General features: G+C 49.5%; 1 protein-coding gene across 1 annotated transcript; it reads left to right on the top strand.

The window, feature by feature from the left end:
* The first annotated feature begins 14,445 nt into the window (after nucleotides 1-14,445).
* Nucleotides 14,446-52,064, top strand: LOC150020541 (biotin--protein ligase-like). Its single transcript, XM_090271704.1, has 6 exons — nucleotides 14,446-14,686; nucleotides 17,673-17,810; nucleotides 24,691-24,853; nucleotides 25,991-26,937; nucleotides 31,558-31,740; nucleotides 51,789-52,064. The coding sequence occupies exons 1-6, from the start codon at nucleotides 14,492-14,494 to the stop codon at nucleotides 52,062-52,064; spliced, it is 1,902 nt and encodes a 633-aa protein (XP_090127830.1). The 5' UTR covers nucleotides 14,446-14,491.
* Nucleotides 52,065-52,433: the final 369 nt, after the last annotated feature.

Here is a 52,433-nt window from a genome sequence, read left to right as displayed (position 1 = left end):
GCAGGGTTCTGGGCAGCGAAGGGGGTGCTCTGCGGAGCCACTTGTCGCTGCGCTGTGGCCAGTGGCAGAGCAGGCTGGGGCGGTGTCAGAATTGGGGGTGGTTCTCCGGCAGGGGCTCTACCGAGGGGTACCCGGATCTGACCTTTCCCGTGGTCTGTTTCCCACGCCCCCGCTGCCACCTGATCAGTCCTCAGAGAGGAACCCCCGCCCCCTTCTGGTGCATTTCGGTGGCGGCCGCCCCACTCGTTGCGGGCGCAGCTGCGGTGCTGGAGGCCGGGAGCGCGGGGTCTCGCGGCTTGGTCCTCGGCCCACAGGTAAGTGCAGCCGATTGTCCGTCTCGCCAGGTGAGAGGGGGGAGGTGCCTGGGCTGAGGCTCCACGGGAGCGCAGGCGCACGCTGGTCGGTAGGTCTCCCAAGAAAAGGCCAGATTCTCCGGTGCGCGTGGCCTGCCTTTGATCCCGCCGTTCATCCACCCCCCATAGGGGAGTTATTTATAGAAAGGAACAGTTTAATCACGGCTCTGGTGGCTTGGCTTCTTTGTTTGTTTTCTTATTTACGATGTCTGACTCGGGGCTGGACGCAGGCATCTCCCCAGGGCTGAGATCTTGCAGAAAGCGGCCGCCTCGAGCAGGTCCAATTCGGCTGCATCATCCTCCCGCCCTTGGCTTCCCCGGGAGGGCGCTCCTTCCCTGCTCCCGGCTGGGCCGGCGTAAACACGGCACGGACTTGGCCCTGTGGTTACTGAGCTGCTGCTTCTTAATTTCTCTTCCCATGCCACCGGGTTTACTGTTCATTATAAACTGCCTGCAGCGCTGTTAGGGCTAAGCAGGGGGGTTCGCATACACATTTAAAAAATCACGGTTTGACCTGCAAAGCAAAGGACATCAACAGGGGGCACTGCCGCTTCGCTGGAGCCGGTCCTGGAGACCCCAGACTGATGCCTCCCGGGAAGGACACGCGGGGACAGCGAGGGAGCAAGGCCGTGCGCGGGGCTGCCCTGCCGCCTCGGTTCTCCCGCCGGTGCTTGGCACCAGACTTCTTTCCAGACCCATGGGATTTCTAGTAGCAAAGGTTTATAATAGGTACGACGTTGTGTTTTCCTTAAGCTGTAGGTGGCTTTTCCTAAGCATGGCAAGGGTCAGTTCCTAAAAGGTTCAAGTTGGTGGAGGGGGAAGAGAAAATTCAGTTGTCACGTGACTAGTCTGCCCACGGGGACAGAAGGTCACTGTGCTGGGCATTAATTACCCCAGCGCTTGAAACTTGGGGCTGAGTCTGCTTTTCCCCAGTTATCTTCCTGTGTGCTTTGGGCAACACGCACTGGTTTTGATCCGTTCAGTCCCTTTACTTTTCCAGTTGTCCCTGGGTAGCCCTCTGCTTGTCCCTGTGGTCTTTCGTGCCCCAGATACGCTCTGTCCAGGATTCTACCCAGCAACTCACGGGGCTGCCACTTCATAGACAGCTGAAGGTTTCTGTCCTCTGTGCTAAACTCGGGGGTCCTACTCTGAATTTTCTAATTAATGTGATAGATGCCATTAAAAGCAGCAGCCCCGGACTTGCCACTGACTTCAGCTTAAATCTCATTCCACTGGGAGATGATTTAACCGGAAGGAGTATTTCAAGTGGTAGAGACTTCAGGCACCAGGACTGACCAGAGGAGGAAAATTTCGGTGCCTGCAAAGGGATTGCGCTCTGCTGGAGAGGAGCGCTGCTCTGTGTGGGCTCAGAGCCTGAGCTTCTGTGCTGTTCAAAGGAGGGGACACCAGCCGCCCCGAGAGTCCGCGTGAGGGTGACATTGCGTTGCCCCTCTATTCCTGTTCACTTCATGCAGGTGGGCTGTTGCTCGACCATAGCCGTCACCTGTTATGTGTACATAACGATGGTTTGTCCACAGCGGAGCACCTGAGTGAGGATGGTCCCATAAAATGACAATGGAGCTGAAAAATTCCAATAGCCTCGTGACGCTGCAGCTGCCATAGCCTCACCCAGGTGTTTGCGGTGACACTGGCGTAAACCTGTGCTGCCAGTCGTATAAAAGTATAGCACACACACTTCAGTGCACAGTACTTGATAATGATCATAATGGCTGTTACTGGCTTATGTATTTACTATACTTCCCATCGTTATTTTAGTGTTCTTTTTCTACTTCCAAAAGTTGGCTGTCAATAGTCTGCCGTGTTGCGCCAGCAGCTGCCTCCTGCATCGCGTGTTTATGGCATCTCCTGGTTGCATGGCTTTCTCCTGCCTGATTTAATCTCGTGTTGTTTTGTACAGGAACATGCGGTACAGGCCTGGGAGCAAGGGGCTGTACCCTAGAGCCACGCGGTAGGCTCTGCATCTAGTGTGTGTAAATGTGTGCCATGCTGTTTGCACTACCATGAAATCACCTGGATGCATTTCTCAGAACATACCCCGTCATTAATCGGGTGTACACAGTGCTGTAGGCTCACCCTCCACTGGCACCTTGTGGGTGCTCTAATTCCCAAGCTGTGGAAACAGGGGCACCTGCCCATAGTCACTGAATGCGTTCGTGTGTGTGTGTGTGTGTGTGTGTGTGTGTGTGGAGTTGGTGGTCTGGCAGGATTCGAACCCAGAATTCCCAACTCCAGACTGTGGCCTCTACTGCTTCACTATGCAGACTGCAGCTCACACAGGCGCCATCCTGGGCTGCTGTGGGGTGGGGGTAGGGGTGGTGGGAGTTGGGGTGTGTGCAGCTGCTACTGTTTTCATCTCGTTTTGGTTGTAAAGGTGGATGTCAATTTCCACATTCATTCATTTGACCTCCATGACTGGCCCTGTAACAGTGACGCCTGAGTTCAGGAATGGGACAGGAGTGTGAGGAAGACAACAATGTACTTGGAGCAAGCAGGGCACCTGCTTATGGTCCACTTCACTTTCCTGGAGAGGACTGGGGTTGCTGAGTGCTGTGTGTGTGTGTGTGTGTGTGTGGTTGTCTAATAGGTACTAAGAGCCCCAACTGGAGATCCTGTCTAATGGGCAGGGAACTGCTCACAGGCGGTGATTCCCCTCCCCCAGCGAGGACCAGATTCCGCCTGGGATGGAAGGGATCGCTCCCCACGGCTCAATGAAGGTAAATCTGCTCTCCATGAAGAACATTGTGTGCACCCCTCTCTCTAGCAGTCAACTGAGTAAAGGAGATAAGTGTTACTTCACTTTACAAACAGATGGATGGGCCAGTTTCCTAAACTTCTATTAATATGAAGGACATATAATATTGCAAAGTGTGCATGGAGCGTGGATCAGGTAGCAATACATTTTTTATAGACTGATGGTAGGACGTGGGAAGGGTAGCTATTTGGGTACCTACCCGTGTACGTTGGTTATGCCGCCCCCTTATACATGGTGCTGGGCAGGTACAAACATCCCCACAACAAGGGTCGGTAAGGGACGGCAAGGTCAGAAATAATAAAGGTAAATGGGCTCATAACAAAACATCCTGCCTTCGAGGTTATGAGTTTTGACTCTTGGTTTATTTTTAGTGAATTCGGGTAGTTATCGGTGTTTAGACTTCTCCTTAGAAAGAACAGTATTCTCCACATTGTAAACCTATTTTACTTTCAAAACTCGCGGTTGTTTTTTCTTGTGATATCTTGTATTTTTATAATTATCTTGAGTCAAATTTGTTATCAAACTCTTTCATTAATTGTATTTCTTGTGGCTTAAATTTATTTATTTTTATAAATACTCTATATATTGATAAAAGGAGAAACAGTGATGATGAAAGTGACCAAGAAATACATGCGGACAATTTGTCAGATTATTCGTGTGATAGTGGTATTGATAGTCGCGTCTGTGCATCTCAAAGAGTATGGAGTGAAACTTGTTTTATGTGTGTATTTTGCGGCATACCTCTTCAGAGAGATAAATGTTTTGAGTGCTATCACACTTTAAGACATTATTAGTGTTCGTTTTTTACTTCATTATTTGTCAATTGAAAATTTTTGTAATGAATAATATTGACAAAAATTATAAAATTTTTTGTTTTCAACTGTATATTCTATATTCATTTATACAAAAAAAGTGCCTTTATCTTTCATAATAAAAATGAAGAATATAGCCTAAGGTAAGAAAATCAAAGTTTCATAAAAAAATTCAAAGTAGTTTTCAATTTAGTGATTTTACGTAACAACAAAATTTGTGTGCAAACTTCAAAAAATCGCCCACTCCCACCATAATGCATTGGCACTAACGCCTGCATACAATGTGTTAAGCACCTACTATGTGCTTAATATGCCAGGGACATGAAGGAGACCAAGACATTACTGCAAATGAAGCCCTTGTAAAGTGGACCACACTGTCAGTGTATTGGGATCTCAGATTTCAGAGTCTGAGGGGGAAGTTGGAGATGATTTATTTGCATCTCTCCTTTTTCTATTTTCATTTTTATTTAAGTGTATTTTATTATGTTGCTACAGTAGTTCCAATTTTTTTCCCCTTTGCTCCCCTCTGCCCAGTACCCTCCTCCCCTCCAGCAATCCCACTCCCCTTAGTTCATGTCCATGGGTTGTGCATGTAAGTTCTTTGACTTCACTCTTTCCTATATTATTTTTAACACCCCCGTCTATTTTGTACCAACCGATTATGCTTCTTAATCCCTGCACCATATCCCCATTTCTCTCCCTTCCCCCCTCCCAGCTGATAACCCTCCAAATGATCACATACCTATGATTCTGTTCCTTGTCTGGTTTGTTTAGTTGGATTTTGTTTTTATTTTTTAGATTCAGTTGTTGATAGTTGTGAGTTTGTTGTCATTTTAGTGTTCATAGTTTTGCAGTTTTGCTCTTCTTTTTCTTAAGTAAGTCCCTTTGACATTTCATATAATAATGGCTTGGTGATGATGAACTCCTTTAGCTTCACCTTGTCTGGGAAGCACCCCACCTGCCCTTCCATTCCAAATGATAGCTTTGCTGGATAGAGTAGTCCTGGTTGCAGGTTGCCTTTCATCACATTGGATACTGCTTGCCAGTCCCTTCCTGCCTGCAAAGTGTCCTCTGAGAAATCAGCTGATAGTCCTATAGGCACCCCCTTGTAGTCAGCTTTCTGCCTCTCTCTTGCTGCCCCCAGGACTCTCTTTATCTTTCACCTTTGGATCTCAATCATGATGCATCCTGGTGTGGTCCCCTCTGGGTTCAGCTCACCCAGGACCCTCCATGCTTCCCAGACCTGTATGTCCACCCCCTTCACAAAATTTGGGAAGTCTTCCTCATTTTTATTCAATTCTTGCTTCCTCATTCTACACTGGTTGACTGTTTTTTACTCCCTTATGTTCCAAATCATTGATTTGAACCCTGGTCTCCTTCCCTTCACAATTGGTTTTGTGTGGATTTTCCTTTGTTTTACTTAGCATAGCCTTCACTTCTCTTAGGCGTCTGCTGTACTCAAGCATATCTGTGAAGCCTGTGAGCATCTTTATCAGCAGTGTTTTGAATTCTGCGTCTGTTAGGTTGTCTAGCTCCTCATCTGTTAGGTTGGCTATCTCCTCGTCACTTAGTTCTCCTACTGGAAACTTGATCCTTTCCTGCTTTTGGGCCATACTTCTCTGCCTCCTCATTCTGACAGGCTCCTGTGTGTGTGTTTGCCTCTGCGTCCCAGGGAGAGCTGTCACTCCTGTTACGTTGTAAGGGGCAGAGCCTTAGGGATTTGTCTGTACAGGGTGACCTGTTTCAGCACGTTGTGGCGCTGTGTTTGGGGAGGGATCAGAGAGGGAACAGTGTCACCTGCCCAGCACTCACCCCTTTTTCAGGCACCTCTCCCACTTCCGCACCAGACTGGCGCCCCTCTAGCTGCTGCCCTGGCCGTCGTTCCCAGAGTGCGTGGGTCTGTGGACATTCTAGGGCCGTGGGGGCCCTTTAAACAAGCGGACTCCGCTGAGACCGGCAGTTTCTGCCTCCGCCCCAACCCCCACTGGTCTGCACAGTCAGAAGCAATGAGGCTTGATTTTCCCCGGTGCCGAGACTGTGAGCTGCTAGGTCTGGTGAGGAGCTGGGAGTACTCCCCAGGTGTCTCTCCTGACTTTAAAAACGTGTGACCGCGCTTTCTGCTGGCTTGCCGCTGCCGCTGCTGCCGCCACCACACCGCGTCCTCTGTGTCCCGGCTCCGCCCTTCTTACTGGTTTGGATGAGTATTTCTTCTTTGTATCTTTGTTGGACTTCCATGCAGTTGATTTTCTAGAACTTCTGGTTGTTTCTAGTTTTGAGGTAGCTGTGTTCCTTTTTAGTTGCGGAGGGATATGTAGCGTGTCTGTCTACGCCTCCATCTTGGCCGGAAGTTGCGTCTCTTCTTCTTTGAACAGTTGAAAAACTGGTACCCAAAGAGATGAAATGATATGCTTTAGACCACACGGCTAGTTAAGGACAGGGAGGAAATGCCAATGAAATTCAGTAGAAGGTCACCCTCTAATTTGTGTAACTTTTTATTTTGAAATAATTTTAGACTTACCAAGGAGTTGCAGGAATAGTACCGAGTTCCTTCACCGAGCTCCCCCAGCTGTTCACGTCTGACACAGCCATGGAGGTATCCAGATACACCAGCGTCAGCACAGCACAGTATTGTTAGCTGACCTGCAGCCCTCAGATTCCACCAATCTTTCCATTCGGGTCCCTTTTCTGTTCCAGAATCCACTCCAGGATACTCTGTTGCATCTCTTTAAAAAATTGTACTGAATTTATTGGGGTGACACTGGCTAATAAAATTTTAGGTTTCCAGCGTACAATTACATAATACATCATCTGTATATTCTATTATGTGCTCCCAAGTTGCATTCTGTCATTTTAATTTTTTAAAAAGATTTTGTTTATTTTTCAGGGAGAGGGGAAGGGAGGGAGAAAGTGAGAAACATCGGTGTATAGTTGCCTCTCACAAGCCCCCAACCAGGGACCTGGTCGCAACCCAGACATGTGCCCTGACCAGGAACTGAACCAGTGACCTTTCAGTTCATAGGCCAGTGCTAAATCCACTGAGCCACACTAGCCAGGGTTTGACTCTGTAATTTTTAACTTTGGGCTTTCCCTATAGTTGAGGTTCTTTACAATAGTAATAAATTAGTGACATTCAGTTGTACAGAAAGTGGATCCCAGCCCTCTTTTTGTGCGTGTTCACAGCCAGATGTTTGCTCTGGCATGCTCCATGAAATCCCACTGGCAGCTTTTTGGGTGGCTACCATGCTGGTTCCAATGACAGCAGGGCAGGGGTGACAAAAAGATGAGACTCTTGATTGTGTGGAGGTACCATCAAGAGAAATAAACAGGACGTGGGGTGGAGGGAAGCTGGTGCTCCAAGAAGACTCCATTCTAGGGCCAGGTGGAAAAAGGGGAATGTGATGTCCTTAACAGAGACAGAGAAATCAGGGTCAAGAGGGAATCTGGTGGGAAAGAATGCATTCACTTTTATTCATGTTGCTTCTGCGATACCAACAGAACATCCAAGTAAATACACACAGGAGGGATTACAATGGCATCGGTGGCTGGGAGAGGCCAGGCCATTGTGCCCAGAGGGGCGCCCAGCGAAACCCAGTGGGCAAACGGAGCCTGCACGGAGAACAGGTGAGGGCAGAGGCGGGGCAAAAGCTCCCTCGTGCCCAGGGGTTGAAAGGAGCGTGTGAGCAGCGCTGAGAGCTGGGCTGGATTGTCACTGGGGCTGCTGCAGCAAGGCCCACAGGCCAGGCGGCTTATTTCCACCCAGCCTGGAGGCTGGAGGTGCGACATCCGAGTGTCATGGGGTTGCTTTCTTCAGCGGCCTCCCTCCTGGCCTTGTAGGTGGCCATCGTTCCCCGTGTCTGCACATGGTCTCCCCTCCGAGTCCCGACTCTTATGAGGGCTGCAGTCACACTGGACGAGGGCCTGCCCATCGGGCCTCACTTAACCTGTCACCCCTTTACAGGCCCAACCTCCCAAGAGAGTCACATTCTGAGGTATTGGGCATCTCAACATCAGAATATTTGGGGGGAGACATAATTCAGCCCGTAACATAGGAATAGAAACAGAAAATGGATTTTGAAAGAACTCAAGGGAAGCATTTCAGAAAGGCCAGGGGCTGGTTACTGGCCTGTTTGCCCCAGGGCCACCTCCACACTGCCCTCCCTCTAGCCACACAGAAGGAAGGGAGCTCTTTGAGGCTTCTCTGCTGTTCGACTTCAACAAAGTTCAGCCGAGGGCAATGGAGAAACCCAGGGAATCTCCCCCTTTCTCTGTAGGTCTAGCTGGGGCTCCGTCTCCCACAGGACAGATCTGTGAGGGTCCAGCTTCTACCAGGTGACACTGGCTTCCCGGGGTACGGGTCCTTGGGGGCGGGTAGCAGCTTTCCGTTATTACTGTTCCTGAGGCTGCCTCACGGTCCCCTGGTTAATGTGTTTGCACCTTCATTGTGTCTGCAGCCACATTGTAATATTAACAACCCCCCTCCCCGTTTGAGTATTTAGAGTGGTTTCTTCCTCCTCCTTTTTTTCCCTAAGAGAATTTTTATAAGAGCTTATGGGCAGTTTTGGGCGCCCTGTCATCCTCTTGCCTTCCGCTAGCTCGCCGTAGAGGAGGTCTTTGGGGATACGGCCTGCATCCATTCTTTTGACATGGCCGAGCCACCTGAGGCGTCTCTCGCTAAGAACTGCATGCAAACTGCTCATATTGGCTCGCTTCAGCACCTCGGTGTTGGGGACCTTATCCTGCCAGGCGACATGCAGGACGCGTCGCAGGCACCTCATGTGGAAGCTGTTGAGTTTCCTTTCGTGCCTTGCGTAGGTGGTCCACGTCTCGCTGCCATAGAGGAGAGTGCTGAGTACGCAGGCTTGGTAGATGCACAGTCTGGTTTTCTCAGTGAGGCTGGAATTGTTCCACGCTCGCCGGTTCAGTCTGGCCATAACTGTGGCTGCCCTGGCGATTCTCCGGTTGACCTCCAGGTCGACTGACAGAGAGCTCGAGATGGTGGACCCGAGGTAAGTGAAGTCGTTGACAACCTCCAGGGTGTATCCGTCGATGGTGATGCATGGGGGAGTCCCCGTGCCTTGAGCCATAACGTTCGTCTTCGTCAGGCTGATGGCTAGTCCGAACTCCTTGCATGCGTGGGAAAGGCAAGTGACTAGCTGCTGGAGTCCCTCTTCGGAGTGTGATGTCAAAGCTGCGTCGTCGGCGAAGAGCATCTCACGGATGAGCACCTCTTTGACTTTGGTCTTGGCTGGTAGACGGGCCAGGTTGTAGAGCTTGCCATCGGATCTGGTGTGAATGAAGACACCCTCGCTGCAGTCCTTAAAGGCGTATTGGAGGAGCATGGAGAAGAAGATTCCGAACAGCGTAGGCGCGAGGACGCAGCCCTGCTTTACTCCGCTGCTGACTGGGAAGGCCTCAGAGGTTGCGCCGTTGTAGGACACCGTGCTGTGCATGTTGTCGTGAAAGGACATGACCACAGCAAGCAGATGTGGTGGACAGCCAATCTTCCGTAGCAAGCTGAAGAGACCGCTTCGACTGACCAGATCAAACGCCTTCGTGAGGTCGATAAAGGCGAGGTAGAGTGGTTTATGCTGCTCGTGACACTTCTCCTGCAGCTGGCGTAGGGAGAAGATCATGTCCACTGTTGATCGGCCAGCTCTGAAGCCACACTGGGACTCTGGGTAGACGCGGGAAGCAAGGGTCTGCAGGCGGGCAAGAGCGACCCGGGCGAATACTTTGCCGACGACGCTGAGGAGAGAGATGCCCCGGTAGTTGTTGCAGTCGCTGCGGTCTCCTTTGTTCTTGTACATGGTGATAATGTTGGCGTCTCTCATATCCTGGGGGATGTAACCCTCCTTCCAGCAGCGACAGAGCAGATGGTGGAGCGGCTGTAGCAGGACTGGTTTCCCGCTCTTTAGGATTTCTGGAGGGATTCCGTCGCTTCCTGGTGCTTTCCCGCAAGCGAGGCGGTCGATGGCTTTGCTGAGCTCTGCCGCAGTAGGTGGGGTGTCTAGCTCCTCCATGACTGGTAGGTCTGGGATGGCGTTAAGAGCAGTGTCTGTTACGGTGTTCTTCGTTGCGTACAGCTCGAGGTAGTGCTCGGTCCACCGCCGCATTTGCTGTTCCTGGTCAGTGATGACCTCACCTGTCTTGGACTTAAGGGGGGCGATCTTGGAGGGGATTGGGCCTGTTGCCTTCTTGATACCCTCATACATTCCTCGTGCGTTGCCTATATCGGCGGCTTCCTGAATGCTTCTGCACAGGTTTAGCCAATAGGTGTTGGCACAGTGGCGGGCGGTCTTCTGGACTTTGTTCCTGGCAGCCCGTAGAGCTTGAAGTGTACTGGGAGTGGGCGTGGCCTTGTAAGCCAGTAGGGCCTTCCTCTTAGCCTCGATCACGGGTTCCATTTCTTCCCAGTGAGCCTCGTACCAGTCAGCGTTCTTCCGCTCTTTCCTCCCGTAAGCAATAATGGCGGAGTTGTATATGGCGTCGCGGAGACGTGGCCAATTGGATTCGATAATGTCATCTGCCGCCACTCCCTCGCCGAGTGCATCTTCCATCTTGTTGATGAATTGCTGAGTCTTAACTGGGTTGCTGGCACAACTGGTGTTGATGCGTGGGCGACCCTTCATCTTGGAGTGGTGCAACCTCTTCGGCGTTATGCGCACCTTGCTTACCACGAGGGCATGGTCCGTGTCGCAGTCTGCATTGTGGTAGCTGCGGGTGAGGAGGGTGCTGCCAATATCCGTTCTTCTGGTGATGACGAGGTCAAGCTGGTGCCAATGGCGGGAGCGGGGGTGCCTCCATGACACCTGGTGGATCTCTTTGCACTTGAAGAATGTGTTTGTCACGCACAGGCCGTGGTGACACAAAAGCTCAAGCAGTCGCTGACCATTCTCATTGATCTTTCCTCTCCCAAAGTTTCCAAGGCAGGTGGGCCAGGCCATGTGGTCGGCTCCTACTCTTGCGTTGAAGTCTCCAAGGAGATAGAGAGCGTTACTTCTGGGGATCTTGGATAACGCTTCGTCCAGTGCATGGTAGAACTGTTCTTTCTCTTCGATGGTGGCGCAGAGGGTTGGGGCGTACGCGCTAAGAATGCTGACTGGGCCGGAAGTTGTTGACAATCGGAGGGTAAGTAATCTCTCTGTGCCTCCTGTGGGTGGCTCTATGGAGTTAATAAGCGTGTTCTTCACAGCGAACCCAACACCGTGCTGTCTTGGTTGGTCCGGAGACTTCCCTTGCCAGTAGAAGGTGTAGTTGGTTTCTCTGATAGTTCCGTTGTCGGCCAACCGGGTCTCCTGTAGAGCCGCAATGTCGATGTTTAGTCGTGCCAGTTCCCTATCGATGACAGCGGTTTTCCTGGCACCATTGATGCACGGAAGGTCTGCAGTAAGTCCGGGGCACATGGTCCTGATGTTCCAGCTAGCGAGACGAAGAGCTGGAGGCTTCTTTCTTGTTGTTTGCTTGGAATTAACTGGTGCGGGTGTTTTGTGGCCCACTTTTCGAGAGGCGCCTCTCTGATCCCCATGCACCCAGTGGGGCTGGCGAGCCATGGCGAGACGGCACCTAATTGGCTGGGGCTGTCCAGCTTGAGGCGGGCGGTAGCTGTCCAGTGAGGTGCAATGATCTCTCCCACCGTCAGAGGAGACCCCTGACGCTCGTTTCCTTCGCCAATCGGATGAGCTTATAACCGGTATCTGTCTCCTCCCGTGTTGAGTCGACATCTTGCGATGACGCTGGAGTGTCCTCTCCAGTGAAACTGAAGCTACAGAGCCTGGGCAGGGTGATATGGAGGGTCTACTGTTGCCCATGCAGCAGACCCCCCCTCTCTTCGCAGCTGAAGGGTCCAAGGGAAAGACGGAGTCAATACAGCTTGGCTTCAGGTGCGCCGCAGGAGTTGCCGGTGTTGACTACAATGTCAAACCGCCTTAGGGACTCCAGCTCCGGATTTTCTGTCGGGGTTTACTCCCTTAGCCTTTCCCCTGAAGAGGTATGCCGCAAGGCAGCGGAGGTTTTTTGGAGTCAGAGTTTTCCTTCTCTGATTTTAGAGATGTCCTTCCTCTTTCCTCCTTTACAGGAGTAGCAGTGCAGATAGACTCTCAGGAAGCTACGCCATCGTCTCTCGAGACGGACGGCTGCCGACGACGACGACGACGACGACGATGGGCACCAAACTGATGACAGGCTGGGAAGCAAGATCTCAAATGCTCTCCACTTAGATTGGTTTCTGTTTCCTTGACTGGTACAGACACTAGGAAATGGCGGGAACAGTAAATGCTGCAGAAAGATGGAAGGGATGGAAACCGGAAATGGTTATATTTTTGAGCAATGAGACCAGAAGCCACAATCCTAGGGGTTTAGACGGGAATCTTTGTCAACCTGATGGATTTATATTGATTCCCATGAAGGTTTTACTTTCTATATGTTCCTCTATTTTGATTAACAAAATTAAATTCCATCAATAAGACTATTTCAAAACAGTATAGTATTAACATGAGCACTAAAGCTACTGGACAGAGATCAAAATGTTCTGTACAGTTTCTCTGGTTCTTAGTGTCCCAGTAGGGATGTGTAGTAACACCTATGTGTCATGCTGCCTGGCTTTTCAAATATTCACGTGATGGAGGGTTTGGTTCATTATTTCATGTTGCTTTCAACTTGAGGGTACTGTATTCTAAAAGCTGATAGTTTTAAGTTCTTAGAAGATGGGAGAATGTAGCAAGCTGTCCCCAGCTCCCTCTAGAAGAGGTGGGAGGAAGGTCCAGCTTGCCAGTCTATTGTGAAGTGAGTCCACAACATTCTGTGTAAGTTTCTTTTCACCAGAGTCCCTCGACTGTCACTGAAGACATAGTGAAAAGATTCGTGTATGTGTGCTGTTTAGCCAAACTAACCGGTTCTGCCTATTATTCACTTTCTGATAATATTAGAATGTACACATTTTACACAGTTAGTACATACATTGTAACTAGACTCAATCCTATCTTAAAACTTAGATCGTCTTTTAAAATATATGTAATATTTTCTTATCAATTTAATGCTGCATATTATCACAGTAGTCCCTCTATATCGCGGTTCACTTATCGCAGCCTCACTGTATCACGGAATTTTAAAAAATATTATATTTAATTATTTATCGCGTATTTTTCGCTATATCATGGGATTTTGCGGTACTGTATATGTATGTTGTTAGAGTTACGTAGGTTTAAGAGTGTAGAATAAATGTAAGGTGCCTACTTCGCGGGGGTGTGGGGTGGTCTGGAACATAATACCCGCAATAAGTGGGGGATCACTATATACTGCTTTTGAAGAAAAGGAGGCTCCATGGGAGAAATCTCATCCATCCGTGTCAGGAATTATTATGCTTCTCTTAGGGGACAAGAACACTGAATCATAATTGATATTTCCCTTTTTCTACTGGTTTTAGGACACAGTCAAATTGACGATTTTCACATAAAAGAACACTAGGCAGCTTTTTAAATCCTGATCTGTCTTCAACTTGTTTCCTGCCCTTACTTTAAAATATACAGAGCCCAGAAAAAATATTGGGTTGGCCAAAAAGTCTGTATGGTTTTTTTCCGTAAAATAAAGACACATTTTTCATTTTCACCAATAACTTTGTTGACTTGGATATTTTGAGTGTGTTGGCTCTCTCCCGCATGGTGAAACGTTGATTGTTCTCAATGTTTGGATTTGATCGCTATCAAATTCACCTGGTCTACTTGACTGTGGAGCATTGTCCACCCAGAAATCTCCAGCACAAAACTCCAAACCACTTTTGACGCGTTTGATCAGCACCTTCTCCATATACTACACAAATCTTTTTTGCATTTTTGCTTTCCTTGAAATAATAATAAAGAATATGTGGAAAATGTTGCCTATCTTCTTCCATCTTCAATATTAAAATGGCTACACAAAAACTCACCTTTATAAGTATTTTTAAAAATGCAAGCTGATAGGACAGCTGTCACAATACAATCTAACAAAATTATTTTGAATGAAGTTAAAGACAACTAAGCGCTACTAGAGCCATCTTAAGGAAAAAAATATCAAACAATCTTTTTGGCCAATCCAATTTATTATTGCATTGTATGAATTTATATAAATTATCTTAAAATCCCTTTGCACGAAGGCCTCACCTTCTTTCCCGACCTGGACGGGGTGGGGGCAGTGAGCACACTTCGGTTCCCTGTATGGTGCTGGTTAATCCCTGTTAGAAGCATGCACAGCCCCGGCCTCGATCAGCCTCCTGCCCGTCCAGGAGGGGAGGCCGGACTCCGGCTTCCACAGGCCCGCTAGCCGCGGGGCCTACCCCCTGATGCTAGGCCTATTATTAATCGTCCCCACCAAGGCCTTCCATTTCCCCATCACAACATACCTGGCCCTACCGGCAGGACCGCTTCCGCCGCGGCCTCTCCCCGAGGCTCCGCCCCTTCCGGTTGGTGGGAGGGGAGGGGCGGGGCCAAGAGGAGGGGCGGGGAAAGGGGGAGAGAGGAGGGGCAGGCCCAGAGGGCGAGCGCCAGCGTTCCGGGCCCGCGCCCCGCGGCGGCCAGGGGGCCATGCTCATCACGCTCTGCTACCTGTACCTGTGGGTACGCTGGGGGCGCCGGCCGGCCGCGCTCGTGCGCACCACGGTGCGGCGGCTGCTCGCCTCGCGCTGCTCCTTCACGTTCTGCGGCGTGGCCGCGCAGCCCCGGGACGCCCGCGTGTGCCTGAGCCGCGGCGGCCGCGTCTTCTGTGTCAGTGAGAGCCAGGTGGGCGGGGCGTGGTGGGGGCGGGGCCCGCAGGGGGCGGGGCGGCAGGGCGGTGGTCGTGGTCTCGGGGCTCCGGACCCAGCGAGCCAAGCCGGAAGGGCTCTGGGGGCGTCTTATGCGCCCGCGCGAAGACGCGGCGCTGGGGTCCCCTTGCACGGGATACCCGCGGGAGCCGGGATAAGGGGACCGGAGATCCGAAACTGAAAGGCGATGCGGTGGCCCCCCCCGCACGGTGCGCGGGGTCAAGTGTATGGGCGCGGGGCTTTTGGCGCTCCAAAATAGGCTTGTGCCTCTGTGGCCATGCCGTGGCCTTTGGCTCTGAACCCCGAAAGCACTGCCCACTTAGCTAGCGACATTCTCTCCTCCGCTGTGGGCTGGGGTTTGGTGGAACCTGAGTTCAGAGAAAGAGCAGATCCCCAGCTTTCTGGTAGACATCTCCGAGGGGACACAGATTGCCTGTCTTCCTGATCCTCTGTCATTTGCATCATTTACCATCCAGGGCACCCCACCGATTGTCTTTGCATCTGTTTCATTTCCGTTTCACAGTCTTTGCTTTTTGGCCCAATACTTTGCCTGGCGACTACCAGTTCAGCCGGCGCTGTGGTTTAATCTCTGCAAAACCTCTGCTCTCTGCAAAAGGAACTAGAATTCTTTCCGTTCAGATATGGGCAGCGGACTTGATTCACAGTGCGGTCCTGCGCAAATTTCCATTGAGGTCACCGGCCATTTATTTTCATTAACATTTCAAAGTGTTTCGCTTTTCATCGCTGTCTTGCCCTCTCCTTCCGGAAAGTTGACTCATTTTTAGTATTAAAATGAGATTGTGTGTGTGTGTATCCTAACACCGAGTGAGAATTAAAATCTTATCTCAGGTTTGTATATTTTTTGGAGGTTATGGTTAGGTATGGGATTATACTGTGCTGTTGGTCTTCTGTAACACAGAATGTAAGTGACTGCGTCTCAGATCCTAGAGAGTATCTGCTACCGCCTAAGTCTGAGGGGGCGACGTTCGTTTATTATCTCCAGTGGACACCTCATTTTCTCAAGGAACCCTGATTGAGAAGTTAATCAAGTGAGGAAAAATGGAGGGGGTTTTTCTGTTACACGGGTTTCTGAACTGGATCATTCACTTTAAAAAATAAAGTTTAAGGATTAGAGTGGAACTTTTGAACATTCAAAAATATTGAGAGGTACATGTCTTTCGTTTTCTTGGAAGACAGTTTGACTTTGGAAGGTCTCCATGACTTTATTGGTCGTCTGCTAAGTTCAGCAGCTAACAAATGCTTTTCAGCCCTTGCCCAGTGCTCCAGCCAGACCTGCCTCAAGCTTTCAAGGGATTCTGTAACTGGCTGTGCCCCCAGCTTTTTATGTAGTGAATTTGACCCCAGAGCTTTGCTCCCGCCCAGACTGGATGGGACTGGCTTTCTTGTGCCCTCTGAGTTTAAATCACAGTTCATCTTTTCAGTTTTCATTTTTTTTCTCCCTAGGGTCTGGGTCTGTTTAGCTTTGACGCTTGACCTGTAATAATCACCCAATATTTCAATGAATGAAGGAGAGTAATTAGTGGTTGCTCAGTTTAAGCCCTGATGTTTAAGGCCTACAACTGGGAAGCTTTGACAATGTATTTGTGGTTAGCTACTGATATCTTCACCTGAGGACATGCTTATTGATTTTTAGAGAGAGGCGAAGGGAGGGGGAGAGAGGGAAGGAAATAGCGATGTGAGAGAGAAACATTGATCAGTTGCCTTTACATGTCTCCGACCAGGGACCAGATTGACAACCCAGGCATGTACTCTGACCTGGAATCGAACCCGTGACCTTTCAGCTTGCAGGACAATGCTCCAACCACCTGAGCCATACCAGCCAGGGCTAGCTACTGTTATTTTAAGGTTTAGGGTATCACGGAGCTGATGATTTGGTTCAGCGGACGCCTTATTGTCAGTCTGCCTGCAGTGAAATAACTTTACAGAACTGAATCTTAGGCCTTTGTTGTCTTTATATTTTACATATTCAAAATTAGATGCATTCAAGTGGAATGTGTATAATTGAAAGTCCCACGAGAATGAATAAGGCTAATCAAAGTAGTTTATACAAATTGGAAAATTTAAGTTTTTTGTTTAATGTGCACATTTTCTATGTTGGAGTAAAGTCGACAGTCTGTTTTTTTGTTTTTAATTTTTATTTTGATAATTATATTTACTCACATAGAGGAAGTTTTTTCTCCAAATTCTCATTCTTTTATTAGTTTAACACATAATAAGTATGTACTGTGTGCCAGGTTACTGGGCCTGGCGGAAACATCTTTTGATCTTTCCAGCAAGGACTGAACTGATTTGCAACACTGGGGAGCCAGACCCAAATACCTTTTTTTTTTTTTGATGGAGATGCTAAGGCTTTCCCCCTGCAGCCTTGGATTTCAGCTTTTTCTGCTCAGAGTGTGTCTTGTTTTTAGTAGGTTAAAGACTTAAAGCTGATTTGCTGTCTTTTTAGAGAGATTTCAGGAAGGAGAGCAGAGGTGGGTGGACTTTCTCAATCTGCTAACCGGTCTTGGAGGAAATGGAATGACAGCTCTTCAGGCTTCTGTTAGTAACAGGCTCTGTCTGCCGGAATGCGCTCTGAGCCTCATTATCGTTATATGTCCCTCCAGGTAGTCACTGGGGAAGCTCCTACGTGCCCTAAACAGTAAGGAATGGTGGGAATAAGCCCAGGTTCAGAATTGATTGCTTGGTAACATATATCTAGAGATGTTAAAGTTGTCGTGAGTCGTAGAGGGGATTTTGCAGCTGTTTGAATAGCCACCATTCAACAAGAGCAAGAAACGCGGGGGGCATGTGGTCTGTGGGAGGGCACCAGGTAACCTTCTTTAGTTCCCACCTGGAATTACAGAGGAGGGATGTCCCGGATGTGGCAGTAAGTGGTAGTTGTTGTTTGACCTGATATTAAATCCTTTTTGTGTGTTTTGTGTGTGTTTTCTTTTTCTCGCCAGACCATTGATGACTTGAACAAATGGGCCCTATTTCTTGTCTCTCCTCTTATACTTGAAGCCGAACACATAGCGTTTGTGACAGAGAGCATTGGGGTGCAAGGTGAGAATTTACAAAGACCATCTTCTTCTTCAGAAACCGTGAGTAACATGTTTTTCACGTGTGTATTGTAAGGGAATGGTGTGTCTTACAACCGAATTTGTGTTTTCATGAGTGCTTGTCCCTGGCCTTTGTGACTCCCTTTCTTTTTGGATATTTTGGGCTAAATTAAATATATTAGTGAAATTATTTTTACCTTTTTTTTTTCTTTTTTAATCTGGCACCTGTGTGGCTTGTATCTGTGGCCCACACTGAGTTATTATGGGGCAGCACTGCTCCAGTCCCCCCAGGTCATTTAGTCCATCCCTGTCCTAAACAAAAACCTTCGAGGCGGAAAGTTGTCCTGAAAGAGCGGGTTATTGAGCCCTATGCTGCTAGAGAAGGACCACGTCCTGGGACATACAGTCTAAACCACCAGCATCCGGGCTAGATGGAGACAAACGTGCCCGCTGTCCCAGAGCAGCGGGGGCTCTTACCTCATGGACTTGGGGAAAAGAGATGTAAGCCGTTTTGAAAGAGTTTACATTGGCTACCAATAAGGAAGGGGGAAAGGAGAAGGGAGCAGTTCTAGGGCAGGTATTTCCTGCTGCTGGATCGCTATGGCAACAGTCTGGAAAGTTAATGCAAAAGCAGGATGTGGTGATGTCTGGTGGTTGGGATTTATATATATATATATATATATGTATGTGTATATATATATATATATATATATATTTTAATCCTCACCTGAGAATATTTTTTATTATTTATTTTAGAGAGAGAGGAAGGGAGAGAGAAAGAGAGAGAGAGAGAGAGAAATATTGATGTGAGAGAGAAACGTTGATTGGTTGCCTCCCATACATGCCCCAACTGGGGATCGAACCTGCAACCTAGGTATATGCTCTGACTGGGAATCGAACCTGTAGCCTTTTGGAGCGTGGGATGGTGCTCCAACCAACTGAGCCAACTGGCCAAGGCTTTTTTTCTTTTTTTCAATAGCTGCCTGGAATTAGATTCAAAGTTTTTAAAAACACTTCTTTATTGAATTTATTGGGGTGGCTTTGGTTAATAAAGTATGTATATTTCAGGTGTGCAGTTCTATAATACATCATCTGTATATTGTATTTTATGTTCACCACCCAAAGTCAAGTCTCCTTTCCTCACAACTTATCCCCACTTTACCCTCTTCTCCCTCTTCCCTCTGGTAGTCCCTATACTATTGTCTATATCTATGAGTTGTTTTTTTTGTGTATGTGTGTGTGCTTAATTCCGTCATCTTTTTCACCCAGTTCCCCAATCCCCCTCCCCTCTGACAGCTATCAGTCTATTCTCTGTATCTATGAGCCTATTTTTATTTTGCTTGTTAGTTTATTTTGTTCATTAGATTCCACATATAAATGACATCATATGGTACTTGTCTTTCTCTGACTGGCTTATTTCACTTAGCATAAAACTCTCCAGGTCCACCCATGCTTTTGCATAAGGGAAGATTTCCTTTTTTACGGCTGAGTAGTATTCCATTGTGAAATGCACCACAGCTTTTTTATCCACTCACTTGGGCTGCTTGCACCCCTGCCACTACCACGGCAGTCAGTGTCATCCACATGCCAGCCCTCAGAATGGAGGAACAGTGAATGTGGGCACTAGCCAGCTTCCTCTTTATAATTGAGATCCAGCCCTGGCTGATGTGGCTCAGTTGGTTGAGCATTGTCTTGCAAAGCAAAATGTCGCTGGTTGGATTCCTGATCAGGGCACTTGCCTAGGTTGCAGGTTTGGTCCTCAGTCAGGGCGTGTATGAGAGGCAATTGATTGGTGTTTCTCACATCGACGTTTCTCCTTCCTCTCCCCTCTCTCTAAAGAAAAAAAGAAATTAAACTGAGATCCAGAAGTTTCAAATGTCATCTGTCCTCTCGTCACTTCAGCTGCAGGGGAAATATGAGAAACATGTCCTGTGGGCTCCGAGAAAACCTGGAGTTGTGTTACTCCGAGGGAGGAAGGCAGATGAGGTATCGGGAGATAACTAGCATCCTGGCCACAGTTGCCCCATTTAATTTACCTCCTAAGGAGGATTTAATTAAGATCTCGCTTCATGGCGGTTGCGTAATTTTTAATTTTGGGGGGGGGTCTAAAGATGCCTGTCCACTAAGGGTTCTATCCAGTTAGCTCACTTTGTCTGTGATCCATAGTTTGAGGTGTCTTGCAGCCAGGAGAGGGAGATGTCTAGAGTGCTTTTCTGACCGCCCTGGCTATTGCACGGAGCTCTGTTTTATAAGTTGGGCTTCAGAACCTAGAAGGGAGTTGACGTCAGAGCTCACTGACTTCTCACAAAGTCTGCAGTCCATTCAGGTTGATTGCTTGATGGGATTTTGTGTTTTGGGGGTCTCTTATGAATCTATGTATGTATTTTTCACCTAACTGAAGTCATTTGAATTTGACAGGATCCTAAGATAGTCAATAGAAAATATCTTACATGAGAGACTTTTGAACCTGATGAGCTCTCACACATTCTTTCACATTTTTAGGCCTTCACAGCTATTTAAGATGCCTTTTGAACTTGGGTTATCTCAGGCGGCTTTTATTTGTGCCTTTTGGTCCTGGGCATCCCTCGTGGACAAGGTGAGGGAGCAGACGCATCACTGCTGGCTGTAATCAGTGCAGCCTCCAGCCCTTGATTCCGGAAGGGATTTCTGCAGCTGCTTACACGAGGAAATCCCTCTGGTAGGGCCGCCCAGGGCTTCCTTGGCTTTGATCTTTGGGAGGCAGCCGTTTGCTTGACTCCCCCTATCCTTTCCTCCGGCTTTGTTTCCATCTCCAAGTGCACATTGGAAGAGCCCTGTTTGCTTTCAGGCCCCGGAAGGCAAACACCCCAGCACCCTGGAGGGGATGGAAGACGGTGGGCTTTGCTTTGATCACAGCACCCAGCGCTGCTTGCAGGAGTTAGCGTGGTCTGTGGCTCCTGGGCCGCGTTCCTCGGAAAAGGACGCTCACTTCAGAGGGGGACCGGCCTGGCTGGCCCCGCAGAGGGGAGAAACTTGATCAGGGATGTGTGTATTGTTCTCTGGCTGCATCCTGCCCCTCCTGACTTTATCTCCTGCTTCTCTGCGCCTGCAGAGGGGTGTGAGAAGTTAATGGTCGGCTCCTCTTACCCTTAAGTGCTGATGCTGGGCGGAGCGCTGCCTGCCCGTGCCCCAGCGGGGTGCTGAGTCACCGTCCGAGCCCCTGAGCCCCTGCAGGCTGGGCTGGTCCGCCCCTGGCGGAGCGTTTCTCCTCTTTGATCGCCAGTGATAGTGCCGAGAACAAAGATGCTTTTAGCTTCTTCCTGCAGGAGGTGGCACTGTGCCTTTTCATGTTTCCCATTCACCCTCATCTGAACGTCAGCTCTTGCCAAGGAGAGAGTTTATCTTCTCATCCTCCTGAGCGGACATCCTTCCTCCATCCGTAGAGCTGGACCTCACCTAAATATTTGTCCGAATTGTCAGCTTCGCCTCGCATTTGATCAAAGGCGGCCTCTGAAATGCAGAGTCTGACCGAATCGTGGGCCAGCCCGAGCCTCCCTCCGGAAGAATCCTGCTCTCTTGGGGTGTGTCTGGGAGGGGGTGGGAGAAGCAGGTGACCCCACTGAGTGAAGGCTGGGGGTGGGGGTGGGGTGCAAAGGAAACTCGGAGGCTTGTCTTTCTCTAAATATACCAGACCAATTAATGGGTTGCAACCTTTTGACCATAAAGACCTGCGTTTATTATTTTTCCCTCTAAGGCAGTGTTTATCAAATTTTTAAATTATTGTTTCTCTTTGGAGAAAAATTAAGTTAAATTGGAATGCTCTGTGAGAGAAAAATGAATTACTAAGGAATAAGATTTTGTGAGATACGGCTGAGCATTGAAGTACCACAACCATTAGGTATCTAGGATTTTTTCCCCACACCGCGTTCCGCCTGCCGGTTTTTGCCCACGTGGGGCTGATAGCGCTCCGAGGACGCCATGTTTCGGAGCCAGAGCGCCCCTAGGGGCCAGGTGCGGAATGCGTTACCCCCTTGGCTCTCCCAATATCCTTCCCAGGTCGGTGCTCTTACCATCGACCCCTTACAGACAGGATCCCAGAGCGCAGTGAAGTTGGCTGGCTTGCTCGGGTCACACAGTTATTAGCCGCAGGAGCCAGGATTCAACTCTGGAGTCCTCTTGACTGCCCAGGCTACCTTGGAACAGCGTGGAAACAGCAAACTGCCTCGACTCTCTTTTTCTTTTTGAAATTGGGATGTCATTTACATACCACAAGTGTCATCCTTTTCAAGTGTACAATTCAGGGTTGTGCAAAATCATCACCACTATCTAACTCCAGAACATTTTCATCAGTCCGAAGAGAACCACTGCCCGTCCCCGCCCCCAGCAACCACTACTCCATCGATTTGAGTGTTTGGGGTATTTCATATAAATAGAATCCTATAACGGGAGCTTTAGTTACTGGCTTCCTTCACTTCCTTCACTTGGCATACTGTATTCAAGATTCTTCTCGTTCCTTTCCTGGCTGAATCCACTGTATGGCTATTCATGTTTTATTTCTCCATTCTTCTTTTGATGGACATTTGGCTTGTTTCCACTCTTTGGCTGTTGTGAGTAATTCGGCTTTGAATAGCTGTGTACAAGTTTTGTGTGAGGACATATGTTTTCAGTGTATACCTCAGGGTGGAATTGCTGGGTCATTTGTAACTTTATGGTAAACCTTTTTTTCCTCAAATTAAAAAAAATTTTAGAGAGAGACGAAGGGAGGGAGAGAGACAAACATTGATCTGTTGTTCCACTTATTTATGCATATTCATTGGTTGCTTCTTGTGTAATATATGCCCTGATCGGGGAATCGAACCTGCAACCTTGGTGCATTGGAGCGACATACTTCAACCAACTGAGCTACTCAGCCAGGGCTCTATGTTTAACTTTTGGAGGAACTGTCAAATTATTTTCTAGAAACTTGTATCATTTTACATTTCTACTAGTTTTTTTGATGATAGCTATCTTAGTAGAGGTGACATATTTCATTGTGGTTTTGATTTGAATTTCCCTAATGTCTAATGATTTTGAATATCTTTTCAAGTGCTTATTGCCACTTGTATTTTTTTTTTTTTGAGAGATGTCTTTCAGACCCTTTGCCTATTTTTAAATTGGATATTTGTCTCTTTATTGTTGAGTTGTAGTTCCCTATATATTTGTGGATACAAGTATCTTATTAGATACATGATTTGCAAGTGTTTTCTCCCACTTTGTGGATTACCTTCTCATTTTCTTGAAAATGTTTTTTGAAGCACAAAATTTTTTTCTGAAATCCAATGTATCTATTTTTTTCTTTTGTTGCTTGTACTTTTGGAGTCCTATCTGAGAAACCATTGCCTGTGCCAAGGTCGTGACAATTTGCACATATGTCTTCTAAGAGTTTTGTAGTTTTAGCTTCATATTGATGATTTGATCCAGTTTGAGTTAACTTTTGTTTCTTGTGTACATGGAATGAGGTAGGGGCCCATTTTCATGCAGAGATTCGGATGTATCAGCATGTTTGTTTTTCTTTCCCCTTTGAGTTGTCTTGGCAACCTTGTCCAAATTAAATTGTCTATAAACGTATGTGTTTATTTCTGTACCTTCAGTTCTATTTCATTGATCTATATGTCTGTCCTTCTGCCCATTGGACCTTGACTTTTGAGCCCAAATTTCTTGGACAGCAAGTACCCTCAGGGCCGAAGTTGTTTGGCTTGTGGGAATTCCCCTTAGCTCTGTAGGTTCAGGATTTACCCCAGTATTTGGCTTGGCAGTTCTTCATGGTCTAGCCAGTCTTTTTAGATGATGTTTTATTTATCTTATCAAGCATTTTTCATTGTTTTTGGCAAGTTATTCTAAAAATCTAGCCTACCAATATAAAAATAGAATTCAATATTATATATCTCCAATTATGAGATTTGGGACAGTTGTATTCCTGGGAAGATTAATTTTGGGAAGTAGAAAAATTATTCATGGTGTCTTAAAAGAAGATCACTGTGTTTACTATTGCTTGTAAACCCAGATTTCTAATAGCTAATCATAGCAGCTTTCATTAACTGAGCACCTTTTCTGTCCCAGGCTTTCTGCTGGGGGGCATTGTACTCTTTAACCTCGTTAACACAGCAAACCTCTAAGATGATGGGCACTAATGTTGTCATTTTTCCCGTCTTACGAGTGAGGAAGCTGAGACCCGAGAGGCTCTGAGACTTGCCTAGGGACGCACAGCGATGAGTAGCTGAGTTGGACCCAGACCGAGGTCCTCGGACTCCAGAGCCAGGCTCTGAACCCCTTCTCCTTGTCCCTGTTCCATGTTCTTCTTGTGTAAAAACTGGGAGCTTCAAGGACCAGGTTCTGTCCGCCGCCGTCTTCCCCGCCCGCCTCGTGGTAGGAGTGTGAGCTGGGCCAGGTAGGAGTTCTGTGGGGAGCGCGACAGTGGTTCCCATCACTCAGGCATCAGTGGGGAAGTGTGTTTAATGCTTCCGATTCCTGGGCTGCGACTCCAGAGGGTCAGGCTCAGGAGCCTGAAGCTTTCCCGGGCTCCAGGGAGTTTCGTTGCAGTTGGTGAGAACAGCTGGTCTACAGGTTACATTATGAACCGTGTGGATGTTGTGGACTTGTTTACTCCCATGTCTTTTACTGAGGGCAAGTTTATGTTTTTCCAGGGTCTGGGGAATGGCCCTTCTTCCTTTAGTTCCTTGAAAAGCAGTTGAGGTGCCAATTACTTTGAAAGGAGAGGGTTACACTCAGTGCTTTGTAAGCCCTGCTGTTGGGTAGAAATGAGTGTTCTAGTTAGAAAGATTTTGATGGTAATGATGTAGCGGGGAGGGGAGCTGAAGGGGGAAAGGAAGTATCTAGTTATTTTAAAGAACAAAAATCTCAACCTCTCTTTTTCTTTCTCCTCCCTGATTCATTTTTTTCTCAGATTGTGAAGTGGTCAGACTGTTGTTTGCCGTTAGCTTGCAGACCTGGGGAACCTTATCAATTAATCGCCAGAGCCACTGTGGACAACTTCAGCAAGCTGGGAGTGGCGTTCATGGAAGATCGACTCCAGATGGCTAATGGACTGATACCCCAAAAGATTGTGTGTAAGTAACTTTAAATGTTTTCATCAGAGCAGTTGTCGTAGATTATTAGCTTAAGGACCGTGGAGCACCCCTCTTTGGTATGACATAAGGGAATGCTTATTTTCCGTTTACTTCAGTCAACAGGTTAGTTTTCCATCATAGTATAAAATTCGTACATCTGTCAGGTTTTTCTGAGGTGCTTAACCCTGAGTATATCATTCATGCTTTTAAAATTCTTAAACAAGGATATGCATAATTGTGTTGTCTTGGAGCTAGCGTGTGAGTTCAGAGCCTATGTAATACTGATTTCTCCCAATCTAACGCAGTAAGACTAGTTTCTAGACTGTAATTTGACTGAACGGCAAGCGTAGCCATTGTTACTTTGAAGTTCTAAATTGTAGCAGTTGTTTTTTTTTTTTACCTGAAATATACATACCACAATATTTTGGGACACATCTTTTTTTAGGAAATGCACAAAATGTTCTCCCTTAGTCTTCAAAGCTGGCCTTTGAGGACCACGAAACTCCTGCAGGTGCGCTGCTAAAGCATGCGCAGCGAGCCAATGCGTGTCACTTACTAGCTCGGAAATTGGCGTAAATCACTTAATTTCCCTGTTTGACGTGTGCATGTGCCTAATACCTTGTTGGACATGGAGCAGCTGCTCCATAAATAGTTTCTGAATCGGTGATTGTAAATTATATTTCAGTCCTGAGACAAGATACGGGAAAGATACTTCTGCGCAGTTGATTCGAGAAGCGTCCCGGGGATGACTTTTTCCTGGGTGTGCTTGGATGGGCTCTAGGTGATTTTGTTTTGTAGTTTCATTATCATGTAGGAGATTGACACCCAAGAAATCAAATGTACAAGAAAGGAGGCAAAATTACCTCTCCGAATCTCACTTTCTTTATTAGACAGTGAGGGAATCTGAGGTTTTCAGGCCCCAGTGGAAAGGTGTTGTGGAGGCTCGGCTTTCACTTGGGGCCCTCAGGGGCTCCTTCCTAGTAGGTGGGAGTGGTGACGGGGTTCCAAGGATGTGGCAGAGTTGAGGTGGGGATGTGGGGCAGCCATGCGGGCGGCTGCCCAGGAGTGGGAGTTGGGGCGCAGAGAGCGCTGTCAGCTTTTGGACTGAGCTGATTGCCTTTTCTGCTCATGCCCTAGCGGTGCACTTGCAGGACTCCACTCTGAAGGAACTGCAGGACCAGGCCACGCACGAGCCAGCCCACAGCCTGCAGCCGCGCCCCGAGTCTGCCCTCGAGGGCAAGCCCAATACGGGCATCATGGAGCACGTTGCCAACGATGACTTGGAGGGTCTCGGTGCAGAACCCCGCCAAGGGCAAGGCGGTGCCTCGGGGAACGAGCCTGCCCAGGAGAGCGACAGAGGAGAGGGCTCCGTTGAGCTCTGTCACCTCCATCTGTCAAGCTGCCACGAGTGTTTGGAGCTGGAGAACAGCACCATTGAGTCTGTGAGGTTTGCATCTGCAGATGACATTCCAGAGCTCCCCTACGACCCCAGCGGCAGTCTGGAGGGTGCTGCCGAGGCCACCTGCCCTGAGAGAGAAGGGAAGAGCATCAACATCACGGGGAAGGCACCCAATATCCTCATCTACGTGGGCTCCGACTCCCAGGAAGCCCTAGACCGGTTCCAGCAGGTCCGGTCCGTCCTGGCTGACTGTGTGGACCCCGACAGTTACATCCTCTACCACCTCCCGAGGGAGAGCGCGCTCAGAGAGCCGTGGTCAGACAACTGTCTGCTGCTGGTCGTTGCCGGCGGGGAGTCTGTTCCCAAAGACTTGTACCAGAGGTTCATGGCCTACCTGTCCCAAGGAGGGAAGGTGTTGGGCTTGTCTTCGTCCTTCTCGTTCGCTGGCTTCCAGGTGATCAGCAAGGACGCGCTGCGGGAGACGGTCCAGAACCTGGTGTTCTCCAAGGCAGACCAGAGCTGCGTGAAGCTCAGTGTCCTGAGCAGTGGCTGTGTTTATGGGGCGGGCTCCGGGGAGCGGCTCAGCCTGGGCAAGCTCCAGGGCCACCTGGAGAATGAGGACAAGGACAGGCTGATCGTGCAAGTGCCTTTTGGAACACGCGGAGGAGAGGCTGTTCTTTGCCAGGTAGGGAGGCGGGTGTCCCTGTCGTGATCTCTGGGCACCCCTGATGGGGAGTATGCCCCTCCGGCTGTGCACTGAAAGGTTCGAGAATCTGCACCGTGGGGCGCTTTTGCGAGTGGCTGGGAGTCTTTGCTGATTAGAGTAGATGGACGAGATCAGGGCTTTCCTGTCGCGTGAATATCTCATCAAACCAAAACGCCCGTGACGGAGGAACGTGGCAGGCGGTGTTAGGGCTCATTTAAGATTGCCAGTTAACCAAAGATTCATCAGAGAACTCTTTCTCGTTTTCTTCTGTACTGGTGATAATCTTTCTAAAATACATTGGTGTGCTTCCTTGCCTCAAAACACACTCTGGTTAATATAATCAGCCCTTTATTAAATGTGACAGGTTAAACGCCTCGGGGTGGTGATTCCCAAGGGGGTTTAGGGATGTGCCCCCCAATTGGTGGAAACATGAGTGTTGAAAATGTCTTCACATCCTCCATTTCTTTCTTATGATTTGTCACTCTTAAAATCCGAGTGCTGAGAAAAATGTCAAATAAGCGAATGTTGATGTGATTTGGACATAGGGCATATTAATACGTAGGTAAGAAAAGGACGGGAAGGGAGATGAAAGGAAAGGCTACTTTCTGCCCGTCCTTAGGAGGTCCTGGGGCTCAGCTGCGGGGTCTTCTCTCCTAGGCCTTTCCTTTTAGCTTTTTGCTTGTTTAAGCAAACGGTGGTAGGATAGACTATTTCAGAATTCCTGATCACTGACTGCAGATGTTGTCATGCCGTGGGGCCAAAGTTTTTCTTCCTGTTAGGTGAGCATTCTCCTTGAGGATTTGGTGAACTCAAGAGACCACAAAGGAGATGTAGATATTTTGCCTCGAATAGCTCCCGGGATGAGTGTGACAGACTGTGTTTCATTGGAGGAATCTTTCTGTTGAATTAGAGAACCGTTTCATTTGTTGTTGCTGTTTTCGTTTCCTGTGCTGACTTTTTCCAGCCCTCCCGAGTCTCTGGTTTTCTGACCACACATTTTTCAAGGGTATGCGTTTGTTTCTGTACCATTTTCCTCACTCATTTGTTCCCAAGGTGAGACTCAGCCAGAGATGCATATAAATAAGGAATCTGGGCATCAGGACAGACACGGACAACCCGTCAGGTTTCCTCTGGATTGTAAACTACATGGATTTTTTTTTTTTTTTTGAGGCCTAATGAATGTTCCTCTTATCTTTTTCTCTGCAGACACAGTAACTGTAGTAAATGTGCATTCTCAGAAAATCCACTTAAAAACCCAACTTCCTAGGGCCGTATTTCAGTTTTGAATAGCGAGTTTTACCACCCCGGTGCACGGATTGTACTAGAAAATCGATTCGGCACCGTTGCGGCCTGTTTCCCTGAGTTACACAGCAAAGCCGCTCGCTGCACCATTTAATTTGACCCCATTACTGTCATAAAATTTGATACCGCGTGCATTGCTCCAGGAAAAAGGCAATATGATGCCGCTTCAAAAATCAGATTCAGAGGATTAGAGTGTCATTTTTGATTTTAAATGACTTCTAGTCTCTGTGACAGGGTCACTGTTTTCTCCTCAGGCCTGTGTCACGAGGATACCTTGCCGCCGGGATCAGCCAGTAACTATCATCCCAGGCTGGTTAGTTTCCTCTGCCCCTGTTCAATTTCATAGCCTTCATCTTTGTAATCGATCAAGTAATGATGTAACCCAGTAAGAGGAGGCGGAGCCCTGCAAGGGCAGCCACAGCTGCACAGTAGGTGGCTGTCCGGTGGCTTTTGCCGTCCATCACCACAAAGGAAAAGGGGGCTTTGCAGTCCTGACTGTGCTGATCAGGCTTGCAGGGAAAGTTTAAGGCTGTGGATTAATGCCGACATTGGATTATCAAAAGGGCCAGGAGTTTGGCATGAAATCCAGATAAAAATCTCTAAAATGGACTAAAAATATGTATGCACAGGGTTGGCAAAAGTAGGTTTACAGTTGTGAGTACACAGACCATGGAATTTATTCTTGTATCATTATTTATTAATTATTGTATTATTTCCCATACGAACCACTGCAAACCTACTTTTGCCCCACCCTATGCATTTTATGTATTTGAGGTCTGTCTGGAAAAGGCCAGCCATTCTTAATATACCGAGAATGGTTAACACAACGTTGATGTCGTCTGGCAGCCAAGGAGAGGGGACTGGAATGTGCCTGTGTGAACAATGACGACCTCACTGTACTGGTCAGTGGGGGCAGTAGATGCAGCTGAGTGAGCATGGGTACTGTGTGGTCGTCACATTCAAAATGACTGAGCAAGTAGAGCAGCGAGTCTGCGTCAGACTTTGCGTGAAGCTTGAACACTCACTCCTCCGTGCAGACTCCTGGGACGATGCAGAGGCCGCAGCTGTGGGCAGCTGGTGATCGGCAGCTTCGTCACAGTAACGTGCCCACTCATGCGTCACGTCTCGTGCAGTTTTTTTTGTGAAACATCAAATCATCCAGGTGGCTCAGCCCCGCTACAGCCCAGATTTGGCGCCCTGAGACTTCTGGCTTTTCCCAAAACTAAAGTCACCTTTGAAAGGGAAGAGGTTTCAGATCATCGATAAGATTCAGGAAAATACGACAGGGCAGCTGATAGCAATTTGGAGAACTGTAGTGATCAAACATTTATATAACTTACAGAATGATCACCCTGATTAGTCCAGCACCCATCTGACACCATACAAAAGTGTATTTTTTCTCATTTAACTTAGCACATAGCAGAAGTGGTTCTGTTCTGCTTTCATGGGGGAGTTTCTCAGCCACAGCACTGTGAGCATTTTGGGCCAGAACCTCCTTTGTTGTGGGGTCATCCTGTGCCCTGCCGGGTGGGTGTTAGCAGCACCGCTTGCCAGATGCTGGTAGCACCCCTTCCCTCCAAAAGCCTTCGTTTTAGAAGAAGCCAAGTTTCAGAAATGGGCCCATCACTATGGTAACAGCATCACAGCCGGAGGAGGAGACGCTGGTCAGGTCGCACTGAGGACCCCGGTGCACATCCCGTGTACACATGCTCTGCCATTGGGGCTGTGAGTGGGGTGCAGAGCCAGATGGGGCCTCTCTTCTTGCTTCCATTGTGGAAGCTTCTAATCTTGCGACCCGCAAAAGCACTCTCCACAGTCTCAGAGGCTGTCCTTGTCCTTCCCTCTGGGAAGGCTGGACACCTGCCTGCAGGAGCAGCCCGTCTCCTCCACGTCCCCACGCGTGATGGTGAGTGCCGCACACCTGCTGCTGGTGCTGCTTGGCTGTGCTCACAGCTCGGGGAGCACGTGTGCCATTAGCCACGCTCGCCCTGCCTGGGCACAGGTGCGGATGGAGCCTCACTCATTCTATCTGTGCCACCTGTAAGGAACAGTGTCCAGGGCAGCCACGTGCTCATGTGAGTTCAGTGTGACCCACCGCTGTGCCCGCTGCCCGCACCAGCCCTGGCTCCGTCCTCCGGGGAGGAGAGGGCACGTTCAGGGTAAGACTGTGGCGTAGGAGACTCAGTACGATTCAGGTTCCTTAGGGGCGTCCCTCTTCTGCCTGCGCGCACTCCGGGCTGTTCACGGGACAGACTCAACTGTTGCCGCTGTCCAGCCGACTCAGTCGGGGGTGAAGCAGGGACTGATTGTCCCAGGCGGCATGTGGACACTGCTCTACCGACCTTGTCTGGTTGGCCACCACTTGCAGCAGTGGGACCATTTGGGCAGTACCTGCGGACAGTGTTTCTGGCTTGGCTAGTGCTTGGATGGGAATGGAGGGACTAAGTTGCCCAAAGGCTGGCACCGGGCTTTTTATTTTCATGACACTCCTGCACTGTCAGGCCGGGAGCTCTGACCCCTGGCTGAAGCACCACAAATAATGCGAACATGCTCAGGGTGCTTCCCTGGGAGCCCAGTCCTCGGGCACCCTCGCAGCTCTAAGGCCCAGTTAGAATCTGATCTCCGGGAGCTACAAGTTCTGGTGTGTAAGACACACACCTTTCACTGATAGGCGGTACAGTTCCAAGTTTAACTTTACAAAGCAAAGCCTGAACTAAATACAGGACGTTCCTAATCTTAAAACCCAGGTGAGGGAGGGAGGCGGAGCAGGCCTTCCTGGGGTTCTCCACATGTACTCATCGGTCTGAGTTCCTGCAGACTCGCTCAAACGGGGACTAAGACCCCTGTCCGTCCCAGGTTGCTGCCCAATAGTTACGACTAGTAGCCAGAGGGGAGTTTCAAGCCCGACCCCGTCCGTGGTGCCTCCCAGAGTTCAGTAGTGACTTTACGTGGGTTCTCAGCACTCCGTATTCTAGGTGCTGTGGTCGTATAACTAAGTGAAGTGACTTGCCCAAGGTCCCAAGACTGATTAGTGGTCAAGCTGGGACCTGGAAAGAATTTGACTACTATCCTGGGTCGTTTCCAGCGCAGCCTCCCAGCCCGACATCCATGATTTTACTGGGTTCTTCTGAATGTTTTTATTGCTTGGCATTGCTTTCTAAATATTCAGGATCAAAGTTTACATTATGTTGATAACTAGACGGGTTTATGTTCAGGTTTGCAGAAACGCTGGTAAAGACTGTTTTTGTTACTGTCTCTAAGTGCCCCCATTCACAAAGCGGTGCTTTTCCCCCGCAGGTGCACTTAGAACTACCTCCCAGCTCTTCAATGGTGGAGACGGAAGAAGATTTTAACTTGCTCAAATCTAGCAATATCCAAAGATACGAAGTCCTTAAGGAGATCCTGACCACCCTTGGCCTAAGCTGTGACATAAAACAAGCTCCTGCCTTAACACCCCTTCACTTACTGCTGGCGGCGGAGGTGAGTGTGTGCCCAGCCTGGAAGGGGCCCCCGAGGTGGCCTTGCTCAGACTGGTCACCCTGCCCCTGCTTGTCCATTGCAATGGGCTTCGACTTTGATTTCCATTTGGAGTTTCTATTTTGACTTCAGCACAATCTTAAAGATACCCAAGTATAACTGATATTTTTGGCCCTTGCATGATAGGGAGCGAGAGAAGGCTATTAGAACGTAGAAGGTGTTGAGTCTTAAGGTTCTGGCCCTCCCCATTTTGCAGGGAAAAGGGCGATTGTTCTGTGTGTCGAGAGGGTGTTTGGAAACCACAACTTCTGCATCTGGGATTAAAAACCTTTGTTTTGATTTGGACCTTCGTCAGTGAATCTTGGGACGGGAAAAACTAATTACCAGTTTGTTTTGTTTTTTGTGCTGACGTCTGCCATCTTGTGGCCAAGGGGACTCTGGCTTTTGGTTTATAGCTGAGTCGTGTCTGGAAGGAAAACGGCCACAGAGTTGGCCCCATGTGCAGCAATTTTCTGGCCTTGCGTCTGCATTCGATGCCTGTGTCAATACCTGCTTTGAGCAGGTGGCCAGATTCTCCAGATGTTGTCTCCTTGCTAATCCCTTTGCTTTGCCAAGCTGTCAATTTCTTATTGTGGCAAATTATTTTGTGGGACTATTTCTGTCATCTCTGTGAAATAGGGAAATCGGTGACTTTAGTGACATAGCCATGCAGATTCAGCAGCTATTTAACAGTCCAGGGAACCCCAGACAACAAACTGACCTGCTCTCCTTTGAAAAGAACACATTATGTCTCCTACCCCAACATTTTTAAAAGGAAGAATTCTTCCCATGGCCAGCTTGCTGTGCAGAGCAGGGCAGAGGTGTGTGACTTGGAGAAAGCAGGTACAAATCTGGAGCGTTTAGGGTTAGGATATTTTACAGGAGTATTTGAGGACTGGATGAAATAATACATGTAATAGTTCTGTGTAAATTTATTACTTAAAAGATAGTACAATTATTATTAATACTAGATTTTTGGGAGGTTGAATAAATTACAAGGGTCCCATGTTTCTAACAAGTATCTGGTGCTATAGATAATGATTTTTAATTTTGAAAATTAATAATAAAGCAACGGGTGCTTTTTTTCCACCTAAGAGACTTTTAAATTTGCATTTCCATTACACAGTGCTTAGCCGGCTTGACTCTTCGATGGTTGCTCTTGAGAATTAATGGTATAACTTTTGTTTGCACCTTCATCCCAGGGAATCAAAACTCCACATCATTTATCTGTTCAATGTGTTCTGTTAATAGAAGGAAAAGCACCACCTCCGTTCATCTGGGGACTTATAAAAACATATCAAAGCAAAATAAATTAATAAATGAGCCAGCAACCCCCTTCCCCCAGAGTATCAAAATAAAGCTGGTCCTCAGAGCTTCAGCTCTTCTAGAGGACTCACCTGCAGACCTGTCACTGAGCCATGTGGGTAAGGGGAGGAGTGACGGTCACGCTCATAGACATCTCCCTGCCTCCTCTCCTGAGCATGGAGGGCCGAGGCAGGACCGGTGAGGTAGTGCCTCCCTGCCCTAGAGGAGGCTCACAGCCCGGGAGGTCAGGGAGCAAGATAAACCTGGGCTTGCCTTGGACCGTGCTCCCTGACCTTCCCTGAGAGTTCTTCTGACTATGCTGGTCTTGGGACTTGCACCTCTTGACTCTTAGACACAGCAGTGGAGAAGAAAGGGCGGCCCCAGCTTACTCTCCTGCGCGCAGGAGTTGGGAGTTCGAAGCTTTCCTCTGTCTCCTTCAGGATGGGCATCACCTGACATACCGGAGGCTTTGTATTGGTGTCTGCATTTATTACAGTGCCCAGCAGATGCTTCCTCCGTATGTCCTTCAGGTTCTTCCAGCTGCCTGAGGCTGGGGGTGCATTTTCCCCTGTTGACTGGTAACCCCTGTGCACAAAACATGGAAGCGAAATGCTTGAACAAGAGCAGAGCAAATCTTTGTTCTGTAGACACACACACACACACACACACTTCACATGGACACACAGCCTCCAAGCCCCCAGAACCCCCTTAGTGTATTGTCACCTTGGAAAAGAGTGCCTCTCGGCGACGTTCACGTCTCGAGTCTCCATCAGGTCTGGCTAACCTTGCGTCCCTCCACCGTGGGCCGCCGTGTCCTCCCGGCCGTCCTCTGGGTCCTGTCTCGCTTCGGGAGCCCGAGGAGCTGCGTGGGTGAATGCGTGACGGGTGTGTATTCGCTCGTTTCTCGGCGTTTATTAAGCCCTCTTAGCAAACCCTGACGCCATTGTAGAAGGAAATGTAAGAATGCAGAGCTTGAAAGTACGTTTTCCTGGAATACCGATTCTCTAAAGGGTTACCTGCATATGAATGTGAAGGTAGCCGCTTGCCCCTGTGGTGGCCGTTCTGGTGGCAGTTGGGTGCTTCCCGCTCTTCTCCTGATGCCCAGGCGGGGACATTTCAGAACCCTGCGGTCCTTGGGCTGGGGGTTCAGTGCGTGTAGGTGTGGGTGACGGCGCGGGACGAGACCGCCTTCTGTTTGCTTTGCTCTCCTGCAGCCTTCCTAGTGGAGCTCATTGATCCCCGTGGAGAAGCTCTGGGCGTCCCCTGCGTCCCGTCCCGTTAGACACGCCCGCGCTTCAGGTCACCCCCTGCCTCCCGTACCCGGTGCCCTCGCTGGCTCGGCTTCCTGCGACCGTGCTGCTGGGAACCGAAGCTCCGTGACCACACGGGGTCGCTGCTGAGCTAGGCAGCCCGGCGAGCAGGCAGCCCGGGCCCATGGAGGAGCTCAGAGATTTAACTTTTCTCTCTCAGTATAATTTAGTCGTTCCCCGTGATACCGGGGGCGCTCCCTTTTGGGTCTGTGGAGATTGTTTCAGTGTTACAGCTACTCGTATTCACCCTTCATTAAGCATTTACTGTATGCCCAGTAGCATTACAGGGTGGAATATGAAAGAACAAAATATACACGCGCGTTATCTACATACCTTTCCTGCAGGCCAGCTGTGTTTATCCAGTTTGGTGCCTAGACACTCGCCCTTTATAGCAAGTGGCACAGGAGATTTATGAGGTACCTCTGTGCTTCCATGTTCCTGCGACGTGAATGAAAATGACTGGCACAGCAATCCAAGTAGGAAAAACACCCAAGTACAGTGACCCTTGGTGTTTCCTAGGGGTGTGTTCTGAGACCTTCGTTGACACCCAAATGCCACAGTAACATGTGATTTCCACTGTAAAATCCGGTCACTGTGATTTCATGGTGTCACATGCATGACAGGACTAGGGAGCTTGGCTCGCAGGGGCGCAGAATCCTGCTGGCCCTGCTGACTTCCTCTCTGACCCGGGTCTTCTCGTTTAATCAAACCTCCCAGGGGCAGGATGAAAACTCAGGCCTCAGCAAATTTATGATATGTCACGGCAAGCCAATAAAACACATGAGCTCATGCATGCCGCACACCTAAGTCCATAGAAAAAAGACTGGAAGGAAACACAGCACGGTATGTGTGGTAAAATATACGGTATATTTTGGGGTGGGAGACTCAGGGTGATTTTCATAAACGTTCAAAACTTTGTACTTTCTGAATTTTGTGTAATGTACATGTATTATTTTTTTTAAGAGCAAAACCCATTATTAAAATGTAAAAAACAGATTACTGTGTGTCAGTAGACTTTGAAGGCATTCCGTAAGGCACAAGGAGTCCCGTATAGATGTTGACACTGTATTTAATGTTCAGCGTCTGCATGAATTGTTTAAAAAGTGAGAGCTTTGTTAGTAAACGCCTCGATGCTGGTGAATGGCCATGAGGCGTACTCGCGGCTCTCATGGCCTCGGCTGTCCCTTGGCTCCTGTGGGTGGCAGGTCCTCCCGGTGCATAATTCGCGTGCCCCACCCCTGCGTGGGTGTAGCGTTTCTTGATGGAACCCCTTGAACTATTTCTCAGAGAGGATCACATGCATGCCAACAGCACCCGGTGAGTCCTTTCAGGCAGGTGACCTCCTTTCTAGGGGTGTGGGTGGAGCGCGAGACTCCTGAGTCACACCCTGGACCACAGGGCTCTATGGAGTACGATTACCAGGCCGCCACCACCCCGACCTGCCCCTGGTGGTGATGGGAAGTTAGCAGGAGCACGCCTTCGCCGGAGGGAACACGGGTGTGTGAGTAACACTGGTTTCATAGAAAAAACAGTTCTTCCCTCGCAGAACCTAAGGTCCAGTTGAGAAACTTGCCCTCTTGCTTCTTCCATTTTCACCTCTGCCAGGGAAAGGGCTCGTGCGGTGGCCGCTGCCCCGAGACCCGTGGGAGACCCTGAATGCAGGGCAGAGCCTCGGCTTCCCTCTGTCCCGCAGAGCCACTGCCGCCTTGGGTCCCTTTCTGTCCCCGAGCCCAGTGGAGGAAGAGGGTGGGACAGGGCACAGCCCCCGCATGCTCCCTTCCCTGGGACATCCCCGCTCTGGTGTGGGGAGCGGGAGGCTCTTCCTGAAACTACAGAGCTGGGATTCCTCTGGGCATTCCTCGCGCTGGTCGCTGAAGGCGTGGAGAGGCCTGGGAGACAGGCAGGCAGGATGTTGGTGGCAGTCCTGCGAGGCTGTCTCTGGTTCCTTTGCCTTGGGGTCAAGGGGTGACTGTAACACGCGGTGACAGCTGGGTTTGTTATTAAAGCGACCGGCTGAACATCACCCAGCCGTGTGCGTGTCACAGGTAGTGTAGGAGTCGTGGGTGGGTCCGATCGGCTTAAAAACAAAGTGGGACCGTATATCAATGTGATTCAACCCCAGATCATTTGCCATGATCCCTCCCCCCAAACAGGTATGGTTGGTAATGAGTTTTGGTATCTGTACACGTGGCAGAAAATTTCTGTGCGGTCCCTTCCAGCAGGGAATTCCCTTCTTGATGTTGGTTGCTCTCTGAGGAACCCTAGCCTAGATCGCACCGTATGGGTCTTAGTCTTTCTTCTCCTGCTGACCACTTCCTTTAGCAAATACTGCGTGCCCACTAAGTGTGAGACCTTGCAGTGGAAGTTGCTGGGAAACGAGATGATTTCTCATTTCTTTCTAAACCTCACCTGAGGATATGTTTATTGATGCTAGAGAGAGAGGAAGGGAGGGAGGGAGAGAAACATTGATGCGAGAGAGAAACATGGATCGGTTGCCTCCCGTACATGCCCTGACCCCTGATCAAACCCACAACCGAGGCATGTGCCCTGACCGGGAATCGAACCCTCAACCTTTTGGTGTACGGGATGATGCTCCAACCAACTAAGCCACTGGCCAGGGCGATAATTTCTTATTTCATAGCATGCTTTTTAGTTAACCAAGTGCCTTCACATGTGTCATGGTCTCATCTGGTCTCACAGTGGCCCTGGGGTGAGGAGTGGGGCGTGGGGTCCTTTCCCCCCAGAAGAGCCAACTGGAGTCTCACGTGTTGTTCTGAATTCATTAGAATTCTCCATTTTTTTTAAGTGTACTGTTTGGTACGGAATGCTTCTTCTCTTCACCCTGAATCCTAGTTCTGAATCTTGAATGTACAGCGAGGGAAACTTCTGGTGTTACTTTAAAATACAGCTTAAAAACTAATTTTTGGAGATCCAAGTTAGAGAGAAAGTCAGAACTCCAGGTGCGCCCTGAATAGCTTTTGACATGCGGCTGCCGTGGGGCCACGGCAGCTTTTACAATCCGGCCCCAGCGAAAGAGCAGCTGGCAGATTAAAGCAAACATTTCAAAGCTTTTATAGCTACGAACGTTTTTAAGGCCTTTCATAGACCCCTTTCTCTCCTTTCTTCCTTCCTTCGCCGTGCCCCAAAACTGGACGGTTTTTGTTCATTTTAATGGGCTTCCTGGTATCCAACACAATACCTGTGGCAGAGGTGACATGATGAGTTTTGACATTGACATTCAAAAGAAGTGCCACATTTTCCTTAGCTGCCTTTATTTTCTTCTGTGTTTAGAGGCTTTTAGCTACTGTATATACTGTGTTCCTATTGGAATCTTGTTTCCACAAGAACGTTTCAAAGCAGCCCCTTTGGAGTGTAGATACTTCCGGGTTAAACTCCAGGCAGAGACCGGGAGGACGCGGTGGGAGGTGCCCGTGCAGTGTGGCTTGTCGTCTGCTCTGCTGGTTCTGTCCACCTCGCGTCCTGCGGGCTGGCCTGGGGAAGGGCAGGCGGGCCGCTGAGCGACAGGGACCTCTCTGGCGGCTGCTTCCCGGGGAGGGCAGCCTGCCTCGGAAGGGCTGTTTTATTTCCTCGGACTATTAATATCCACTGCTGTGCAGTCATAGATTTGTGGATGGGAAACAGGCTCTTTGGAATCAGAAATCCTCTAGGACCAAATGTTTTTTGTCTTCTCCATCAGTGCCCTAATAGCTGCCATGTGTGAGCGGGATGGATTATGGCGGTAGCTCCTGGGGAAGGTGATTGAAGCTGTCTCTGGGAAGTCTTGCAGCGCTCCTCAGAGCAGATTTCTGGCTCCCAAGTCGAGAAAAGACATCACGGGGAGTGAGCCGGCCCGGGCCCGGGTGAGACGGTAGGATCAAAGGGCCCGCACCTTGTGATCGTGGTCCTGTGTGGAGCTGAGGGCCACGTGGCAGTGACATGCCTGTGGCAATAGCAGCATCGTTGGCATGTCCTGCTCAGCCCGGGAGCACTGGGGTCTGAGCCTGACCTCCAGCTGGTACATGTTACCCTTCCCTCTTTGGGATGTCAGTGGTAGTTGGGGGCACATTGAGTTGCCGTTCATGCGATAGTGAGAATATCACTCCAAGAATTGTGCCGTCTTGAAAAAAAACGTTTGTGGTGTTTCTGGATTTCAAGGCTGACAGGCAATTTGTGGACCCGAATGGTGTCTAACCCTCTGTCTGCGCTGCCTGAGTGGCGGCCGGGTGGCGGTTGCCTGTCCCGGATGGCAGCAGTGAGGCGGGGCCGGTGCAGGTGACATCCTTGGCTTCCTCGTGGCCGCTGGCACGCTTGGCCCGGTTGGTCTGTCTGCCCATCCATCAGTCTCCTTCTCCCGGAGGTGAGAGAATGCGGGTCACTTTTCTTAGTCTGGTTCCTGTTCTGGCCCTGCAGCTGCTTCTGCGTAGAGGCCGCTGTGCCTGGCATGGCCACACAGCCTGCCGGGCGCTGAATGCTCCCCCTTCACTTCTGCCTGGTCCCTCCACTGGTGGCGTGTTTTCCTTTCGAAAATGTTGTCAGGCGTCAGTTTAAGAATATAATCAGTGGGAGAAATATTGATGCTGCAGACTCTGATTTTGGTTCTCGAGCTCAAACTGCATTTGATTCATTGAGCAATGTGGCTTTACATGATAACAGCTTAGTCTTTAGAACATTTGTTTTGATAGTCTTTAGTGGTATTTGAGTCTTTATAATTTTAACATGAATTAAAAATATATATAATTGTATGTTTGTTTTAGGTTACAATATCTAGAGATTTCTGCCAAGAAGCAAATGCTCTCTTCCACTGACACAGATTGAAAAGTAATTTTGTCACATGGGCGTAAGTGTTGTGTGTCTCCCGTGCGTGTGTCCAAGTGTGGGGACAGAGGGCTTGCAGGTGAAGAGGTGGCTGTGTTAGCACTCACACCCCAAGATTCAAATCCCAGTTCTAAGCAGAATCTCGTGCGGAGACGAGACGGACTGGCACCGACCATCGCCCGTCTGCGGCAGGAGCGCGTCGCTGGCCTGCTTGTCAGTATCACAAACCACGAGACTTTCCTGGGCCCCGAACTGTCAAAACTTCTGGTTTAAATCTGGCCTCCTGCAGGCAAAGCAAAAGTTTGAAAAGTGAAAGCTAAAATTGAATATTCTTCTTAGAAACCATGTAAAGCTTTGCACTTCCGTGCCATAGGAAAGTATTTGACGGGTTGTATTCTTGTCGCTGAGCAAAAATGATCCTCTGGACAGCAGTTACTACGACGACCGAATGGTGGCACCAGTAACGCCCCTTCCTGGCTTTCATCCCTGTAAGTAAGGGAATGCGTCTTCTAAAAGAAAACAGTCGACTGTGGTTTCATAAATTAAAAAATGGTGGTTCATTTTGGGGGAGGCGGGTAATAGGGTGGGAGACTCTTAAGCCTAGAATTGCCTAGATTATTCTAGGGTGTTGCCTTCCATAGGCAACGTTGATGTCCGTGGTGACCGACGTTCTTCCGTGGCTGTTTAGTCCAGAAAGTGCTTTGAAGGTCAAAGGGCTGCAATTTTGAAGATTCTCCTCTTTGAGAGTATTTTCCTCCGGTGATGATGGGATTGGGTCTGGTGTCTCAGGCTGACTGAATGGATTTGCCACAGAAGATGACTTTTTAAAGGACAGCCCACTGCCACTGAAGTCTCATGACAGAACCTTCTCTGCTCTGTGGGGGCGGGCAGATGAGATGACCTTTCACATCCTTTCCAGGACTCTGCACCATCATGCCGGTTCCAGGAAAGCCATTAGGGGCCAAAAATATATATTTTTTAAACTTTTTAAGTAGTGCCTTTGGGTGTATTCTTTTCTAAGAATTTGTGATTATAACCATTTTCATCTTTATCCTGGAACAATTTGATGGTTTCCACGGTTAATTGAAGCACAATGAAAGAAAGTTATGCTTCTGCTTTATTTTATTTCAGGCTCTTTCTCAAATTAATTTTCCTGTTAATTTAAGAATTACCCATGCACTCTAGTATAGCAGCCTCAGGTTTACCATCAAGCTGTGTTTTTAGACTCTGCATGCTACATTGGTCGTTTTAAAACCGTGGTGCCTGGTTTTTATATTCGTGGGGTTTTCCTACCAGCTCACGGATGTTCTCACGCTCCATCATGCAGTTAAACCTGGGGACACCTCCTGGTGGCACCGTTCTGACAGGTTTGGGCTGGGCAGCTCACTGAGTAGTATCTCTTTCCGTTTCTCCAGCATTTGACTTAGAGTCTAACAGCTCTGTTTCAGCCACTGCTCAAACACAGTCCTGCTGACCCCCTAGTAGTACCACGGTATGTGTGTCCTTATGGGGCGGTCCACTTTGGCAGCTTAGTCCTTTCCTAATATATAAGAAAAACATTTTTATTCTTTCTTGTACCTGCTGAACTGTAAGTGCAAGAAAAAGAAAATACAGGGTGGGGCCAAAGGAGGCTTACAACTGTGAGTATGCGAAGGAAACGTAGTCTATTCTGGTATTATTTATTAATTATTAGTTATCACAGGACTTTCCTATCGTTGCCCCACCCTGTATTTCACAGAAAATCTCAAATATTCAGAAGTAAACAGAATAATGGCCCGAACACCTGTGCACCCAGCACGCAGCCTCGCGGTTTTCTCTTCTGGCCCATGCCATCTCATCTCGTTCTACTCACCCTGCCTCCTCCTGTATTATTTTTGAAGCAAATCTCCTCTTTCGTCTGCAAATGTTTTACTTATTTATTTTTAATCCTCACCCAAGGCTATTTTTATTTATTTATTTATTGTAAGAGAGAGAGAGAGAGAGGAAGAGGGTGAGAGAGAGAAACATTGATCGGTTGCCTCCCGTGCTTGCCCTGACCAGGGACCAAACCTGCAGCCTAGGCGTGTGCCCTGATCGGGAACTGAACCTGTGACCTTTCAGTACATGGAACGATGCTCCAACCAACTGAGCCACACCCAGCTAGGGCCCGTTTGTAAAGATTTTAGTGTATGTATCTGAAAGATAAGAGCACTCTTTAAAGAAGATAATCAAATACCGCTGTCATACGAAGAACAATCCCTTCCTAGACTCCCTTATGCAGTGAGCGTTCCAGTTTCTAAGGAGACATCTTTAAAGGCGGGCTGCATCACCCACGCGTGTTGGCCCTTTATGAAACGATCATCAGAAGAAAGCCACTGGGTAAAACCACTGACACTTTTGTGGTGGAAGTGATGGAAAGCTGATTTCTGTGCCTCTTTTGAAGGCCATGTCTTAGCCCCCTGAGTAGACCATTCGGAAAAGGGCAGCGAGTAGTCGTTTGTAATAATGTGCAAACAAGCGCGCACACGGAACCAGGGGAGTCTTGTGCCGCTCTCCCCCTTCACGGCTCAACGGGAGTTCCTCGCCCACTCTTCTCTGCCCGCGGAGCCCTGAGTTTCCTTAGCAGGGTGGAATTAATTTTTGCTCCGTATGCTTTCGGTTCAGGTTGATGTTTAGCCTTTGACCCAGGCACTTTCTTACAATAAACAGTTTGTTGATGAGAGCAGCTGCCCCGCAGATTGTTTCCAGATTGTTCTCACCGTGGAGGACAGGGTGCACCTTACGAAGAAGTCGGCCCGAGACGGCGCTTTTCCAAACGGCTGGCTGCCTTTGCCGCCGACTGACTGCCAGCCCCCGAGCTCTGGGCCGTGCGTACCCGTGAGACGGTGGCAGTCCGTGTCGGCAATCAGGCCTCACCGTCCTGACGGTTTTTTTTTTTATTCTCTGAATGAACGATAGCAGCATCTTCTAGACGCTTCCGCCATATTCCTTATGTTACAGTAGGAGTTCCCAGTATTTTGTGTGTGCAAATGAGTGTGTTATTTTGTGTGGGGATCTGGGCTCCGTGAATATTTAAAGGTTTTCTGCACAATTAAGGAACAAGATAACTTTCACCCTGTGGTAAGTATCACCCGCCTTATATTAGTTATCTTGCCCTCTTAAAATAAATTCTTTTTTTTTCCCTGCTTTTGAAAGACAGTACTCCTTTTTTTGTGACCTGCAAAAGAAAGGCACCCGAGTGACTTGGTCATTTATGGGACTCGGCGGCGCCCTTCGCGTGGCCTTCTGCCGCCTCCCTCATCACCCCAGCCGTTGCGGGTAGTGGCCGCTGCGCTGCCCTCCCTCCTCCAGGCGAGGTTAGAGCCGCGGCGTGGGCGCCAGCCCTTTTCACCAGACTTCCCACCAGGGGCTGCCGGGGCTGCCGTCAGAGCCGTGAGGCTGAGCTCACCTCCCTAGCGGCAAGTTTATTTTTTCTACAACCAGTCAATTTTGCTAAGCTACCAATCCTGGTTTCAAAACTCAGGTCTCACCACCCAGCCGCCAGCCACCAAGCGTGCTCACGGCCGCGTCCCTTCCAGGCAGGTATTACGTAGGCCCTGGACACGATTCAAGACCTAAGATTAAGACTTGTGTGTTTTTCATTCAGTGCCAATAAGCTGTTATTAATACGCTGATTCCGCACAGACTGCAGGGCTTCATGAGATGCACTGGGGTTTGGGCTCGGGGAAAGTACTTCCTGCATTTGGACTTCAGAGACCCGGCCTCCGGAGCAATGGCCGTTGCTGAACCAGAATTTCTTTTTTCCGGGAGGTGTTCTTGCCTGGAGTGGCCTCAGCAACCCTGTTCGAATGTAGATTGTCGGCGGGTCCTGCTGGTACAGCTGAGGTGTGAAACGCTGAACGGTCTTCTTGGTGGTTTAAAAAAAAAAAAAAAAATATATATATATATATATATATATATATTATTATTATTATTATTATTACTTTTACAAAAACTACGTCTTTGATGATTTTAGGATTAACTCCAGAGCAAAAATGACCAGCGAATGTCAGTGGTGCAGGTGCCCTGGCTGGTGTGGCTCAGTGGATTGAGCACCAGCCTGCAAACCAAAGGGTCTCCGGTTCGATTCCCAGTCATGGCACAGGCCTTGGTTGCGGGCCAGGTCTCCAGCTGGGGGCGCACACAAGAGGCAACCACACATGGATGTTTCTCTGTCTCTCTCCCTCCCTTCCTCTCTCTCTAAGAATAAATAAATAAATAAATAAATATTTTTTAAAAAAACAAAAAAGGTGGCAGATGCCTTAGAGTTTTTGGAGCAAATCCCTTCATTTCCCCCCAACTTCTTATTAAGGAAAATTAAAAGTTAAAATGGGGTGAAAGAATAAGTCAAAAACCCCATGTAACCCTCACCTGAATTCACCCCTGGTTGACATTTTACACCATTTTGATAAAGAGGGTTCGGTTTTTTTGAGAAAATGTATATGTTACTGCCTTTATGTAAAACACGAAGCACAGGACTTACCATTAAGTTGTTTATGAGGACATGGGCCTTCAACATGTTTGCTTCTGGGAGTTGGTGGGTGGGTGGCCCTAGTTTCTTTCTTTAATTGAAATAAAACCGGTAGCCTACTGGTTTGTCATGGTTCTGGAAGGCTGGTTTTTACCCTGTGGGGCTGTGGGTACATGCTGTCTTCACGTGGGCCTACATGTGTCAACTTCTTACACTATAATGTCTTAAAAGTGCTACGTTATAGAACTTAAAACATCTTAGAGCCATATGCTATGAGGATGACTCGTTGATCTTTTATGCTCAACAAAGGGATTCTGCCCTCTGATTGAGGAAAATTCCACCCATGATCACGTCACGAGTTACAAGATTTACAATTTTTCTTTCAACTCTCTAACCCAAGTCTTGTTTCTTGGAAGCTTAGATCTGATTGCTTTCTTCTAAAAGAATTTTTTTTTTTTTTTTTTTTGTAAAGTGTAAGTAGCATACAAATGCTCTTGGATTATTTGTGTGAGTATCTCTCTGCCCCATCAAACTGTAATTCAAGACCATTCAAAGGCAAGGACTGTATGTTGTCAATCTTCGTATCACTTTTCCAGTGTTTTGCCCATAGTGGGCATTTAGTAAGCATGTTTTGTTTGGACACTTAAAAAGTGTTTTGGCTTTTCCCACTGGTGTGTTGTGAAACGCTTCCTCTGCTCCTGCGTCGGGGAGACCCGAGGGGCCTCGGGGACAGGCCAGCAGAAAGCCATCCAGCCAGCGCAGACCGGCTGTCCAGTTCAATCTTGGCCCGTCACCCTTTATTCAGGTATAATGGGAATTGCGTAAACAACCGTGTTCAGTGGTCGAAAAGAATCAGCTGCTGGTGTGCCTGAGGAGCTCTGACAAGAAGAGAGTTTCAGGAGAAAGTGGGAAGAGGTGTATGTTTCGTGAGTGTGCTTTCCGGTTTAGCAACGATACCAGGCACCCACTGGCTGGCCAGCGGCTCCTTCCCATAAGCTGGCGGCGCCTTCTGACATGCGGACGTCTTAGACCACATCCTCTGAGCGCTTGCATGTACATCTGCCCTCTTTTGTACACTTAGGGAGGTGGTGTAAGCCCCACCCCCCGGTGGTGTTCCCTGGGGTTCTCTGAATTTTTCAGTGTCACGGTGACAGCCAGGTGAACAGGTGAACCTTGGTGAACAGAAGTGGACTAGACAGAAAGCTCTCGGCTTTCCCAGAATCCTCTTCAAGCTGCCCGGTTCTTTCTTTACAGGCACCGTGTACATTTTAATATTGGAATCCCAGGGTCGGTGGTACAGTTTTTACTGGAAAGTAAACATTTGGGACTGGACACTGAATCTTGAAGCTGACTTAAACACGAAGAAACTGAGGCCCAGCTGGTCGGTGGCAGAGCTGGGGTCCCTGCCCCATGTGGGTGCAGCGCTCCAGAGGGTCAAGGCTGGGCCAGCAGATGATGGACAAGTAGGAGGGGACCGTGGGGCCCTGTGATGTCCTCAAAATCAGGGCCATGCCCGGTGCCCCAGGCCTGCTGCAGCTCAGGGTCGTGGAGGTGTGGACGGTCACATCTGGGCACGGCGCACGTCGGCCAGGACGCGCCACCTCCGGGCGTGCTGGGCAGGGCGCCCACAGCTGTCCTCTCGCCCGGCTCCCTGTGCGGAGCCTTCTTGGCTCCCCACACGGGGTCGGTCCCCAGCTCTGTCAGAAGCCTGTTTGTGTTGGACGGGGACGAGTGGCGGGTGCTGTGGGCAGGCAGGCTTAATGAAGGCCCTGGAGACAGCTACGGATGTCGAGCACCCCCACCCCCAGCCCCGCCGGTGGAAGTTAGCGCCTCTCCTGCAGGGGCGGGGGTTGAGCCCCGACCCGTACAGCGTCCCTTTCTTTTAGTGACGCCCATGGCTTTCTTTGGTCCCACACTTGCAGAGTGGATTTCACCTCTCAAACGAGCCCGCTTGGCCCCGCGGAGGTGTGATGCCCATAAAACCAGCCTTGTTAGAAACGACTTACTCATTACCCGTTTTACGGGTCCACCCAGCCTTTGTGCGCTTTTGCTAGTTGGCAGGTAACAAAAAATGCAGTAAACCCGTGGCCTTTCAGGGGGAGCCTCGGCCTGAGCGATACCTCTACCCAAGAAAAGGAGCACAGGGTATCAGACATGGATCATAGTGCCTGCTGTGTCCCCCGCACCAGGGCTGAGAACCGACTGTGACCAGGGTCGTCTCGGGTCCACTCTGGTTGCTAGTGAAGGACGGGGGTGTGCAGAAATCCATCTCGCCGCTGCGCCCACGTGGGGTCAGGGCCGCCTGTGAGAGGCAGCCCCTTCAGAGCGACGCCCGGTCGCCTGCTCCCAGCCACGTTGGGCTCTCTCCAAGCTGGTGTGCGGGCCACTGCCCCGGTGACCTGTGCCCTGTGCTCCCCACCCGCCGGGGCTCTGGCTGCTCTCGGCCACAGGGTTACGCAGGCAGGAGGTGAGGGCTGGTCGGCCTTCCTCTTTCCTCTGTGCCCTGTCGGCTCACAGTCCCCTGCGGCGGCTCTGGCCTTGTGCTCCTTCAGGCCCGTGGCTGGCCCAGGCGCTCCGCAGCTCTGCCCTTCAATTCTCTTAACTCCGCCTGCAACTCGTTAGGTAGCCCTTGGGTCGAATTCTTTTGAATTTGCCGTCGGTGGCTGAAACCAGAGAGTGGTGAGTAGTAACTTGCGCAGACTTGCCTACCGGACGCCCTCCGTGAAGGGTAGGCCGGGCTTCAAATCCAAGTCCCCTGCCCAGCCTTCTGCTCCCACCCCTGCCCGGGCCCCTCCCACCAGCCCCTGCTCTGCCCCGCGCACATCGGGTTTGTGCTGGTTCATAGCTGCATATAATAGCGAGACTCTTCTTCTTTGTGACGCCTTGTGCATTCCGATCACAGTGCATAGGGATTTGCTGTGTTGCTTCCTGTCGGGTCAGCTCTTCTCGTGAGGACTGTGGGATGGGGGTCAGCGAGGACTTGGGAGGCAGGCAGGTTGGGGTTCATGGGTGCAAGCCCCAGCCTGTGACCTACTGTGTGGCGTGGGCACCGCGGTGCTGGCTGAGGCGCCCTGCCCTCTTCTGTGGGTGGCGCCCTGGTGCAGAGGAGCCGCTCGCTGAGGCTTGGGGTGCGGGGTCTGAGGCGCCCGGCGTGGCGCTTCTCGTGGGGTGGCGGTGCGCAGCAGACCGTCGCTGTCGTACCACGGGCCCAGTGTCAGACGGAACAACTTAAAGTCATGTAGCAAGAGCCAGTGCCCATCCCTCCTCCGTCTGGGTGGGAAGTCGTGTTCTGAGACGCGCCCGGGGCGGCCTCTCCCGGGGCTCTGTGGGTTAGGCGGGGAGGAACCCCGAGCCAGGCTCGGTGAGGGCCGCCCGGGCCGCCCCTCCGCTTCCTCTGTGGGCCGGGCACTCGGTGGGGGCAGTGGGTCAACGGCAGGCAGGACAGGGAGCTTCAGGGGAGTGGAGGGGTTGAGACCTTGACCCCTTCTTTCTTTTTAAAAAAGTTTTGGTAAAATATAGGTAACGTAAAGTTTGCCACCTTCATCGTCTTTACATGCACGACTCAGTGACACTTATTTCATTCACGATGTTGTGTGACCATTTCCAAAACTTTTTATCACCCCAAACAGAGACTCTGTACCCATCAATCAATAACACCCCAGTTTTCTTTCCACTCAGCTCCTGATGCCTGTGTTCTACTTTCTGTTTCTATGAATTTGCCTATGTTAGGTATTTCGTACAAGGGCAGTCATACAATATTCGTTCTTTTGTGCCTCCTTATTTCACTTCGCCTGGTGTTTTCAGGGCCCGTTCATATCGTAGCATCTGTCAGAACTTTACTCCTTATGGTTGAATAACGTCTTGTGTGTATCCATTTCCCATTTTGTTTATCCATTTCTCTGTCCCCCCCCCCACCCCCCCCGGAGCACTGGGGTGGTTTCCACCTTCTGGCTACTGTGAATAATGCTTCTGGGAACACTGGTGTTCAAGTGTCTGTCTCAGTCCTTGCTTTTGTTTCTCTTGGGTACGTCCTTAGGAATTGCTGGGTCCCACGTTTATTCTCTTTAACTTTCTGAAGAATTGCCCAATTGTTTCCCCTGCTATTTTGAGAGTCAGTGTCACTAGAATCACTGATGAATTCGGGTGAACGTGACAGGTCAGAAACACCCCCAGCACCCCAGGAGATCTGGCTGGGTTGCTGCCGACTTGGTACCAGGGGTAAGAAGAACGGTTTCATGCCCAGATGCCTAGGGGCGGAAGAGGTGCCACGCAAGAGTCCAGCTGTGTCCCCAAGTATCGAGGGTGGTGCCACTTGGCCCAAGCCAATTATTGGCATGTGGTAAAGAATTTTCATTTCTTTAAAAGCGGCAGGAAATTGGATGTGAAATGTCCTGAATTTTAAGGAATCGTAACTAGTTCAAAATGGGTGGGCCAAATAAAACATGTCCCCGGGCTCATCTGTCCATTGGTGACGGGTGGCCTGCATGTCGTTGGGTGGACCGGTTTCAGCAGTGTATCACTGAAAAGCTAGCAGCCCCTCCAGGTCCAGTTGTTCCGGTGACAGTGCTTGGGGTTGGTGGCTGATCCCCTGGGGAAGCAGGAAGGCAGGCGCTGCGGGGTCCATCCGAGGAGGAACCTATGAGGCGAGGGCCGGTCAGACTGCCCAGTGGGGCTGGGACAGGAGCATCTTCCCAGGGGCCCCGTCAGGTCAGGAGGAGCACTCAGACCCTGCCTGCTGCCATGTGCTGCTTGGCGGTTCCGGGTACAAGTCCACCCCGAGGGTCGCCGCCGTCACACGAGCAATCCCCGCCTTCGGGGGGGTCAGTCCTCTCCCAGGAGTGCCATCTTGATTGTGAAGACCTCCCACGCATGTGTCCTCGTCATGTGTGTGAGGACTCACAGTGTCAGGGTGCAGTGGGCTGGGAAATACCAGTTTGCAAAATGCAGTGGAAAGAGCAGGGGTATTTCACTGGAGAAGATCCCCTGTTCCTGTTTCCTTGAGCGTGCTCCATGGAGAAGGAGACCCCTGTGAAAGGGCCTGTGTTCCGTGCCTTCGTGGGTCCCTTTGCTGACTTACACACTCCGGTTGCCGGGCAGCTTACAGTGCTAGGACTGAAGCACAAGCAATCTGATTATTTATAATGAGAACAGCGTGTCTCAGAGACAGAAAACCTTTAGAGGTTAAGATAAGTTGTTTGGGGGCCCTGGCTGCTGTGGCTCAGTGGATTGAGCGTTGGCCTGCGAGCCAAGTGTCGCTGGTCTAGTTCCCAGTCAGGGCACATAGGACTAGGTTGCACGTCAGGTCTCCAGTTGGGGGCGCATGAGAGGCAACCACACAGCGATGTTTCTCTCCCTCTCTTTCTCCTTTCCCCTCTCTCTAAAAATAAACAAACAAATTATTAAAAAAAAAAAAAAAGGTAAGTTGTTTGGTGTTTCTTGGGAAGAGGAGAACCGAAACACTAACAGAGGTGGTACCAAGGAGTTTGAATCCAACGCTGAATCAGAGGTGTGCCTTGTTTCACCGACTGCATCTTCTCAGGTGGATAAGTGTAGCCTACGAGACAGGCGAGGGGTGAGGTGGCCCTAACGTGACGGGATGTAGCACACTGTACATCTCTGACCTTCGCTGCGCACCCCGGAGCAGGTATCACGATGCCTGAGCTAACGGTCGAGCAGCCCCTTCTGTGTGTTTGCACTAAATGTAAGCTTAAGCACTGATTTCTCTGGAAGTTGAGGTCCTGGTGCTCTTTGGGACAACCGAGAATATCGAGCCTCATGAACTTCAGTGCTGCCGACGGTCGTCGCTCTTTGCACTTAAAAAACCAACTTCAGGCGGGATTTATATTCAAGAAAACGCACCCATTTCGGTGTCGTTGGACGAACGTGCACGCCCCCGGGCAGTCGCCTTTGCCACCGAGACGTGGGCCAGCCCCAGCGCGCCCCACCGCGTGCCCGGCACGGGCGGTCACAGACCGGCTTTCTCTCATTGTAGCCTACGCCGGTCTTTTCTGGAATTTCATCTCAATAGAACCCTGCAGTGTACACCCTTCCGTGTCTTTTCACTTTTCTGTCTTTTTAATTTTAACCAGCGTTACGCTGTGGGGCTCCCTCTGTGTCGCTGCACATACGGATGGGTCGTTCCTTTTTCCATGAGCTGTGCTCGGTAGCGTGGCTGTGTTCTAACTGATTTATCCACGCACCTGTTGGTGGGTGTTTGGGCAGTCTGCGTTTCTTGGCGATTATGAGTCAAGTTCCTTTGACCATTCATGCACAGGTCTTCGTGTGGACACGTGTTTTCATTTTCCTCGGGTAAATGCCCAGGGCTGGAATTTCTGGGTCACATGGTAAGTATATGTTTAATTTGACAAGAAACTGCCCGACTGTTTTCCAAACTCATCGTACCGTTTTATACTCCCGCCAAGAGCTCAGATCTTTGCCAACACTAGATACTGTCAGAATTCAAAAGTGTAACTGTTCTAGTGTGTGCGTGGTGTCTCTCACTGTGGTTTTAATTAGCATTTCCCTGGCGACAAGTGATGCTGGCTCATTTTTCACGTACTCATTGGCCATCTGCTGTTTTCTTTGGGGCAGTCCTGGTTCGTGCCTTTTCACTGAAGCACTCAGTTGAGTTGTCTGTTTTCTTATAATTCTGTTTTAAGGATACAAGTCCTTTGCCGGACACATGTACTGAGAGTTGTTTCTCTCAGTCCGTTGTTTATCTTTTATTTTTCTTGACGTTCTCTTCGGAAGAGCAGCACTTCTTAGCGTTCTGAACCTGTACGCGGTGCAGTTTATCACTTTTTCTCTTCTGGCTGATCTCCCTGCTAGAGCACAGGCCCGCCCTCGCCTGTTCCCCTGCAAGATGCTGGCATGTTGAAGATTCGTTCATGTGGCATGAAATAGCTCACCTTCCGGTTGGTCTCCAGGTGCTTCCTTCTGAAGCCGTTTGACTCGGAAGTGAGGGTTCCGGTCGCACCCCCTGAAGTTGGTTGAATGCAGTTTTATCAGGGAGGCTGCTTCTCTGTAGCCACAGGGAGCTCTGGACATACCTCTGATGTTAACAGAGGGACGTCTTCTCTTTTGAAACGCCTGCCCTTGCACGAGGCTGGCCTGGGAGCCCAGGTTTGCATTTACTACGACTGGGAGATTTTAGTGTGATTGGTGCAGGCCTCTCGGGATGGGCGCTCCCCCAGTCCCACAGCTAGTTCCCTGATACTCCACCCCAAAGGGGGCCTCTGAGCCCCAGTATCTGAGAGGAAGTTACAGCCTCTGATGGCTCCAAGACTCCTGTGGCCTGAGGGTAGGACTGAGGTTCTTTTCTAGGTTCGCCCTTCCCCTACCTGGACCTGCATTTGGGACAAAGGGAACGCAACCCGTGGGCACCCCATTATTTTTCCTGTGTGCAAACGAGCTTCTCCATTGTCCATGACCCGTCAGTGGCTTGGTGACAGAGGAGGTGGAGCCCTCTGGGGGCTGGGAGCCAAAGCGCTGTGTGTCTTAGTGCGCCATCTTCCATGGTCTTTCACCTGGGTTTTACATTTTCTCACAGGTGGGATAATGGATGTCCTTGTGGGCAAAGTATAGAGATACAAGTTTTCTGTAAAATGCACAGAGGGGACTTTGGGGGATAGGATGAAAAATTTAATAATTCTACTTATTCCCTTGGATTCTGGTTTCTGAGCAGGTTATTTTTATAGAGTAAGCATACTTAGCATACTTACTGTCTATTGTATAACAGTTAAATGTTCAGAATACACAAATCCATGTTAAAAATTTTTTTTTTTAGAGAGCGGGGAAGGGCGGGAGAAAGAGAGGGAGAGAAGCGTTGATGTGACAGTTGCCTCTCGCATGCGCCCTGACCGGGGAGTGAACCACAGCCTGGCTGTGGGCCCTGATCAGGAATTGAACAGGCGACCTTTCGCTTTGCGGGGTGACGCCCAACCCAGTGAGCCTCACCGGTCAGGACGAATCTGCTTTTCTTGGTCACGAATTAGGAAGTACTTGCATTACCTAAATGCCACTCCGAGGGAAAGCACCCACCATCTAACATGATGCTGAGTTACGGCCTTTCTGTTTCTTCCTTTACGACTCAGGAACTCCGGGATCCTCTTCTGCAGTGGCTGGGAAAACGTGGGGGTCCTGGGGGAGTGATAGAGGCCAGCAAGCTGTCCCTCAAGTTCGTCCCGTCCTACACGTCTGAGATGGAGGTCACGCCAGCCGTCCTCCCTGTGGTGACCAGCGCGATGGCCTTCTCGTCAGAACATTTTAACCTGGAGATCTACCGACAGAACTTGCAGACAGAGCGACTTGGGAAAGTCGTCCTGTTTGCTGACGTGACGTCCAGCACCATGGACCTTCTGGATGGGTGAGTGTCGGGTCCGTGCAAGGGTGGCTGATTGTGCGGATGGTTCTCTCTAACTGGTGCTGGGGAGCGGGGCCAGACCCGTGGAGGGGGAGCCCTTCGTAAACCCGTCAGCAGGGTGGGCGAGCCCCGGGCCCGGGAGAGTTCAAATGCAGGAAGAGAACGTAAGCGAAGTGCTTTGATCAGAGAGGTTTGTGTTTTAAACGATGGGCGGTTTTTGGGCCTGTGACTTTTTAAAAACAGGCCTTTCAGAATGTCCTTGGGAAAAACGAACGTTATGGAAAGACTTGGTTCACAGGTGGCCGTGTTCTTCAAGTTATCATTTTACTTCCGTGTTGTTAGAACGCGCGTTAAACATTTAGTTCAGATTATCTTA

Source organism: Furipterus horrens, unplaced genomic scaffold (genome assembly GCF_987537825.1).
Source record: "Furipterus horrens unplaced genomic scaffold, mFurHor1.1.pri manual_scaffold_1, whole genome shotgun sequence".
In the NCBI taxonomy this organism is placed as follows: domain Eukaryota; kingdom Metazoa; phylum Chordata; class Mammalia; order Chiroptera; family Furipteridae; genus Furipterus; species Furipterus horrens.
The sequence above is the reverse complement of the archived record's forward strand: the minus strand, read 5'-3'. Positions and strand labels throughout refer to the sequence as shown.

Coding starts and splice junctions, on each gene's coding strand:
- LOC150020541 (XM_090271704.1), top strand. CDS start 14,492: ATGCTCATCACGCTCTGCTACCTGTACCTGTGGGTACGCTGGGGGCGC. Junction 24,854..25,990: donor GATACCCCAAAAGATTGTGT/GTAAGTAACTTT, acceptor CTCATGCCCTAG/CGGTGCACTTGCAGGACTCC. Junction 26,938..31,557: donor GAGAGGCTGTTCTTTGCCAG/GTAGGGAGGCGG, acceptor TTTCCCCCGCAG/GTGCACTTAGAACTACCTCC.